The sequence below is a fragment of the Podarcis gaigeae genome, assembly GCF_964106915.1.
Source record: "Podarcis gaigeae genome assembly, chromosome: 13".
Lineage (NCBI taxonomy): Eukaryota > Metazoa > Chordata > Lepidosauria > Squamata > Lacertidae > Podarcis > Podarcis gaigeae.
Genome location: NC_139689.1, coordinates 22,475,415 through 22,545,685, shown reverse-complemented (window position 1 = coordinate 22,545,685; position 70,271 = coordinate 22,475,415). Strand labels below are relative to the sequence as shown.

The window sequence follows — 70,271 nt, the reverse complement described above, 5'->3', positions numbered from 1 at the left end:
CCCTTGATCTCCTCCCACTCCTCAGGAACTGACCATCCCCTCCATGACATCTCCACATCTCTTTACACAATACACATCTCTGCTACTTCTCTTTGTTAAAACTGGGGTTTGGGGTTGTTGCTTTTTTAATAAAAAAAGCCCTCTGTTACACTCCATTCTTGCTTTAGTCAAACCTCTGCCATTGTTTAAAACCACAATTTTCATCTCAGATCACCACCACCACCCCCCTCACACTTCTGCCATTGTCTGAGTACAGTGAGAAGGAAAAGACGAGGAACAAAAACTGGCCATTCCTCAGCTGTGACAGAATAAAGGATGAATAGTCCTCAAAAGTTTCACACAATGTATTTCACTCCTGATACCATGTGTTGTCTTCAACATGCCGTTCCAGATTCAGTGTAGTAATTTCAAAGACATATTTTATTAACAAGAGAAAAAAATGTTGGCATCTCTCTGTCTCAGGAAAAAATGGAGGATGAGCCTTTGGGGGTGTAGTCAAAGTGGACACCCATAGATAGATAGATAGATAGATAGATAGATAGATAGATAGATATGATGTTATGAATCGGAGGGGAGAGACCCCCTAAACCCAAGAAATTAATGAATGTCAGAACCTTGTTAATATTAAGATTCCAGGCAAGTGGAAAAATACAGGTTAAGTTTCCTTTCCAAGCCAACGCCTCACCAGGGAAAGAGGTGTTAACATGACAAAAGGGGTTGATGGCCCATCTAAGAGGAATCATTTGGCCTGAGCAGACAGAGGTTGGCAATGTGACAGGGTTTGCATGTGAGGTGACAGGAAAAGAGTGCATTTAGCAAGGTGTGCTGGGAACGAGAAGGGGGAAACAAAGACAGAGATCCATCTTTGGCAGGATGGCTGAAGGGAGGCTGGGGGAGATGCAGGGAACAAGCCATTCTTGAGATGACCATCCTGTAAGATCTGAACTCCCTCCAAGCAAACACAGGTGTAAACATGTGAATAATATTTCCTAAAGCTACTACAGTATCTGCCACGTCTTTATTCTCAAAGGAACACAGATCCTGGGTGAGCGTCTGGAACCCTCCTAGAATCTTGGCACAGTTGAATAGAAATGGGGGTGGTGCCCAACTTTTGTAGCAATATACAGATATATATACACAACATTGATCAACAGAGTTTAGCCTTCTCTAGCAGAATAAGCCAACGTACAGTACTCTAACATATATCCTCATAAAGTGTTGGCATAAAAGAGACTGCAGAATGGGGAAGATGAGGAGGCATGGAAATGGGTTGATCTGTGTACAAGGGAGAGTTGAGAAAAGTAGGAAGAGAGGAAGAGAAAATGGAAAGTGCATGGGAGTTGCAAAAAAAGGAGAGAGAATGAGGCATGGAAATGTGGTTGAAACGGAATGCCGGAGCATGAAAGGGTCTAAAGAATAAGAGCTGGTGGTGGCTTCATAGTTGGACAAAAAATGAAAAGGGTGTTCAGTATTTGCAATGCAAGAGAGGTAGAAGATGCAGGAGATTACCCTGCAAGTGGATTGTGTGGAAGTGGGGTTGCACAAAAGAAAGAGGAAGATATGGACATGGGGTAAAGGTGAAAACAGAGTGCAAAGTGGGGCTGTAGGATAGAAGGGAGAAGTGGCTTGGGAAATGAGGTTGGGAAAGTGAAGAGCAAACTTAGTAGCTGCATGGGGTGTGAAGGGAAAGCTCTACGAGGTGAATCTGGAGGAATGAGAAGGGGCTGGTTAGCGGAGTCAGCAAGGGCACAGTATCTAGCATGAAACATCATTTGCACAGAGACATGATTCCACAGAATGGAAAACATAGTCCTATATAATCACTTGTCTTCAAAGCAGACGTAGGGGAGGAAGATAATCTACTTTCTAACCAATGAAGTCCTAGTGTCACCTGCTTTCTTATATTCTAAAGCAAAACTTTGGAGTAGTAACTTCCCTGTTATCACCTCTGTCTCTTCCCAAACAGCCCAGATACCCCACTGGAAACTACCACCCACTTTAGTTTTATCCAGAGAAAGAGCATCTTAGATACATGCACACACACACACACACACGTACACGAGCACACACACAATGACTTACCCTGTATCAGGGGTGGCATAGAGAGGCAGAAAAAGGAGAGGAAGATTCTCATAGTGCAGAAGGGCCCTGCCTCACCTCCAGGGGAGCAGGGCAACCTCAAAGCTACAGCCCTCCAGGTTTGCTTCTGCTTCTGTGAGAACTTTGGTGAGCACGAAACAGGCAGGCACTTCCTGGCAGCCTCCTGGGAGAATGTGACCCAACCTGTCTGCCCACCCACTACGCTTTCTGTCCCCTCCAGGTAACCACGCCTTACTGGCCTTTTGCCCCCTCCCAGCTTGGTCAGGTATTGCTGTGATATTCATATGAGTTTGGTCAACTTAGATTCCTAGATATAAGGCCCTCTTCCAATAAATAAGGTGTTTCTCAAAGCAGAGTGGCAGGAGCGAAGGCAAGAAAGGAGGGAGGGAGAAATCCATCTTGTGCTGTGTTGGCCTGAATAAACAAAACAGGATACCTGTTAGTGTGCCTTTTTCCGAATATGAACTTGGTGCCAGTTCTTTGTGGAATAAATGAAAACCTGCAGCAACTTACATTGTGCGAAAATTCCATTTTCTCAATGGTAGAACTGCTAAATGGTACCAAGAAAGGCGTACTCAAGAGGGAGCATGCAGGCCCTGATTCACATGGGCAAATTCGCCAGAATTTAGGGCAAAATGACCCTTCAGATGACCCTTTAATTGTGCATCATGAGTATTTATATTCATGCCTGCATTAAGTGATCATGCTTCCAATAATATTTGCTCCTGCAATTTTTATTTTTATTGGGGGGGGGGGCATTCTACTGCTTCATTTCCAGTCCAGTATATACTGTAATTACCTGCTGAAATCCTGCAACATTTTGTGCCATACATGTTCTCTAGTGCGGGGGGGGGGGGGTATTCCATTTTTGTTGTGCTATAACTCCACCAGGCAGCAATAATGTGGCAGCTTTGGGGAAGCATCCCCAGAAGTAATAAAGCAGAATAAATCTGCCATGAATGCACTTGTGTCAAGAACATGTTTTATTGTAGGTGTATTGCCCCTTTATCTGACTCTCAGGACTCTCTCCAAGCCACAGCCCTGCTCAGACCTGCTCTGCACCATCCTCAGATGCTTTCTTTTGCCTGGCTGATAGCTCAGTTGGTAGAGCATGAGACTCTTAATCTCACAGTTTTGTGGGTTCAAGCCCCACAAAGGACTGGGCAAAAAGATCCCTGCATTGCAGGGGGTCGGACTCGATGACCCTCTGTGTCAAGGGGAACACACACTACTTTCAGCCCCCTTGGAAAGATAAGGTGAAAGCTCAATCCCAAACTCACTGAAATATTAAGTAATTTGAAAGCAACCTGTGATGAGGCAAATAAACAGAAGCCTTTATTGCAACAAAGAAATATTTCCAAAAAATGGATGGCAGATTTCAGCACAGTGTTAACACATATACACACAAACTTTCCATTATCCCATTCCCCAGCCCAGCCCCAAAAAGGACTTAGCTCTTTGGATTTCAAACCTCACAAGGAGAGGATGGGAAGTGTGGCAGGAAGATTCAAGGACAATCAATATTATGTTTTGAGAGTGATTCTAGTTCTATTGAAAGATGCCCAGAGCGGTTGGGGCAACACAGTTGCATGAGTGGGGTACAAATGATGTAGTAGTAGTAGTAGTAGTAGTAGTAGTAGTAGTAGTAGTATGCATTTTTTTTATATTTTCTGGATGTCCCATGATTATATTATAAAGTAGTTGTGTTCTATGCTATAAATCAAGCACTGCTATGAGTTGTTTCTTTTTGTTTTCCAATGTATTGGTTATCAATTTTAAAAATGGTGTGGCATGAGGAAAATTTTATTCTGAAAGTGTGGCCCAGAGAAAAAAGTTTGAGAACTAGCCTATCCAGACCAGCATTCTTTTCTCACAATAGCCAACCAGAAGCCCATGCAAGACCCACAAACAGGGGGTGAGTCCCCTTCCTGGCTTCTGAGATTTCCCCTGGGATAGTCAACGTGATTTCACATTTGTCTTCACTGCTATTTGGACTAGAAACCTGATTATATTATTACTTTTCAAACGAGAGGATCTTGTCACAAGAAGGCAGAAGGTGAAGAATTCTACGGAGCTTTGGTAATCTCTTGTCCAGGAACCAGAACAATTATGGCACCTACCTTTCACTTACTATGGGACAGAAATGCTTTGCCCTACTAATCTTCAAGCTGCAACCCAAATCATCCTTCAAGCAGGAAACCAGGTGTGGGAAACATTTGGCCCTCCAGGTGCTGCTGAACTACAACTCCCATCAGTTACAGTGAGTATGGCCAGTGGGAGTCGTAATTCAGAAACATCTTGAGGCCCAAAGGTTCCCCACAACCTACAATGTAGGGCTGCCTACAATGTACCCAAATTCAGCACTGATTCTACAGCAGCAAGCTGGCAAGGAACTCCTCACCTCAAGAATTCCCACTGCAAGAAAGGCAGGAGGAGGGAAAGAGAGGAAGTGACAAGAGGAGTGGAAGTGAAAAGTCCGAAATGATTCCCTCCCCCCTCCAGAGCGATGGGCACAATTCCAAACCGCAGGCCAGGAACGTAACGCTGCAGCCAATGGCCATAGGACGTGACTCTGGTGTAGACTCCGGGGCGGTACGGGAGTGCACAGCCTTGTCCCCAGCTCACGATGCCAACCAGGAACCAGGAGTCATTTTGGGCACAGACCAAGGGCCCCCCGGAATCACCCTAGAAACAAACAAGCAGAAGCAGGGAATAATAACGCCCCCTCGAAATCTGTTCCCAGGCATCCAGTATCTCAGTGCTGGCTCCTTGACCACATAGAGAAACTATTGAGCATCTGTAGAAATAGGCCAGGAACACCTGAAAACATCGAGAAACCATTCAAGACAACTGCCAAATTGCTCACCAGGCAGGCGTCCTTTCCTCCTTCTTTATATCCAGCGCAAATCATGTTGTCTTTGACAGGATTGGACCCAGTTGGGGGCACATTGAACATCTCGTTGCATCTGTCAACATCTATGAGAGAGACCTGGACTTGTTGCAGCGTCTGAGGGGATGGAAGTGGTTCTAAGAATGCAAAGGAGAAGAAAAGTGAGTTGCATTCAGGCATGGTGAATGAACTGTGCAACCCTGCCTCAAGACTGCCTCTCCCTTTCTTCCTGTGGCCAAGGAGAAACTCTGCTGCAGGTCTGAATTCAGAGTCTCTATATGACTCTGCTTAACAAACCTGTTGCACTGTAAAGATCTGCATGGTGACTGAATCAGTAGTCAAGGGTCAACAGGCAACACAAAAGGGATAAGCCTTACTGGAACATGGTGGTCTGGCTACTCTCTGGAGCCAGCCACAGGGAGAATACAATTCTAGTTTTCAAATGTCCTTACCAGCTACCTCCAAATAGTTACAGGGGCTAAGTTAAAGTACTGGTGTCAACCTTAAAGCTGTAAACAGCTTAGGACGTGAGTCTAATCAGCATATCTTCCCATATAAACCTTTCCCCCTCTGAAGAAGGCTTTACAACTACCATCATTCACAACAACTAGACTCACATCAGTTAGAGCAGAGCCTTATCAGTGGTGGCCACCAGGAGGGGGAGAGGCAAGGTGTGGGAAGGTTGACATTACATAAACACCATCAGATCCATTCCCTCTCTCTACCAGTAAGCAACCACTCTGTCAAGAAGCTAGAATAGCCATCTGTGCTATCTGGTGACTAAAGGATAAACCCTCCCAAAACATGCTACTCTCTTTCAGAATTCATTTCAGGTTGACCTCCAACCCCATGTTCTCACCAGGCTCTCACCATCAAATCCAATGTTTCCCCATCCAGTCACAAAGCACGCCATGCCCTCAGGGAACACAGCCGAAGGAAATGGCACACACACTGGGAGGAAGTATGGGGTATAGTTCATGGGTCTTTGGAGCCTCAATAAGGCAATGTCCCCTCTTGTCCCAGTCCCATTAAATGCTATATTACGGATTACTCGGGCGACAGGAACGGTCTGGGATTTGGAGCTTCTATTTGCAAGTTGATATGCTCCCAAGGTCACAGTGATGTCTGAGAAAGGATTCAGTCTGAGAAACAGAAATGAAACAAAAATGAAAATGCATTGGGGTGTGATACTGCAGCAAGGGATGGAGTCGCTGACTAACAGTCAAAGAGCATTTGAAAAATGGGTTTCCCAGGATCCAGCAACCTCCAGGCTGTGATTCAAAGCCAACAGTGGTCCATACTAGCCATGACACCTTCACACTTTTAGCCTTTGCACTGAATAAGTTCCTTTTTAGCGTTATTAGCAGGTGCAAAGGGCCTGATTCAGACTGGGGGTCAAATGGTTAAACGACAAAGAGTTAAATGCCTGCCACACACCACCACCACCAGAGTCTCAATCCAAATCAGGGGACCCACCAACTTTTCATTCTAACATGATATTGATGCAACTGCTCATGTTGCCATGCCTAGCTGGCCCCATCAGGCAGAAAGACTGAGACATGTCTGAAGCACACCAGTGAAATGTCACTACCTCCTTGCTGGTACTTACCTAAAGCAGTGAGCGGCTGACACAACCCACTGTTGTGCCACGAGGGACCCACTGCAAAAATGCCTCCCCTTCCAACCGACACTGACCTGCCATGGCCAGGCTCCAATCTGCGAGGCTTGGCCGCCCACAATTCGGTCAGACAACACTGGCTGACCACAGACTTGAAGAGGAAAGAAGAACACGGAAATGCATAGATCACAACACAGCTGGAAAAGTGCACTTTGATTGTTTCCTTGCCAAAGGTTGGTAATATTTTAGCTCCTGGGAGCTAAAGCAAACATGGCCAGATTATCTTATTTTCTTTTACGTCTTTGCTTAATAATACCTATGGGAGGCGGCATGTATTTTAGCATCCTTTTTCATGTTCTAAACCTCCCTTCCTCCATCTCTCTCTCTCTCTCTATCTCTCTCTCTCTCTCTCTCTCTCACACACACACACACACACACACACTGAAATAGCTATTAGGCTTGATCCCAGTGCCATTGCTCCTGTCAAAATCAGGGCTCCCCACAACAGCTTTAAAAAGAGAGGATTAAGGAAAACACATCACATCTGTTTGGGTTCTAACTGCCTGAAAGTACTAGATCACCCCACCTTTCTACACTAGGATGCCAAACCTATACTGTAGGAATTTGAGCCTGAGGTCCTCCAGATGTTGTAGCAGGGATGACTGTGAATATGTCAGTTTCAGTTTCTCTGTTTCCGAAATTGAAGTTCACTTATCCACATTTACACATTGGTTTGCGATTTAACAGAGAAAGGAAAGCACTTATGAAAATTCATCAGGCTTATAATGCAAATGTCTCCTCATATATGTGTTCAGATGCAGTTTTGCATAATACACACATTTTTGCAAACCAGTTTCCCACATGTATGTATTTTTTTGCCCACATTGCACCACACTGTAAAATTTAGAGAAGTGCAAATGATGAAAGATTCCTCTGCATATATTTTTGGAAAATGTGAATTAGGTAGGTTCTCCTTTAAATGAGAAATGAGTTGAATTTCTACCCAGTCCATAAGCTATTGGACTATAGCTCTCATCATCCTTGACCATTGGCCATGCTGACTCAGGTTGAGGGGAACTGAGGCCCAACAACATCTTGAGGGCCACATATCGCTGTATTAGAGATACAGATACAGATTTGGGACAGTCACTAGCTCACAGTCTAAGTCATCTAGTAGACATTGTTAGCCGAGTCAAGATTTGAGAAGCTTTGTCCCCCTGGTCCAAGTCCAACAACATCCTAGCAGTAGATGCGCCATGTGATAACACAATGTGGTGTTTCTGAGAAAGATCTCTAAATCAAGCACGTGGATAAGAAACAATGACCTACCTTCCGGTCAGGATTACTGAGATAATATGGCAATGCACTTTGCTTGGACTTTGTTGTCAAAAGCGCACCACAGTTACGGCCCACTTCTCTCTGGAGCAGGGGTCAGCAAACGTTTTTTAGGAGGGGAATGGTTCACTGCCCCTCAGACCTTGTGGCGGGTTAAACTGTGCATGTGACGGAGGGGGGCTTCTCTCTCACCCCAGCCCCTCCCCTCCCCCTGCTTTCCTACCTCCTCCTCCACTCTGCCTGCGGTTGGCAGCCAGCAGCAGTGCCTCTCCTTTCTGGGCCAGCTTTCCCGGGCGCTAGGCGCAGGGCCAGCAGGTGTGCCAAGCTCCAGCCCATCATGATGCCCACAGCGTGGCCATGGACAGAGAGGCCAGCGGGCGGGTGGCGAGTCTGGGCCACGCCTCAGCGTGCAGGCAGTGAGGTTTCAGATTGGCTGGCACCAATCAAAGCCCAGGGCGGGAAGAAGCAGCCAGGAAGAGGGAGGGAGAAGGTGCCACTGCGGTGTGTGTGAGGGAGGGGGGAATTGGCGCCCAAACAAAAAAAAATGCCCCAAAATATGGCACAGCCCAAACGATCACGCCAATCCAAGCGGCGAGTCCAGGACTGCCTGCGGGCTGGATTCGGCCCATGGGCTCTGATCCAACCCATGCTCTGGAGAATCCACAGATCATAATTCCCAGGGCACACACCCCTTGCTTCCCCTCCACTCAAACTGAGGAACCCACTCTGAAGCTGAACACAGGTATTGCACAGGTGACATTCTTACCTGAAAACAATTCCTCTGCCCCTGGGGAAAGAATTCAGGAAAGGGGGGTGGAGGGAGAAAGAAGTAAATTATTGTTAGCATTGGGAAGAGGATGCATCTTTCTATTTTTCAAAAATCCTCCAAACTCTGAGGCTGCAGTCCTGTGCACACTTGCTTGGGTTGGGGAGTAATCATAAATGAAGGCAGGGGAGTCCTGGAAACTGTGGCTTGCCCTTCACAGAGCTACAGTTCCCCGCACCCTTATCAAACCCCAGTCCCCATGATTCTTGGGAGGAGGGAAAGTGCTTTAGATGTGTGGTGTGTGCATAGACTCAACAAGACCTGCATCTAAGTAAGCATGTATCTGATTGCACTGGAAGGCTTCAAAGTGCACCATTGCAATGAACTGCCTCTGCTGGCTGCCTCATTAATGAGGTTTTATAGCAATACTGTCCACTTGCTTGCTTGCCATTTGCTCCTGCCATTTCTGTGATGTCATGTAATCCCTTTGCACTCTGTTTTGGGGAGCCTTGCACACACCCCTCAAAAAAATGTAATGTCACCATAACACCTGTAACACTCATGGCGGCCACTGGAGATATCTCTTAAGTTATCATTTCATAATGTTTAGATAATGTATTTGCATCCTAAAGTCACAGTGTTGGGAAAGAGGCTGTGAAAGGGGAAGGTGAGCTTTCAGATCCGCCACACCTCAGGCTCTGGCATGCAAACTATCCATCAGGGGGCAGAGTTGAACCAAATCTCATTCTTTCTCTCTCCAACTGCAGCTATCGCCTACAAACAAAGGTGTTACCTGTCAGCAAATGAATAAAAAATAAAATGTGCAGGAGTTGCAAAGCTTTTTGGGCTGTGGGAAGTAGAATTAGCCCTTGCATGAGACAGGCTGAGGGAACACTCTGAGGCACCAATAAAGGGCAGAGGATTGTAGCTCAGTTAGTTTACTGCTGTGAGGGGGTTGTTTTGCTTCAGGCACCGGACTATCATTCGCTGTCACAGTAGCAACTTCACCCGTTCCCCACAGTTGATGCTCCCAACATCCTACCATTTCATGGTTTGGCTAAGTGTAACCTGCAAGCCAGGCCTCTATCTGAAAACATGGAGAGTTGCTTCTAAGTGGGCTGAATCATGAGGGGTTAGACAGACCAATCCTGTTAAGTATAATGGATTTAATTCACCAGAAATGAAAAGTGTATGTGTATTAATGAAGGTTTGAAGTGAGAATGCCTAGCTGTGTATTGGCGAAAAGGTTTAACATGGAGTTTTCCATGGGGCTATATTAAAGCCAAGGAGATCACTTTGAGCTCTTGCTAAGTTAATGATTGTTGTCCACTGGTAGTTAACATGCGGGTGTTGTAACCTTAGATCATGTGAGAGGTATTAGGTTGCAAAATTTCCATTTTGAAGGGAGTTTTCTGTGGAACGCCCTCCCACCAGATGTCAAGGAAATAAACTACTTGACTTTTAGAGAACATCCGAAGGCAGCCCTGTTTAGGGAAGTTATTAATGTTTTATTGGGAGCTGCCCAGAGTAGCTGGGGAAACCCAGCCAGATGGGAGGGGTATAAATAATTTGTTGTTGTTGTCGTCTCCCAAACTCAATGGAGTGAAGATGTAAATGAAGCTCTCCTGAAGGGAGAGTAAACAGCCTGGAGGCTGGAATGCAGACTGTGGAGAAGGAGAGACCTTTGCTCCTAGGTTGGTCTGGATTATTTCATATTTTGTAAGATGCTGAGCCTGTGCTGGACAGCACAAGACATTGCATGGGTGTTTTGGAGGAATCACTTACTGTATTCTGTTTCATTTTAAAGAGTCATGCCAGTAAAATTTTGAATAATATTTTTATGGGCCTGGACAATAATTTATTCCAGAAGGAGTCAGTTCTTATGCTTCCAGTTGCTTCAAAACTGCAATATTAATATCGGCAACAAAGCATCCAAAGAAGTAACTAAGACAGCATTGGAAACATTGAAGCAGAAAGTCATAGAATCATAAAATCATAGAGTTGGAAGAGACCACAAGGGCCATCAAGTCCAACCCCCTGCCAAGCAGGAAACACCATCAGAGCACTCCTGACATATGGATGTCAAGCCTCTGCTTAAAGACCTCCAAAGAAGGAGACTCCACCACACTCCTTGGCAGCAAATTCCACTGTCGAACAGCTCTTACTGTCAGGAAGTTCTTCCTAATGTTTAGGTGGAATCTTCTTTCTTGTAGTTTGAAACCATTGCTCTGTGTCCGCTTCTCTGGAGCAGCAGAAAACAACCTTTCTCCCTCCTCTATGTGACATCCTTTTATATATTTGAACATGGCTATCATATCACCCCTTAACCTCCTCTTCTCCAGGCTCTCACATGTACATCTATACAGAGTTTGCCATAATCCCTTTTCAGTGCCAGGGCTTAGCAGAGTCGTCAGAAAGACGACTGTTCTCCTGACAACATGCAAAGTGCCTTTTCCTCACCACAGAGCAGCTGTCACCAAATTGCAGGCATAGCGACATTCAAGGAAATGGCATTTCAGCTCTGAGAGTGTAGCTTCAGCATCATGCTTTAAAAAGAAAATCTGAACTCTTCATCCATGCATGGGTCCCCACAAAGAAGGGGGGAGCAGTTTCCTTCTCCCCCACCCCCATAGATATTACCCCAGATTCCAGCTTTCATTTAAAAGAAAAAGAATAAGTTTCTAACATTTATTGAACCAAGATATGAAACAAAATGTACCAGTGCTATTCTTTTCCATTTTTGTGAGAGATTGGCCTGCTCTCCTCTTTCAGTGTTTTACTTCACCATGTGCTCCCCACTCCACTGTCACACAACACTCTTTCAACACAACCATGATTTGGGAAAACATAAAGTTTTCCACTGCAGCCTAGCTGTGCCCCCATGTACCATCCCACAACCCTGTTTGAATTAATGGTATTTTAACCCCTTACAATCTAGGTGCATGTTTATTTGCTTTATTTTATTTTATTTTTTAAATGGCCCTTTCCTCCCCGATCCTGAGAATGATCCCTGTCATGATGGCTCTGTAGCTGATATTCCACCACCACAGTTGGGCTTCTGCCAAATCATATTGTTCCTCAGCCAGCTGATCTTCACTACCAAATTGTGCCCGAAATATTTCCTTTCTGTTGACTTTATGAAGAGGGTATAGTATTTCAAGATTTATTTGCACAAGAGATCTTCTCTACTGTAAATGTTCTTCTTAATAGTTATAACTATTTCTTATGTTATAAGTATTTAGTTTTTTTAAAAAAAATGTGAAAGGTTTGAAATGTGTCCCACGCTTCTGTGCCACGATGGTTTTGTTCACCTATGCATTCAACATATTCAGATGCCCTGGACAAGAATTATGTACATAGCTGAAAAACAAATACTGAATAAAATGTTAACAAACTCCTTCACCAAGGGGGATTCCACGCACACATATACAAACCATTCTGAAAATGCTTTTAAAAAAAGTTTTTAAAAATACACTGAATTCTCCATAAGGCTCACCATCACCATCTAGTGTCACATTGTATATTGCACTTAAAACACACTTTAAAGGTCTTATTTGCAGCTGTATAGCTCCAGAAAAGATGTAACACCCTTCTCTTGTGGCAGGCATTTGAGTGACATGGTGTGTTGCCCTTGGGTCTCATTTTCTTCTGACTTTTCTGTAATTTGGATAATTTTGATTGTACTCCTTTGTTTTAAACGGCTTCATTATTTTGTCTTTAAAAAATGTTTAACTGTTAACCACTTTGTGATGTGTTACAAATGTGGTCTACAAATGTTTCATATTAATAAATATATTTTCTTTAAATCCCACTGTATCCAATTTGGCTTCAAATAATTAAAGTTAGAATGGGGATGAAGATGTGTGCAATAATCAAGCATACGGGGGGAGTGGGAAGCATAGAGAAAGGCAGGAACTATTTCTTGTACTCACTGTTCATCAGGGGCAGCATCAGAAGAAACAAGAACCCCATTGTTTTTGTGGCCATGATGTAGACCTTGTCCCTCTTGTCTGGCGACCTCAGTGTAGGGAAGGACAGGATGAGCAGATATCTCCAGGCAGACAATCAGGTTTACAAAGGAGTCTAAGAAGCTGCTATACCCAACAGAAAGGGAACTAATGTTCCCCCCAAAACAGGAAGAACCCAAGAGTCCAACCACAAGTAGGGTAGAAAACTCCAGAGTGTCAACAGATTCACTCTTTCTGTTACTTCTCCCTAAAAAACATGGCGAACCAGCCTGGATTGTAGAGACTCTAAAGTCCACCGGACAACATTGTTTTAACTCACTTGTGACCCCACCACAAATCTATGAAATTTTATGAGCTAAATCTTCTGAGAATTCGGGTACGCTGGCTCTTAGCCTTTACAATCACTAGGCATCCTGTTTCCTTTAAGAGAACTCAGGGGTCCTGCTCCAATCTCACTCACTAGAAGTCCCCTTCTAGAACTGGCTGCAGAACCAAATCCCCACTGTGACTGAGTGATAGCTGCGGAAAGAACCTAGTAGTCCCGCCTGCTACCCAAAGCCCTCTAGATCCCACCCATATTGTACACCATGTAACCATCACGTGTATTCTGCTCCCTAGACCTCTCCTCCACCTGTCATTCAGCCATATAAATATTGCAGTGGGGAACAGAACCAGAAGAGGTAACAATGAGTTTATAGAAGAAGAGCCTTGTCACCACCTGGATTAGACTTAATAGTGGGGGAAAGGATTAGGGGACTCAAGAGGGAAACTACGCTGGAAAAGCCTGAGGGTTTGGGTGGATTCCCGTTGGCAGAATTATGAGTGGGAATTTGTGGGTGGCAGTGTGTACAATTATCCCTGCATCTCACATCAGGAGCCAGTTCTCACCAGTCTAAGCCCCCTCCTTGTAGAAACATTAAACAATTCAGCATCAGAATAAATGCAAACCTTTCTTCCACTTAGCAGTCATTAAAAAGTTATTAAGCAAATGAAAGGAACATCAACTAGCTGTTTCCTCCTACTGCAAATTTCAGGGCTCAGGATACTCAGTTTGATCAGGACCAGAAAGGCCAAAGGATTAAAGCAGCCCTCCCTGACTAGGAACTCTACAAATATCATGGACCACAATTCCCATTGGTTCCTGTCACCATGACCAATGGCCAGAGATGATGGCAGCTCTAGACCAAAACATCTGGAGGGCACCAAGTTAAAGGTTGGATAAAAAGCTTCCCACACCACAGTCTGCATCCTTCTCAGACATCCTTTGTCTTGTGATCCAGACCCCAAGTTAATGTCTCTTTAAAATTTTCCAGTGTCTCTCATCCTCCACTCTGCCCAGGCTGAGGTATCGTGTCCTACTGGTCAACTTCCTACTGCACATTCTTGAAGAAATAACTGCTGTCTAACCCTTTGGCAACCCCATCTCCCTGCCACAGCAACTGAGATATCCAAAGGGCTGTCTCATGGAGGATGTAGCAAGCTTGTTTTCTCCTGCTTCGGATGCTAGGACCTGAACCAATGAATTCAAGTTACAAGAAAGGAGATTCCAATCAAACACCAGGAAGAACTTCTGATAGCAAGAGCTGTTCAACGGTGGAACAGACTCCCATGAGAGGCAATGAACTGCCCTCCTTTGTATGTTTTTAAGCAGAGGTTGCATGGTCATCTGTCATGTAATGTCTAATTGAGATTCATGCATTTCCAGGGGGGTTGACTAAATGACCATTGGAGTCCCTTCCAACTCTACAATTCTGTTCATTCTCTAGCCTCTGGCTACGAGGCACTCATTCAGTTGTCTAGACAGTGTTCCCTGTCAATCATTCAAAACCCAACTAGGCCAAGAGCCTTTTGAATGGGATTGTTGCCAACTTCCTCATCCCTCTTGACCTCTTCAACCAGCAGCCTGGCTCTTTATCCCAGTCTGTATGCAATTTGGATTAGAGATTGTATTTAATTGTTTGCATATGCCAGATTGTTTTCATATATGGAATTGTGAAATCACTTTGAAGTATTTTATGGGACGTGATTTGTAGATGGAATCAAATGAATAAATAAACTTACATCACAAGCTGCCAGTGCAGTTGAGAATAGGGTTAGCTGTGTTGAATTTGTTCCAGTGTAGGAACAGTTAGACCAACATTCCACAGTGCTTCATTTCCATGTTGATCTACATACTCACTATTCCCCCCTCCCATTTCCATATTTTATGTGCTCCCATGAAATAAACTGCTCACTTGCATTTCTGGGCTGCACATACTGTTTTCTGAACACAGTCAAGAGTTTGCTGTGTCCTTCCCCCTCCCCCCCATTGCATAAACCAGTTGGGCTACGCTACTGGTTGTTAACACGCCTAGAGAAACAGGAGGGGAGATGGGTTGAAGTTGCCTTCAGGAGAGCTCTTCCCAAAGGATCATAACAAGGCAGTTGAAATCTTGGACGCTTTGTCCCTAGGTGAACCCAAACACAGCTCCGTACTTCAAAATTCATGCTTCTCTGAATTTCGCAATGCAACTCTCCAACCAAGCAATGTGTACAAAAATGCAACTACTCTGGCAGAGTGTGCACAGAATGCATAGTTTTGGGGGAGGGAACATACAAAAATGCATTAGATATGGGGAAGTTGTTTGTTTGTTTGTTTACAAAATTGGGTATGAGGGAAGAAGAAGTTAGAATCTATTTTTCACAACAACCCTCACCCGAGAGATTACCAGAAGGTCTTTTGTGAATTCCTACATAGCCAGAGACGGGGGGGGGGGTAAGGTTCCTGGAATAGTTAGAGTAACACGTGTTACAAGATAAGGGAATGGTGAGAGTTATGTGTAACGGGTGTATAATCTTATACATGCATTTTGCTATAGGACTGATATAGATGTTGTTTGTCACAATCTATATAAAGGAGCCCCCACCTATATTTGGGACTCAGTCTTTGAGAAATATCTCTCTAAAGCCACTGCACAGCTTAATAAACAAGACCTTTCTCAAAGAACCCATGTCTGTCTTCACTGACTAAGAGAAACTTGCAACAGGTATACTGTGCCAAATTGCATACAAACATGTATTTTAAGAATCTAGTTACAGGTAGGTAGCCATGCTGGTCTGCTGTAGTCAAAACAAAATTAAAAATGCCTTCCAGTAGCACCTTAGAGACCAACTAAGTTTGTTATTGGTATGAGCTTTTGTGTGCATGCTTCAGGTATCTGAAGAAGTGTGCATGCACACGAAAACTCATCCCAATAACAAAATTATTGTTGTTGTTGTTTAGTCGTGTCCGACTCTTCGTGACCCCATGGACCAGAGCACACCAGGCACTCCTGTCTTCCACTGCCTCCCGCAGTTTGGTCAAACTCATGCTGGTAGCTTCAAGAACAATGTCCAACCATCTTGTCCTCTGTCGTCCCCTTCTCCTTGTGCCCTCCATCTTTCCCAAAATCAGGGTCTTTTCCAGGGAGTCTTCCCTTCTCATGAGGTGGCCAAAGTATTAGAGCCTCAGCTTCACGATCTGTCCTTCCAGTGAGCACTCAGGGCTGATTTCCTTAAGAATGGTTTGATCTTCTTGCAGTCCATGGGACTCTCAAGAGTCTCCTCCAACACCATAACTCAAAAGCATCAATTCTTCAGCGATCAGCCTTCTTTATGGTCCAGCTCTCACTTCCATACATCACTACTGGGAAAACCATAGCTTTAACTATACGGACCTTTGTTGGCAAGGTGATGTCTCTGCTTTTTACAATGCTGTCTAACAAACTTAGTTGATCTCTAAGGTGCTACTCTAAGGAATTTTTTAATGTATTTTAAGATAAATTCTTACAAAAATGCTGGTGAATTTTCCTGAGGGCATTTTTTTTAATGCAAGCTGATGTAAAAATGTGGAGAACTGAACTTAATACTGGAAAAGTGAGAAACAGACAGAATCCAAAATGTACAGATTTGCCCATCCCTGGAGGACAAGGAAACTGAAGGTAAGTTCAATGAATTCCTTGAATTGCCCTCATTAAGGTGAGTGCGAGAAAGATGGTGCAGGTTTCTGAAAAACTGTCTCAACCAGAAGTTCCCAGGCTTGACTTCTTAAAAAAAATGAGTCACACATCATGTTGTCACAATTTAAAAAAAAAAATACATATATCACCTATTGAGGTTTTTTTTTAAAAAAATACTCTTATTATCTTGACTCTACAGTAAGGCTCCTTACAACTGACTAAGATAATACCATAAAAAGTAGGTCAGTGAGAATGAGGAGATTACAGGAATGCCAGTTTAATCTCTGTGCTGGTATGTTTTAGCAGCTGAACTGTACTAGCCATTGGCCTTGACAATTTCAGTATTAAATTTCCATTAAACTATTTTTAAAGCACATTTAAGACACATGGCTTCCGTCAAAGAATTCTGGGACCTATCGTTTACTCCTCACAGAGCAACAATTCCCAGCTCCCATGATCCTTTGCAGTAGCCCCATGCTTTAAAAGCACAGTGTGGGTGTGACCTATGTGCCCCATCTTTTCCATTTCTTTTGCCTGCAATTCCCTTGCAGCTGAGCCATACAGTGCTGTCATAGGAGTCCCCCCAAAAGTGGGACTCTTTTAACAGAGGTTGGTTTTTTGTTGGTTTTTGTTGTTGTTGTTGTTGTTGTTTTCCATTACCACTATTTTTTTTCAAAAAAAGAACTGTTTGTACCAGGTCTCTTTGCTAATCCCCTCCAGATATATCCAACTTTTTGCTATATGCATTTGTGCTGCAGCTAGTAGGTGTTTGACCAGAGTATTGTCGCAACAGTCTTTATTCAATCTATCCCAGACACCCCACAGAAAAGACTTACTGTTTTGTAATTAAATTAATGTCAGAAAAATCAGGTCCCAAAATTTGGCCACTGGTGGGCAGGCCCACCATAACTGGTAGCATAGTTTTTTACTGGATCTGCAGCACGAACATTGAGAAGAGAGATTCAGGATAAAACAGGAAATCTCAGTCGTGGTAAGGTGACCTTTAAATAGTGTTTGTAGTTTAATTATTTCACAACATTTATATCGCCCTTGGCTATAATAAACCCAAGTACTACAAAAGGATTTACAAAAATAAAATAAAAATTAAGAAGTTTTTTTAATGGTTTCCTGTATATGAGCTTAGATAAAACAGAGAGAAGAATTTACCACATATTATTCCATCTGGCTAAATCGTGCTTGGTATGTAGAACAACCTCCCAGCTTGTTTCCAACCTGACAAAGTCCTCTCTGTCTAAGGCTATTAAAATTTTTATATCACTGTGACACCTGGACCCTTGCTATGTTCAAAGGCTGGCAAGGACTTAACAACTTGTTGTTTGATTGTATCTTTAGTTATACAGTAAAAACCTCCCAAATCTCTTGGGCGGTTTTGGGTTTTTACGTTGTTATTATTATTTTAACAACAGCAACAAAACCCTTAAGCCAAATATGGAATTTTCTACCTCTAGTGCTAAAATAATTTGACCAGCTCTGGGCACTATGCACTTTGGTGTGGGGCAGCCATTAACTCATGGATGTTTGCCTCTTAATTGAATGATTGTAAGTCAACAAGCACAACTCAGAACTTTGAGAACCTCAAGCAATAAAAACTGCAGAAAATCTGCTGATTTCTTCTTTTCATATGAAGACTTGGGAACCTCTGGCCTTCATTACCCCTAGTTTCAATGGAGAGTGTGTCAACCTATTTCAGCTACAGCAGGAACAAAATAATAAGGAATAATATTTGCTTATAAAATATCCCAGTACATATTTCCCATATTAGTATTTATAGAAACTGTTCAATTTGGGGTTTTGTGGGGGTAAACTGTATTGAATCTAGCAGGTTAGTACTAGATGCATTATATAACATGCATTATTACTCAGAATAGGCAAGGAATTTGATTCAGTTCACATTTAAAATCTACATTCTGTAGACACCATTCAACTCTCAAGTGATTATTTATTTAACCTCCTTTTTGGGCTCTCTTTTTTTTTTTTTACGTGTTTCCCTTCAGGGAAGGGAGGCATGGTGTATACACAGAGGCATTCCGCATTAGTTTTTCTTCTTCTTTTTCAAATCCCACCTTTGCAAAAACATCACACTGTGCAAGTTGAGTCACATCCTTCACAGACAGCTGTTTTAAACAATTTAAAAATCAAAAGATGGTATCGAACCTTTGTTGAAACCAGGAAGCTAATATGTTTATTTTGAGTGATTAAGACATAATGCTATCTCACAGAAAGAATGCATTGGGGAGCTTTGTGTAGAGGATTTTTCTCTTTAAAAGCAGGAGCAAATCGTCAAATACGGGACTCTTATTGAACGGACCCAGAAAGAACCAGGTAGGAACAGCAATGGATGCTTGTATATTTGAAGATGAGAGATGGGTAGAGTTCAGAGATGGTACCAAACCAGAGCAGCGCACAGAAAGGCCGTTTATCTTCCTGCTGGAGCAGTACCTATTTATCTACTTGCACTGTGTGCTTTTGAACTGCTAGGTTGGCAGGAGCAGGGACCGAGCAACGGGAGCTCACCCCGTCACAGGGATTTGAACCGCTGACCTTCTGATCGGCAAGCCCTAGGCTCTGTGGTTTAGACCACAATGCCACCCGCATCCCTGGAAGGCAGTGTACTCCCCTGCATTTGAGGTTTTTAAGCAGAGGTTGGATGGCCGTCTTACGCTGATATTCCTGCAATGGAGGGGGTTGGACTGGATGACCCTTGGGGTGCCTTGCAACTCTACAATTCTATGATTCTAATATTACATGGGGGATCTATGCTTGGATCTCCCCACATCATTTTCTTCTTCTAAAAGCAGCCGCAGCATGGGTGGGAAGGTGGAGCCCAGCCATTTCCCCCTACACCAGGTGCCCTGAGGAGAACAGTGAGGATAGTGAGATGTCTGGAAACCAAATCCTGTGAGGAATGGTTGAAAGTGCTTGGTATGTTTAGCCTAGAGAAGAGAAGATTCAGGGGAGCCATGGTGGTGGTCTTCAAATGTCTGAAGGGTTATCATGCAGAAGTTGGGCCAGATTTGTTCTCTGCTGAGGAGGAGGACAAACCTAGAACCAATGGGTGGAAACTGCAACTTCTTAAGAGTAAGATCTGTTCTACAGTGGAGCTGACTTCCTCGGGAGGGATCAGGCGGTTCTTTGCTAGAGGTTCATACAGGGATGAGTGACAGCCTGTAGCTGCTTTATGCTTTGGAGTAGGGGGTTAGACTAAGGTTACCAGATTTTTTTTCAACTTCAATGGATTTTGTATGGGGCCTGAGTTGTAAATCCAGGGACTGTCCCTGAGAAACGCATCACTCCTCCCTTCCTAAGCTGCTCTTAGCTGGAGAGGGACAAATGTAACTCTACTATATGGCTTTATTAAATATACACAAGGGTATCCAATCCCACGTTTCCCATGGGAATGTCTGCTTAGGCCCTAGCACAGGAGTTGAGAGTCTTTGGCCCTCCAAATGTTGCTGAACTACAATTCCCATCAGTCAATGGCCAGGGATGGTGGAAGTTGTTTTTCAGCAACATCTGGTTGGCCAAAGTTTCAGCACACCTGCCCTAGCAGGACTTTCAGAGGCATGGAAGGATAGTCTAAGAGGTTTCAACAGGGTTGTGCTTAACAGATGTGTGCACTATTTCCAGAATCAGCTCCTACCACTTCAAAGCATGAGCCCAAAACCTATTTGTATAAAGGTGAAACAGCATCTTCAGATTGTATATTAAACCACAGACTTGCTCCACAGCCAAGAAAGGGGTTGTAAAGCAGTTCCATAGAGCTTTATTGTTCTTATGGTCAGAGGACTGTTAAGATATGATCATGGGCTCTACTGCAGCTATGGGAGGGAAGTAATATCTGCTTTAAGCAAAAGACTGGCAACTCTCTTTCCTTGTATCTACCCTTGAAAAAACAGTGCCTCTTTGTTGTTGTTGTTTAGTCGTTTAGTCGTGTCCGACTCTTCGTGACCCCATGGACCAGAGCACGCCAGGCACACAGTGCCTCTAGCTTTTGCCTTTGGGGATATTAACAGTTTTATAGTGAGTTGCTAGCTTTGTAATCTTTCAGTGTTCACGTTCCTCCCCAGGTAAGCTCACTTTCAGAGGCAACCTGTTTATTTGAGCATTCATCCTGATACATTTGAACGAAGTTTGTGAGGAGGAGATTAGATGGCATCAGCTACTTATTGAGCATTCATTCTAAATTTGTTTCTGGGGAGGTTAGACAATGTTGCATCAAGCAGTTGTTATCCCACACTTCCCAGGGCATTTCTATCCTGTTACTTTCTTTATCACCAGAAAAAAGTTATCCCATCGCATTCCGTACTGCAATAAGGCTCAGTTTTGGGAGGGAAGTGTCTCTTTGTACAAGGGCTCCAAATCATCTTTAATTGTACATCCTAAATTTGCCAGCGTAAGATTGAATGCCGCCCTGTAGGTTCCATGGGGTAGAAACAGGCCACCTTGCACTTTGTAAAAGTGTTGTGCATATTGATAACACTAAATAAGTATTATCATAATCAACGATAACTGGAACTTAAGTCATCAACATCATCATTATGCTGTGCATCTATTAAGGTCAACTGAGCTCTCCCAGCAAGTCTAGCAACACAACAGCTGGTGAAGATAGAAGATCCCAGATACAAGGGGAGATGAAGGATTTGCCATCCTGCTGATACCAAGAGGATTCGGGGGAAATACTTTTTTGCCATTGATATTACATTTTGCAGCACAGATAAAAGAATTGAGACTGAAGCAGAGGATTTGTTGCTTGGACTCGGAGCAGAACCACTCAGGGGACACTTCAGAAAACTTCAGAAGCAGCGACCACAATGTCAATGGTGACCTTCTCATTAGCTGTGTGGCTGCTTCTACTGCCTGTGCTGCTACAAGGTGAGTGATGGTGTGGGGCAAGGGTGCTATCTTAAAAATATTGGGGACCCAGGTAAGCCCCACCCTGCATAATTAGTCACAAGACTCAGTGCACAGACACCATTTGAATGGCAATGCCCATCCACTTGGGAAGCAAGGTGGCCCCCTCAAATATTTTATGGGGGGGCTGAAGAGACCCTGGTCCCTAGAAGTTGGCTTCTGTGGTGTGGGGACACAATGGAGGGAAGGTAATTGAGGATGAGAGAAGCAGTCGCTTTTCAGAGGAGTTAAAATGGGAGTAGGAGATGCACTAAGCCAAAAAAGGAGATGCATGGTTTATAAGTGCAAACAAAGGAGTTTCTCACACACTGGGCTTTCAAGTGGAACTCGTATTCCTTTCCGCTAGGGAGACAAATGTATGTCAGCAGATAGTGGCCTTGTTCTCATGTAATGTTCAACTATGGTTTATTAACTAGGGTTTGTTAGCAAACTGTGGTTTGATGTTGGCTTAACTAGTTTAGCATTACTTGTGAACCTGGATAGCGATTCTTGGTTGAAAAATGACAGGATTGCTTTACCAAAGCTGGTCCTCACTCCCCCACCCTCTTCTACTCAAAGGTGTGTTCATTTGCCTTACCTATGGCTCTTTCTGTTTGACAAGTTGGACTAGCAGGATTTCAAATCCAAGTCTCTGTTTTCATCTTTCACCGTGTTATAGCTGACTTGATGTGTTTATGTGTGTGGAAGGGTTTTTTTTCTCATGGTAGTACTTGGCAACAGAAAATTAGCCTTCTCTGGGCCCAAGGTTGGCCCAAGACATGTAACCACCTGAGGCAAAGAACAAGATGGTGCCGCCGCCTTATTACACATAAAGAAACCAACTGAACTGGCAGCCAAATTTTATTTCAACACTGGCCATAGGTTCACAGCCTTCCACTGCATCTGAGGAAGCAAATCAGATTTAGTCCTGTGGCACAGAGGGAAATGGTGGGCTGGAAGGTGGGACCTCAGGTAAATGAGTTGAGGGCTATTGACCCCTATTATGTACGAGGCTGACATTTAATAACTATGCAAAACACTTACTTACTTACTTACATACTTACTTACTTACTTACTTACTTACTTACTTACTTACAGTACTTACTTACATAAAATACATAACATGCTTCAAGATAGAGTCTTGGTGCTAGAAGCATGCTCCAGAGCTAAAGTCCCAATGAGTCTCTGTTCAAATTAAGCCCTGTAGTAAGCTCTACCAATTTGGCTAGGAAAATATACTCATAGCATATGTGTCACAATACAGAGCTGTATTCTTTTTTTAAAAAAAATACATTGGTAACAGATTGTAACCTGGGCCTCTTCCTCTTTCTCCTACATAGGCACCTGTTTTTCAGTATTTGTGCTTCAGTGTCTCTTATATGAAAAACTGAAATGTTTTCCCTTTATTTCTGTTTTCTACAGATGCTGCCAGCTCTGAAGCAGGTAGGAACCCCTGTATATTTTGTCATTCCTACTCAGCAATTTCACAGGCTCATGGATGGGCTGAACCAAAGGGGAGTCGCATCAAAATATAGGACTGCTACAAACCTAATGATCATGCTATTGTTAAACAGGAGCCTCCAGGCGGATTTAGAAATATACTTAATAAATAAATAAACTGAATATTGCTTCAATTGCTTCAATATATGGTGAGCAGCCTTCCTGCAGTTAGAGGCATTATGGCTCTAAATATGATTGACTGGAAACCATTATCAATAACTGGAAATGTTCTTTAAAAGGTCGCATACAAATATTTGTTTTTTGTTTCAGGCAAGGCTTTTTATGTTTGTTTCTAGGTTTGCTTCAGTGCTGGTGTTGTTGTGACCTATCTTTTTAAAACCTCTTTCCTTCTTCCACAGTTTGTGGAAAGCCAGCTCAACGAATTATGGGGGGTGAACCAGCTCCCTCTGATGGGTTGTCATGGCCCTGGCAAGTCAGCATTTTATATCGGGACCAACCTATTTGTGGAGGCGCCCTCATAGCCGAGAAGTGGGTCCTGTCAGCAGCTCACTGCTTCCCTAAGTAAGTTTCTGGTGTACTTGGCTGTGAAGGCATCATTCAGTTTCACCCTAGAGGCAGCTGCAAGGCCAAACTAATATTATATGCCTAACACAGGGGGCATCAATGTGACACCCACAGGCACCAGTGTCCCTGCCAGTACGCCTTATAGCATCCACAAAATGTCTCAGCAAATAGCATCTCCTGTCTCTTATAGATGTGGTGGCCATTTTGTTTTGTACCTCACAGCCCAGAGCAGCCATTTTGTGACTAGCACCCAAGCACCTCCTCAACATTCCCAATGTGCCCATTGGGCCAGAATGACTGCCCATGGCTGGCCTAACAGCTACTCAGTGCCTTGGCCTTGCCAAAGCAGAACCTGACAGAGCAATGAATAATAAAGTTAAAGGAAGCAGATAGCTGGCAGAAGGTATAGAGTGGGGCTGGGGGATCTTTTTCAGCCTGGAGGTGGTTGGGGCCAGAGATGAATGTCAGTGGAGCAACAGCAGCAGCTTTCACCTTTGTACAGTAAGCTACATTCAAGCTATGCAGCTCTGAATGCATATTGCATATTTTAAAACACGCAAATGGAGACAAACATGCACTGACAAGCATAGTTCTGTCTATGCCTGAGCAGTAAATTGTTCAAACTCCAGAGCCAAACTCAAATCACAAACTTTATAGGCTCAAGTTGAATGCCATTAAGGTAAAGGAACCCTGGACGGTTAAATCCAGTCAAATTTGACTATGGGGTGTGGTGCTCATCTCCACTTTTGTACTATTGTGTCATCTGATATCTGCTGACCACCTGATTTGGGAGGGCACTGAAATAACAAAACACATCAGAAATTATGCCAGTAGCTCCCTCTTGGAGGTAATGAGAACAAGGTGACTTGCCAATGGCCAAGGATGTAAAGCAATGGCCCTGCAGATATTGTTGGGCTCCTACTCCCATCAGCCCCATCCCATGTGGTCAGTGGCCAGAGATGTTGTGAGTTTAAGTCCAGCATCTGGAGGACCAAAGGTTCCCCATCCCTGCCCTATAGGCTGGTTTCAAGAAATAGCAAGGACTTATGCTTATGCATAATTTTAAAAAACCCAGAGGGAAAGCAAAAATGAATGGGTGCTAATGACTTGTCCGGAGACATGGAGGGTCAACCTGGGGTCTTCTGCTTGGAAAGAGCTACAACCTTTTCTCCACTGGGTTGCTATGGCCCTAGTCTCCCCTTTAAACTAGACATGTTGACATGAGACTGAAATACAAGGTCTAAGGGCACTTACCTCTTGGAGACCAGTTTGGCAAAGATCTTGATGCATTTTGCTCTTGTTTTTTTCACTTACAGCATCAAGAGCCAAACTACCCATTCTGATGTGGTGCTGGGTGCCTATCAGCTCCTGAACACTTCAAGTAACACAGTAACATCTGATATCCAACAGATTATCCTCCATCCCACCTATGACAGTGATAGCTCCAGAGGGGATATTGCTTTAGTAGAGCTGAAGTCCCCTGTGAGTTTCACCAAGTACATTCTTCCCATCTGCTTGCCAGAGACCTCTGCAAAGTTCTCAATGGAAGAAAGCTGCTATGTGACTGGATGGGGAGATATTCAACCTGGAGGTGAGGAGATGGAGAAGTGCTTTTTGAGGTTCTCCTTCAAGCTCTGTTTACTTTCATGCCAGCAATGTACACTGCACTTTTATAGGGCAAGCTGGCTCAGGTGGAAGATGCTGGATGATGCGGTTGAAATGCTGGAGGATAGAGGCGGATATGATTTGCAGCCAGGAGTAGCCAAGGAGGTGCCTTCCAGAAGTTGTCCACTGTAATTCCCATCATCCCTGACCATGGACAATAATGTATTGGGCTGATGGGAGTTATATTCCACAACATCTGGAAAGCATCACAACCTCCAATCAGCCCAGTGCTGAGGCCTAATGGATCTTAGATGGTAAAGTATTGTGGAGACAAGGGGCCACTGTAAAAAGATCCTACCCCTAAGGGTTATAAATACCTGCAAACCATGAATAGTTAGCGCCTCAGGCTGGGTATGAGGAGAGAAACATCAAAAGCAGAACAAGACCATGGATTATTTTGAAGACAAAGAGTTATTGCTGGACCTGAGAGTGAACAGGAAGGCAGTAAAGGGAACTAATCCGAGAATGCAACTCACACTGACCACCACTATGTTATCTGGTGCAGCCATTACATACCCGACAAGTGTCCTGGGAAAAACCAGGACTTCCTGTTTTGTCCTGTGAGAGCACATTTTAGGTTCCATAATCTTGCACAATTTCGTGCCATGATCTCTCCTGGACAGAAGTGCTTTTTCAGATCTCTAATATCATGCAGTGCCCCAAAACATGCATTTTGGGGTGTCAGGCTATTGTGTGACAGCACAGCCCTGAAGAAAGTATGTATTTTGGGCTCTGTGATCTCACGCAGGTCACGTGACTTACACAGGAGCACAGCTCGGAAGACACATATCCTGGTTTTAGGACTCAACATGTTGGAGGGTATGTCATTGCAGCAGTGGGATGGTATCTACAGGCCTGAATTTGAGCCAGGCCAGGCCAGAGCTCAACTTCTGGGCTGCCTTGTAATGGTAGAAAAATGGCCTTCAGACCCATGCATTAGAAAGAATGTCTGTGAGACAGAATGTCTGTGAGACAGAGTGCCTTTTGATAGTGTAATCATGTTACGTTGTTGCAGCAAATACACACACACACAGAGAGAGAGAGAGAGAGAGAGAGAGAGAGAGAGAGAGAGAGAGGAGAGAGAGAGAGAGAGCCAAGTACAGCACTTTAAAAACTAGCAAATATATTTATGGCATAAGCTTTTGTGGAATTGTCCACAGAAGCTTATGCCATAATAAATGTGTTAGTCATTAAGGTGCTTCAAGACTCATTGCTGCTTTTATTAACCACAAAGTAACTACAGATGAATAGGACAGATGAGGAGGCATGGTTTGAAGTCCAAGCATGCAACTTTCCAGCACACTTTCTCCCCTTGGAAAATGGATGGAGCCAAGGGTAGGGGATGGAGATGTTGTAGTTGAACAACTTCCAGAGGGTCACAGGTTCCTTGTTCTCCAAGTTAGAGTTTCACAACAGTCTGGAAGCTAACAGTGCTACCACTTTTCTCACCAGTAGATGGTGAAAGTGAACCCTCTTATACAATTCTATAAGCAGAGCGGAAGGAAAAGGCAATCAGCTGGCCACTTAATCATACCTTATTATTGTCCCTGGTTTCTTTATCGGGAATTGATGTTAAAATGCAGATTTCTTTCTCTGTATGCTGTAAAGTTTCGCACATGTCTAGGCAGTGCTTTGTGAAAACTCAGAAACCAGTGGTCAGGGGAGATGGACGCAGTCACTATTTCCTTTTGCCTTCCTCTGTCTATATTAAATGCAGAATGGACAATGTAAAATAGGCAGCTATTAGAGTATACATTGGGGTAAGAGATATAATTGGGATGGGTGGCTATCCACCTGATCACATCCCTAATGATACATTTGCTTCATCTTACAGTGGAATTGCCACCCCCACTAACCCTCCAGGAAGTGAAAGTGCCACTCATAGACCGAGAAAAATGCAATGCTCTCTTCAACGCTACCCAACATGAACCACAACTCCATAATCCGGTCGGCCCTGGTATGATCTGTGCTGGCTACCAAGAAGGGGGCAAAGATTCCTGCCAGGTAGGATGCTCCATAAGTGTGGTTGGCTGTGGTGGGCAGGAGCACCCCAGAAATGGAGAGGACAGGCTCCAAAGGTCTAGCTCAGGTATGGAGAACCTGTGGCCCTCCAGACATTGTCATCCCCCAGATCATTGGCTCTGCTGGCCGGGGCTGATGAGAGTTGGAGTCCAACAACAGCTGGGAGGCCACAGATTTTTCCATCCTTTGTCTTGGTTTTATTCACAGGGCCAGCAGTTCAGAAACGTAGCCTTCTCAGAAGATGAGTACAGGCCTACTTAAATAGACCTGATGTGGAAATGCAATATGTCAGCCATGTATTTTAGCAGTGGGGTAGTAGACATAGGTGGCAAGGCATTACATGCAAGCTAGTGAGCAGGCTGGCAGACTAGAGACAGGGTGCTCCATCTCTAATCTGTGTCCACCACAGAAGCCAAGAGGTCTGCTGGAGGAGGCAATTTCCACGCTCCAGGCCCTGCATTAAAATTCAGTGGGCTGCTGCGATAAGGACTGAGCTGTTTGTCTCTCCTTTCCTGGCCCACAGCAAGCATACATTTTTGCAGGCCCACAGCAAGCTAACATATATTTTTGCAGGCCAGTAACATTGGAAGACTGCTTTACAAGGCTGCATTATATATTCATTAAACTGAAACTGAAAGTCTGGACCAGGGATAGAAGGATCTGTCAATTTTGACTTTCAGCATTTTAGTGTCAATTTCTCCCAATAAACACAATTTCATTTGCCGTTTTGACAAATATACATGTCTGTGCAAGCAATATTTTAATAATATATGCATCTTTGTTAACATTGTTTAGTTGGAGAACTGAATTACAAAATTCAAATATGTGTGAATTTCAGTTCCCATATTGTTTTGGGAAATTCAAATTTGGTCGTTTCAGCCTTATGCATAGTTTCTCCTCCAGACCTTAGCCATTTCTCCACTACCTTAGTCTAGTTGGGAGATGGTTCCTGAACTATACATGAGGACAGGACCAGATCTGTAAAAGAAATAAGCATAATCTGTTTTGAAACCAGTCTCCAAAACCCGCTCTCAGGAGGCTTCCTGTAACTGTGGACTGACTCCTATCTCTCTCTCCACAGGGTGACTCCGGGGGACCCTTGGCTTGCCCATGTGATGGACATTGGGTCCTGGCTGGGGTTGTGAGCTGGGGGATAGGCTGTGGCCGCCCTGGTCTCCCCGGTGTCTATTCTTCAACCCCCTTTTATGCCACTTGGATCTCCCAGCATATACCCAATATGACCTTTGTGACGTGTGGAAAGGGTGGGACTACAAGTGGGAAAAGTGAGGTGAATGGCAGAGAACAGAATTACCCTGTTGTGACACTCCTCCTAGTGTTTTTTACATTGACCCTTCTATGAGAGGCTGCTCTCTCTGCCTTCAGCCCATCTACTGATGGGTTATGTGGAATTTGTTCAGAATTTGATCACAGGTGCATTTAAATTGCTGTACTGATCAGTATTGATTTAAGCCCTATATTCTCTGACAATTTATTCAACCAAGGGGTCTGGTTTGGGGACGCAACAGGAACACAGGCCACTCACTGCCTTATAGCAAAACAGACTGTCAGTTCATCTAGTTTAGGATTTTATATCCTGCCTGGCAGTAGCTCTCCAAGGTTCTGACAGGAGCCTTTCCCAGCCCTACTGGGAGATGGTGGGAATTGAACCCAGCAGTGGAGCAAGCCAATCAGGGAACTGGGGTGGCATGCATGCTCTGTGCCCAGAGGCAGGGCCAGCCCCCCTGGGGGTGGGGTCAGCTGCCCACAGGGCGGGGCCAGCCAGGGCAGGATGCTCCATGGGACCTCTGAGGAATCTGCCTGCCTTCTCCCACTCAGCCACCCTACAGCTAAGGGGGAGGCGGCGGGTGGACCATTTGGGGCAGCGTGGAACCTGCAGGGGCCCAAGCCACTGCATCACTCCCAGGAGAGACACATGGCTTGGGCATGCTGCAGGCCCCACGGTGAGTGCCACCTGGCATTTTGTCACACACACACACACACCCAGTGGTGACACCTGGGGTGGCCCACCCCTACCACACACCCCTTCTTCCACCCCTGATTGAGCCTAAGACCTTTTGGATGCAAAGCTCAATATTCTTTTAATCTTTTGAAAGAGTTAAACGATGTGGTAAGAAGCCGCAAAGAAATATGGCGCCCAGAATAGTGGGGTTGTCATTTATCTTCAGTTCAATGTTATAATGTTAATTCAGATAATTTTATACTTCTGCTTGTTTGTACTTGATCAAAGAATTATTATATGGTATTTATAAATATTTGTGAATATTTTCTTGCTATTACTCTTTATATAAAATTGCTGTATATTTTGCTCTGCTGAACATGTTGAAAGAAGTACCCAGAAATACCCAGGATTATTAAAATGAGCAATTGGACCAACTTTCTATGGGGGGGGGTGCACACATACTTTTGAGGAAGTACCTTCTTTTGGCACTTTCTACATCATATTCTAGAGAGCATTCAAAATATCTCATAGCCCACTGGTGGTCCACAGGCCACAGTTTGGGAATCCACAGTTTAGGAGAATGTGGAACATCACCTGAAGGAGTAAACTGACACTTTCAAGATGCTTCTCTAGAAAGAAGACTGATAAATTCATTGGAAAATGAACATTGAGTAGTTTTCTGGGTGCATCCACACTACCTGTTTGAGACACTCTTATACCACTTAGTTTATTAAGGGTCATGACACCACACAACTACAATCCCCAGCCCCCTTACCAAGCTATGGTTCACAGGATTCTCCATTACTGTTAAAATGGCAGAAGAGCACTTTAAATGTATAGAGTGGGTGTAATTGTTTCAAAATAAGGATATCCTTGGGATTTCTTCTCAGTGTTACTGTAAGCCTAGCTTCTTCTTGCTGAGGTTTTATTATAAAGCTTACACACTAATGTAAATAAAAAGAAAAATGAAGCATATTTGTATTTTACTATTTCCTATACATTGTATATTACACATCGAATCCCTTCCTGTGTGATTGATCTCAGTTGTTTGTGGCGTACTCTTTTATGTTGGGCTGGCAAGTGGGCATATTACCAGCCATTGCAATAAAGTTGAGTATCAGTTGTTGAGAGAAAAATACCAAGAGAAGGAAAGGAGAATGGGAAAGAAAGTAAGTGGCTGTTTTGCTTTGGGGTGGGGTATACTACCTTTTTATTTTCATATGCTTACAATTATCTGCTTAATGGGGGAATCTCGGAAGTGTGTGAAAATCCCTACTTTGTCTGTGGTTAGTCTATTTCACTGATAGGCTTGATGCCACCAATTTCACAATTTGCGCATACAATTCATACGCCAAAGATGTACCTCTTTGCCCTGGCCTCTGACACCTAAATATATTTTCAGCACCCACCTTGTTCTTCTGATTGTTAATTGCTTTTACTGACTTTAATATTGTATCTCTGTATTGTTGTAAGCCATTGTGGGACCTTTCCATGAAGGGTCCAATCAATCAACATATTTCTGCACCCTTGAGGAATCCTCTAATTATTGATTTGTTAAATTTTGATGCTGTCCTTTAAATGAGTTACTGATTTCGATACTCCCATAGAAAAGTAGGGTTCAGTCATGCACTGAAGTGAGCCATAAGTGCAGAATTATCCTCCTTTCAATTTCTTTGCTCTACCAAACAGCTACTAGATTTATTTTTCTTCCTGTTTGCCATGCTGAGTATACAGTACAAAAGTATCAATTAAGCTTTTGTCCAGTGTTGCTGAAGCTGATTATTTATTTATTTATGCATATTTAGTCACTCAAAAAACCTATGCAAATACAGCTAATAGCACCAAAGAAAGGCTATTACAGTAGTTGTTCTGCAGAGTGTAAGCTGTGTGCATGTTTATTCTTTCTCTTAGTTGAATAACACTGCAATCCTACTTTGACCTACCTGGGAATAAGTACTCATGGCAGAGGAAGATGGCCAGTTCAGGTGGCAGATGCCAAGGGGTGTGGAGTGACTAGAGCTCAGTGGATGCTGGTCCATTAGGCCAAATGGGCCACTGCCCCACCAACCTCAATCTGCCCTCAGCAAGCCCACATATCTTACTTCCAACCAGTCCATGGGGTGTCACTGGCTGTCGGCTTCATCTTGCTCTTCTAGAACTCAGCAGGGAGCAGGGGACCATTTTAGAATTAGTTGGCTCTGTTAGTCATTAACTCAGGCTCCCTGCTCCTATCCCACTAGTCCCCAGCCCCCACTGCTGTGCATGCTTTATTTTCTGTCCTACACTGTGCTATTTTTCTAGAAAAAGAGGTGCTGAAACTCACCACAAACCCCTCCCTTATTCTCTTTTATTGGCAATGGTGCACCCCTGAGAGGTGCCGGAACTGAGTTATTGTGAGTTTCAGCTGCAAAAAAAGCCCTGGCCCTACACCAAGTGCTTTTTTGTGACACTATTCACTAGTATAGTGAACCATCCCAGCCAATTATTATTATTATTATTATTATTATTATTATTATTATTATTATTATCCCCTTTCCTTGCTGCCCATGACAGCCATTTTGTGCTGGCAGCCTGTCTTGCCAAATGCAAGGTGGTTCTTTTAAAATGAGATTCAGAAGCAATACAAAATACATGTGAGTGAGAAGATTAAAGATTTTATTCTAAAACAGCAAGCAATGTATACATACCAAGCAAGCACTTCAATCTGCCAATTGGAAGCCCTCAAGCAGCATCAAAGCTACTCCCCTCAGGTAGCCTCAGTTTGCACAGCCCTGCAGCCGATCAGTCCATGCATGAGTTTCAAAGAAACTCTGCCCAAACTGTCTGATTTTATATATAGCCTGTGTGTCTTCCAAGACTAGCAACGTGCAAATCATCCATTAGCCACCCCCTCCCAATGCCTCACTTTCTCAAAACATGTCAAACTTGAAAGAAGGTACCCAGCACTTGTTAGGAATACATTCTTTAAAGAAACAGCTAAGGTTCCTTTAGACTTTAAAAAGTGTTCCAGAAGTTTCTTCAATGTGTGGCAGTGCCCGCTTAATTGGAGTCAGCTGAAGATGCAGTTAAAAGGAGGAGCTATGTGTTTGCCATTTGAGGCACTAAGAAAGCACACACAGAGAGAGTTTATACTGTGCTGGAGAGATATAGAAGGCATGTAAATAGTTTGTTCCTGCCAACCTAGCAGTTCGAAAACATGCAGTACAAATAGATAAATAGGTACCACTCCGGCGGAAAAGTAAACGGCGTTTCCGTGCGCTGCTCTGGTTCGCCAGAAGCGGCTTAGTCATGCTGGCCACATGACCCGGAAGCTGTATGCCAGCTCCCTTGGCCAATAAAGCGAAATGAGTGCTGCAACCCCAGAGTCGACCACGACTGGACCTAATGGTCAGGGGTACCTTTACCTTACTAAATAGTTTGTATATATTTGTAATAGAAATTCTTGTGCAACCAGTCAAGCAATAAAGAAGCTCTTGGCTGAGGACTTTGACTATGACTACTGTTCTTGTCGTCTGCCACCAGGGAAATACTCTGCTATAAACAGTAAGACAAGGTTTTGCTGAGATGCCACCACACAAGCAGAAGGTGCAGCAGAAGTGTGTGGGTGGTAACCTCCAGTAGCACTATCCTCCACAACTGATAAGGCAGCTGTGGGGGGCTGGGGAGGGCTTCACCTCCTCCCAGTGTTCCCAAAATATTTAAGACTATTCTCATTCATATTGACATTCCATGGGGGCGTGGAAAAGACGCAGAAAGAGCTCCATGTCAGACCAATAACTCCTCGATACATTATGTCTTTCAGGTGCATTTCCCATACACAGCCATGGCACTTTTAACAATAAAGCACTGCCTACACCTCCTAAGCTAGCCTGTTGCCCTTGTAAGAAGTGAAGTATACTTCCCCATCACCGTTGTTGAGTAAGATTCAAGTGTCTGTCCAGTTGGTTTCTGCCCATGGGATAAGGTACCATTTTCTCCTTTCCCTCAGGCTGCAATATGTCCTGGGCCAGTCACAGTGGCGTAGCGTGGGTTGTCAGCACCCGGGGCAAGGCAAGTAATTTGTGCCCCCTAACCCGTGGATTTGCGCCCCCTAACCCGTGGATTTGCGCCCCCTAACCCGTGGATTTGCGCCCCCTGACCCGTGGATTTGCGCCCCCTAACCCTAACCCCCAGATGTTGCGCCCGGTGCAGCCGGCCCCCCCTGCACCCCCCACGCTACGCCACTGGCCAGTCATGGTATTGAAAGCCACCAAAGAAGTCCAGGAGAACAAGCAGGGTCTTGTTTTCAGACCTTTTGGTGATTTCAGTGGATTCACATTGAGTATGACTAACAGTCGACCTCACCTGATATTCAGCCCAGTTATTGCTTGTATGGATTGCTTTAGACATTTCCTTCTCTATGGTCTGTCTTTGGTCTCTTGGAATCAACTCTACTATTGCAACCTTCTCACTTTGCATACAAAGTCACACCCTTTACGGCATGTGGGTGACAAAGAAAGAGCGGGAACCAGGAAACTAATATGTTTGTTTTGAATGACGGAACATACTGCTACTTCATATGAAGAATGCACTTGGTGCATTTAAAAAGGGTGATCTCTCCTTCCCTCTAAAACTAACTGCTTCTGCTAGAAGTACAAAGAATTTCTGAACAGCTCTGAAAAGCTAGGTAAGAATGATAAATACTAGGAAAGGATGTTTGTATATTTGAAACGCAATGGCAGAGTCATGTGAGAGGGCCAAACTAGATGCTATGTAGGCGATCTATGGCTCCATGCATGTCTCTCCATGCATAATTTCCTCCCAAAGTGATTCCACAGCTCCAAATCCACAGTGCCTTGAAGCTGCAATTGGAACACAGGAGCACAATTTGGGTTAAATGGCAAGATCCAGTTCTGGATGGCTGAAATATATTATTCCTGGCAGTCATGAAATTAGGAGCTGTGATGATATGCATTTGTCTTTTAAATATTTTAGACCTTTATTCATTTTTTTTAGATCCTTTTAAATGTTTTACATTGTTCTTAACATTTTAAATATATATTTACTTTATTTTTTTATTGTACTGTATTTTCATTATACTGTATTAACATTGTTGTTACATTTTGGTGTTTGCTGCCCTGGTCCCTTTTAAAAGAACTGTAATAAAAGCATGCATAGATAGAAACTTTATTTGCATTAGCCACTAGCCATAGCAATAAGAAAAAATATACTGGGGATAGAACGAAATAGTTAGGTATACAAAATACATTCTGGAGGTCTACATCAATACAAAGGACAGAACTGATACATGATCCCTTACCCACAGATAAAACATGTGAGCCAATAGGCTTTCTTTTGATTCCCCCCCCCCCCTAAGCTGAGGAATATTAGAAAGTTAATCAAATAATAGATTTTCTTCTAACTGCCCCTGCTAAAAATTTTGCAGTTTTTGCTGTCACCTGGTTATCTTGATCTACCAGAAGAAAGACACAGTAGCAGTGCTTGAACATCCTGGTTTGGGTAGTAGTAGAGGGGTACTAACCTCAAATCTCTATAGAGAGTACAATCTAGCAGTAATAAATACATAAGCAGATTGTTGGCACCTGTCTGCCTCCAGAGACAATGAAGTGTGCCTCCAGGCCTGAAGTCAAACCACTGCAATAGCAGCACCAAAGTGACCTCCCTGGGGCGCAAGCCTTGGCAGTGTGGATAGGGGTCCTGGGCTGTCTCTCAAGACGGGTGGAGGCCAACAGCTACACTGTTGTTATTTTGCAGGCTGAATTCAATTGCATAAGCAGCAAATTCAGGTTGTACATAATAAACCCACTTCCCCCCAAGTTGGATGTTTTTGTGATAAGGAGAATGAAAGGAAATGCACTAGAAAGTGTGGGGTGACATTTGCTTCTCACCATGCCATCTAACTTCCCAGCTAAAAGAATTAGGACTATTTCTCCACAAACAGGTTGCCTGTAAGTGACCATAGCTGGTGGCAAGTATGAAGAAGGAAGTCTCCACCTTCATTTATATGTTTGTGGACTTAATGTGGAAGATAAAAGGTGGGTGGGGACTTCTGGAGAGTCTCATCTTCTCCCTATTCCAAAAAAGTGGGGAGCTGGTTCAGATGTGGACATCAATGGGGAAAGTGTATACATGCCTTACCTCCACCTATGCGCAACCTGCACACCTGTGGGCGTTCTCAGATGTTGGCAGAGATTTGGGATGCTGCTGCTTCTGGGATCCAGAGATTGCAGGGACTTGGGGCTTCTGTGCTGCTTCTCCAGACTCAGCAACAGACAGGCCAAAGACAGGAGCACTATCTTTTCATTGCTGATATTGTGTTTTAATAGTACAGCTCCTAGAGGACATTCAGATTGAAATAAAACATCTGTTGTCTGGAACTGACTGAAGCTGAACCACTCAGAAAATACTTCAGAAGGACAGCAATGCCAATTGTTACTTCCGCACTGACTGTGTGGCTTCTGCAGCTGACCATGCTACAAGGTGATTGATGGAGTTGGGGAAGTGCTTAGAGAACAATTACTCCAAGGTTTCATTTCTTTAAAAAAATTAAAGTTGTGAGGGCTCCTGGGAAATCATGCTTTCTCTGTGCCCATATTTTTCCAGGGACAGTCCCAGATTTACAGAAGCTATACCGGTTTCTGATTTGATCCTGGAATGTCCCACTTTTCCTTAGGACGTCTGTTCTTCCCAACTTAGATAGTTCCAGGGTAGAGCCATAACATTAAAAGAGCTAAAGTCCTGATGAGCCCAGGTTTAAATGTGGTTCTGAATACATCCCCTAAGAACCATGTTTCAGAATGAACTCATGGCACAATTGTCAAAGGTGTTAATTTTTCAACCAATTGGGAAAAGATTGGCTGCATTCACAGACAATCATGTGTCAGGTTATTAAACTGACATATGCACATGGTGCCTTTTGCCCCACCCCCACCCCACACAGTCTATTTGCTCCTCCCCTCACCCCAAGCTGTGATTAAAGTAGGGAGCTTCTAAGGGATCTTCATGTTTCATGTTTTGTCCAAACCAGGGAACTATGGTTACCAAATTCAGAACTAGCCAGGCAATTAAGAAGAGCTTGGATTTGATATCCCACTTTATCACTAGCCTAAGGAGTCTCAAAGCGGCTCACAATCTCCTTTCCCTTCCTCCCCCACAACAAACACTCTGTGAGGTGAGTGGGGCTGAGAGACTTCAGAGAAGTGTGACTGGCCCAAGGTCACCCAGCAGCTGCATGTGGAAGAGCGGAGACACGAACCCAGTTTACCAGATTACAAGTCCACAGCTCTTAACCACTACACCACACTGGCTCTCAACCTACTTTTTTATAACCTGGTTTGTTTAAAAGTGATTAACCATACTAACCTGGTTCTCAGAACATGGGATAACAGAGTTAACTAGAGGCTTCTTGCTTTGAGTGTGGCATGCCCAAAGAGAGGAGTGAAGGGGCTCTGTTCCCAAGCAAAGAATTTGTGCATACCTTGGCTTGTTGAATCGAGACATGTTTGTCTGAAGTGGGCCAGTGTAAACACGTTCCCTTCCCCCTTGTTCATACATACAATCCTACACTGTGTCTTTCTTCTACAATGACTCTTACCTGCGGTATCTTCTTTCTTTATTTTCCTCAGGTGCTACAAGCTCAAAAGCAGGTAAGAGTCGTTCAATACATTGGAAGGAGTTTTTCACAGGAATCTCTGTGGAGGATACTAAAGAAAAGGCCTCCTAAAAACCAGAGGCCTTGTAATCCAACATCCTCACCTTAGATATGATACTCCTTAACGTGTCGCATTGATATGAGGAAGATGAACCCACAAGCTGATGTTGCCACACCACAAGTAAAGAGTAGAGCAAACAAGTTGTCGCATTCTAGATGTGATTGCATGGTCTTCAGTAAGAATTGGTTTTAGGTGTCCAACTTCCTTAAGCCATGGTGCCAAGCTGCACACTGTAATGCCAGGGTGGAGTAAATATTCAGTCCTTGAGATTCTCCTCAGTTCATGCCCCCTCCAAAGGCCACACTGCTTTCCCCATGTCACCCACCCTCACCAGCCAGCCATTCATATTGCCTGCTTGGAATGTGTCCTTCAACTGTGCTGCTACCTTTTTCTTATGTGGATGGAGAGATGTCAGTGAGGGGATGCAGAAGCCTCTGGACTTTAGCGTGGCTGGAATGTGCTCTACTTTACAAAGGTAACAGTCTCAATTCCTTTGCCCACTAAGCTGTGGAAGAAGCATCTCACATGAAGAATCTTAAAATGACTCTTGCCATCTTAATCTCCGACCCATGGAAACCAAAAACCCCAAGGTTTTACATGGTTCTACTTCTAGCTATGGTGATGGAAGACGTATGGGACAAAGGGATGCCAAAACTGAGAGCTAAGAGTCCAGGACTCATGGATTCCATTACCACATATATGAGTAAGGAGGGATGAGAATTTTAATTTGGTTCACATTTAAAGGTAATTAAAGGCCTAGTTTGCACTTTCTCAAGCAGTAAGCAGTATATATGAAGCAAAATACCATACGTCAAACTTCACCCTTTTCCTAATTTTGCACTGCAGAAATTAAACTGTAAATGTGCTAAGAAATAAAAAAGTCAATTTCACTTACCAGATGAAATGCCCATTAAACCCAGGAGAATCAATGACAAGAAATATGCTTTTAAAATCTGCAAAAAACCCTACTTGTAAAAACTAATTCAAATTTAGAAATTTTGTTTCCTTGTGTTTTCCACATCTTCTGCTACATTACTTCCATTATGTGTGTGCTGCAAACTGTAATGGCAAATCCTCTTGTTTCCTCTTCCACAGAGAGTGGGCAGCTGATAAATGCTCCAAAAATAGTTGGGGGCCAACCAGCTTCTGATGGGTCATGGCCCTGGCAAGTCAGCATTTCACTGTTTTCTTATCCTATTTGTGGAGGCTCCCTCATAGCTGAGCAGTGGGTCCTGACAGCAGCTCACTGCTTCTTCTATGGGTGAGTATCATACAGGATGTATTGCTTTGCAGCCATTATAAAGCTTCACCATACAAGGCCAGACTAATTTCAGCTGCCTACCAGTCAGCTTCCTGATGTCTTAGGCCTCAGCTGCACCATACACTTAAAACACTATCATACCACTTTAAACAGCCATGGCTTCTCCCATCTGTAGTTTGCTGAGAGCTGTTAAAAAAGTCCTGCTCCTCACACAGAACTACAGTTCTCAGAATGGTTTCAAAATCCATCCTTCTTCCCAGGGAATTGAACTCTTGGAATTGTAGCTCTTTGTGAAGTATACGGTATGGGTGAGCCACAGGAAATCAAATGTCAGCCAAATCTTTTGCCCTTGTATTCACAGAACGGGGCCCAGGTTCCGATACAATGTCCTCCTAGGTGCCCATCAGCTCTCAAACCTCTCTGATAATGCTGTAGCATCTGCTGCAGAACAGATTATCCTCCATCCTGACTACAATGGCAGCGTTGACCACACAGCAGATATTGCTTTAATCAAGCTGAAGTCGCCTGTGAGCTTCACTGACTACATCCTCCCCATCCGCCTGCCAGAGTCCTCTACAAGCTTCTCTTCAGAAGAATACTGCTGGGTAACTGGATGGGGAGATATTCAAACTGGAGGTGAGGGGTTTTCTTCGTAGCACTTTTTCAGACTCTGTGACTCATCCAAATGAACAGTTCCGGGGCGTGGCATTGGGGGGAGAGTCCCAATGTTGTGTTAAGGACACAACATTTCAACATCCAACGCTGCCTCAATACATCTGTGCACTTCCATCACTGGGCTCTGTTGAAAACGGTTTCTCCATGCAAACCAGGAAGTGACCTCTCCAGACAACAGAACAACTCTTCTTTTCTTATCTCTGTTGCTGTGATCACCTGGCAACGCAGATGCGGTTAGGTGGTTGACTGCACATGCGTACTCCATCCATTTCCCTCACAAAAGTAACATAGAAAAATGCATACCAAAATGAAATTTGCACTAAAATGATGGTGATTTTTCATGAGGATTTTAAAAAAAGAATTGCAAAATGAACATTCCCCCCCCCCCCAGGACCAATCCTACCATTAGGCAGAGTGGTACAGACGACTCAGGTGGTGTGGAGTGTGGAGCAGTCAGAACTGTAGGCGTCATGTGATCTGCCTGCGCTCTCAAACTAGCCCAGTCCCACTGCCTGTGTTAAAGAAAACACCAGTATTGTTCGTGGAATCTCAGAGGGAGGGAATTTGGTATTTTGCCTCAGACAGCAAAATGTATTGGGCTGCACCTAGGTTTCCCTAGAAATAAATACGGGAGGAGAAGTTGTCCCAAAGTGTGGCAGCTACATATCTACAGTGTGTTCAGTGCTAAATTTTTGTCCTACTGAATGCCTCTGCATTCCATGAACACTTTCCCTTTCTCTATCTTCTAGTGTCTTTACCTGCCCCACAAACTCTCCAGCAAGTGAAGGTGCCGCTCATAAGCCGAGAAGTCTGCAATGCTCTCTTAAACAGTGTCTCAGCGCAGGGCTTAAGAAAGGATCCTGTCAAGCAGGATATGATCTGTGCTGGTTACCCAGAAGGTGGGAAAGATTCCTGCCAGGTAGGTTGCTCCATGACCTGTTCTTCATACAGCCATCAGAGAAGGTAGACAAAGGCAGGCTCTGGTGTGATCACATTATAAAAAGAAAAATACCTTATGTCTTTATGAAGAGAATTTTACAAGAAAAGAGATTCTGCCTGAACAGTGGCATGGCGTGGGTTGTCAGCACCCGGGGCAAGGCAAGTAATTTGTGCCCCCTAACCCGTGGATTTGCACCCCCTAGCCCGTGGATTTGCGCCCCCTAACCCTAACCCCCAGATGTTGTGCCCGGTGCAGCCGGGCCCCCCTGCATCCCCCACGCTACGTCACTGTGCCTGAACACCAGGAAAAACTTCCTGATGGTAAGAGCTGTTCAACAGTGGAATAGACCCCCTTTGAAGGTGATGGACTCTCGTTCCTCTGAGGTTTTTAAGCAGAGGTTGGATGGCCATCTGCCAAGAATGCTTTAGCGGAGATTCCTGCATTGCTGCAGATTGGACTAGATGACTCTTGGGGTCCCTTCCAACTCCACAATTCTATAAATCTATGATTCTATGAATGATCGTGTTGTGTGAACATAGCCCTTAGCCATTTCTTCCTAATTTTGGTCTACCATTGGGAGATGGCACCTTGCAGCTTTTCAGATTCACCTATTTCCCCAGGAGTTCTTGTTGTTTTGTTTAAAAATATTTCTGTGCTGCTTGTTTTAGCAATAAAACCTAAAAATATGTATGACACACCTTTCTTAATTTAAAAAAAAAAGGTTCCCCATACATGTCAACTCAGAAACAAGTCCTCTTCTGTTTGGTGGGGTTAGTCTCAGGTCCCTGACCATGGCTCATGCTAGCTGTAATTATTAGGATGTAGAGACCAACAACATCAGGTTCCCCATCTCTTATTATAAACCTTATTTCAGCCCCCTCGGCTGATCAGCATTTGGAATCTGTTGCTAGAATTCTCCACCATGGATTCCATGTTTTCTCCCATCTCTTTTTCTCCACAGAGTGATTCTGAAGGACCTTTGCTTGCCCCAATGAGTCCTATTCACTTCAACAAGACTTAGTTCCAGGTCAATGGGTATAGGGTTGCAGCCCTGGTCATTTAACTGTATGGCTTGGGACTCAAATGTTGAAACTCAGTAAAATCCACATACATTTGAGATTTGAGATTAAAGCCATCAGTTCTAAAAGGAAGAAAGTCTACTTATATTGTTTTTGAAAGATGGACACCACACATATCATCACAGATGATGCTTCCCCCCCCCCCCTTGTCTCACACACAGACCTGAATGCCTCATTAAGATGCCCCAACTCATCTACGATTGTTAGAATTAGTTGTGTTGTTGTTGTTGTTGTTGTTGAATTGAATAATCCTTATTAATTTTTTCAACAGTCTTTCAAACCCTACAAAGTAGAACCATATTTTTACCCCTGGTGTTGCAAGTGCAATAGAAGGGGGCCGAGGCTGACAGGGTCACTATCTTGTCAGTACCTGCCGGAGGTAAATGAAGATTTATTTCGGATGCTGGGAACTTGTTGTCCTCCAGATGTTGCTGCAATACAACTCCCACCATCCCTGACCATGAGCCATGCTGACTGAAGCTGTTGGCAGGTGGAGTTCAGAGGCATCTGGAGGGCCACCAGTTCCCATCCCTGGTTATAAACCTCATTCCAGCTCCCTCATCTAATCGGTATTCCTAATCAGAGTGCTCATTGCCGTGTTCACCACAGATCCTGTACTATCTCCCATGTCTTTTTCCACAGGGTGACTCCGGGGGACCCTTAGTTTGCCAGCTCAAAGAAGGTTGGATGCAGGCTGGGATTGTGAGCTGGGGAAGGGGCTGTGGCCAACCCTCCCGCCCAGGTGTCTACATTTCAGTGCCTTTCTATGCCAACTGGATCCAAGAGAGAATACAGGGTAGAAATGGGGGTGGTGGGGAAATTGGTGGGCTACCCAATGTTATGACTTTCACCTCGGTGGCGTTTGTACTGGCCCATTTGTGAGAAACCAGTCTGCAGGCTTCCAGTCTGCCCACCAGTTGTATGGAATATCTTCTTTTTTAGTTTTAGTTTTTATTTATACTTTGCAAATTTATACATTTCATTAGTTTTACAGTCAATTTAACATTCTCCTTTTGAGCTCGTTTTCTCCTCTAAATATATAATTTTCAAACAAACCAAGAGCAGATGAATGGATATGTTCACAGCTGCTATATTCACAACTAAAAATGATTACATTAGAGTATACATTTGAGTTTTATTATTAACAGTATGCAGGATCATCTTTGACTTCCTTCCCCCTTCTTCCGCGGTTCCTTAAATTTATTTTTTAATATCTTCTGCATATCCAAATTCATTTAACTTGCTCATTTCACTATCAACTGCAAATATATACTCTTATATAACTGCATGTTACTACAATAATCCTTCTATTGTTTTTATCTGTTTACAATTTATCTGTAAATATTCAATAAACCATTTCCATTCTTTTATAAAAAGTTTGTTATCTTGATTTCTCATTCTTTCGGTAAGTTTCACCATTTCTGCAAATTCCAAAAGTTTTTGTATCCATTCTTCCTTTGCTGGGACTTCTGCTTCTTTACACTTTGGGGCAAGTAGCATTCTTCCTGCAAGTAGCATACATAAATAAATTTCTATACAATTTAGGTAGTTCTGTCCCTATAATTCCCCCCAAAAAAGCTTCTGGGTTTTTTTTTATAAAAGTTATTTTGAACATCCTTTTCAATTCATTGTATGGAATATCATGAGTTAGGCTGCTGCTTTGACTCATTTAAATCACCACATGTAGTAGGGATTCAGGGATGCTTACCTTTACTTCTCTCTATTTAATCTCAGCATGTCTACCTTATCACATTTCAACTGTTTTGTAAATCTGATAGTGGGTTAACCAACCAGCAACCAGCCCAGACATCTGTACTGTGCAGCTACATGGTAGAAGAGAGAGAGAGAGCAAAGGCTTTGTTAATGCTTTCTCCCCAAGTAAGGGGGTGTGACCTAGCTAAACCTGGCTGGACAGCTTACTCTATGGTCTTAACCCCTTCATGCATGAATTAGAGTTAAGCATGTTGGTTATATGAGGCTGATTTATCCCACAATAACAATTCTGTGAGGCCAGTTAGGCCAAGAGAGTGTGACTGGCTCAAGGTCACCCAGCGAGCTTCATGGCTGAGTGGGAGTTTGAACTCTGGTCTCCTAGGTCCTAGTCCAACACGCTAACCACAGCACCTCACTGTTACACCCAAAGTGCCCTGGAATTGTCACTTGGAGAAAAAGCAGAGACTTTTTTCATCCATGGTCTTCATATGCAAGCTATGATACTTCAGACTTTTACAGTGATACTGAAAGTGCTGCTTTAGTGTCCACAATTCCTTTTTATTTATTTTATTTTTTATTAAATTGACATTTTTAAATGACATGAAAACAAGTGGTGAATAAATTCATCACCTGGAACATAATGAACTATAAATTGAAATTTTTCAGCTCACACAAGTCTTTTATTTGCAATAGTCTGGATACAATAAGATTGCTTTGTATTTTACTCATGATTTTAAAATCATCAATAAATTGTTATAGAATGCTTGCAATTGTTTTACAGCTTCTATTCTTTGTATGATTACTTTTTTCCCCTCTTTTAAGATTAGTATGTTGTCATATTAAGTGGGAATGATGTTCCCTATTCCTTGCTCTGATCCAAAGTAACGCCTCAACCTTGATCAGAATAGTAATAGAATGAAATCTCTTACCATTGACAAAAAATATAGTTGATGGAGCCATTATTCTTTACAGCAATCTTCAGAAACTATTTGGAACTATGATGCTTTTGTGATGGCATAGCTAAGCAACGGTATCATCATTGAGAAAGCAGCAAGGCCCTGTGTAAATTGAACTGAGTTCCTGGATAAAAGAATAGAAATATATGAAACATCTGTGTAACAAATAAATAATTATGGCTTATTATGACAGAACAGCAATACCACCAAACAATTTTGAGAAAGATAAGAATTTTTAAAAATGAAGACTGTCCATTTTGAGTTGAAAAATGCTGGGGGGGGGGGGGTTAAGATGATATTGAAAAGAAGAAAAAAAAGAACTACAGTATGTTCAGAAATTTTCTGATTTCAAGGGTAGCCAACACTGTGCCTTCCAGATATTGTTGGAATAAAACTTCCATCAGCTTCTACAGCAACATGAATAGTCAGGCATAATGGAAATTACAGTCCAGTCACATCAGCCCTCCTGTTTTATTGCAGATGACAGTCAGGAACCTTCTAGAGACAGAAGGTGGAAGAACTCAACCACAGACTGAGCACCTTTACATAAAGCAGAGGCAAATTTAGGTCACACTGGGCACAGAGCCTTGGGGGCGCTGCAGGGAATGCTGTAACTATGATGTAGAATGAAAGGCAAGAGGCCAGGGGCCGCCACATTTTGGCATTGTACGGGGCACCACTAAAATGTAAGACCCCCAAGGTCCTCCACTGCATAAAGGGCAACATCAAAATTGTGATGGGGATATTTCTTGGCCACCAGGCAGTCTGTACACCACAATCCCCTCCCTGTATAAAACAGGGACTGCTTTGGAAAGTCAGTCAAAAATCCATCTTTATTTGAACCCCTGCCTGAAAAAGCAGCTGTCAAAACACTAGAATTCCCTTTCCTTGAGCTGCAAATTTCCAGCAGAGATCAGGAAGTCTCAGAATTTCCTCAGCTGCTGAACTGTATTGAATTACGTTAGCAGCGGCTATTTGAGAAGTGCAATTTCAAGAACCGTATGCATTCATCCGAGTCTGTAAGCGGCATGCTGCTTACCTGGTAGGTATGGTCCTGTACCACAGCCAAAAACAAACAGTCCCTGCCCATAGACTTGTCATCTTGCCAGAAGCTCAGCACAAAGAAAGAGGGAATGACGAACAGGAAATACACGAATGGGGGATTCAACGAGGTGCCCTCCATATGCTATTAAACTACAGCCTCTCTTGCTATTGGCTGTGGCACATCAGGGCTGAAGACCGAAAGCTTCTAATAGGCACCATGTTAGCTCCTCCTGTAATGTTGCCTTAGGCTGTTAGTACAGCACTGGCATGTGCAGAACCAATGCACCAGATTATTCTTCTTCTTCTATTAATTTTATTATTTATTAAGTTTGCATACCACCCTTCATCCAAAGATCTCAGGGCACATCACAGCATAAAAACACAAAATAGAAACACAAGGTGCTTAATAAAAACAAGAACAAAACCAAAGTAAAACCATAATTAAAAGGACATCGCATGTTAATCATCCCAAGGCCTGGTTGAAGGGGAATGTTTGCGCCTGGTACCTCACTGTGGGTAGTGGGTGTGAGTGGTTTGTGTCCATCCATTGCATTATTAGCATTAAACCTGTTAAATAGAAAGCCTGACATGACTTACAATGCTGGATGACCGAGTGTGTACGGTTACCAACCACACTGGATCTTTATTTGTTTGGCCATCGATGGCTACACGTAATGCTTTGAATACAACCAAAGCAAGTCTATAGTTGCCGTCGAATGATACTATAACAATGGAATAAATGGAAGTAAAAGAACAAAAGCAAATGAAATAAATTCCTCCTATGGGTATTCACTGCAGTAGGTGTGGCAGCAATACTGACATGCAAATCTTTATAGCTGGTGCTGGATTCTATAAAACTATGTAGAGCTTTGGAATGAGGAAACAGCCCAGATAGTTGATGCAACTGCCTCACAAGTGCCCTCTCCTTAGAATAGGTTTAGGGGATAAATTTGGTTGAGTTTGCATTTTAACGCAAACCTACGTAATTCATGCTTCCAAAACTACGTGCAAACGAAAACACAGCTATCCTTTGAAATCCTCCTAATTTTGTGCTGCAGTTATCCAAACAAATAATGCACACAAGAACACATACATTAGGAGGAAGTGTGATTAAAAGCAGATATATTAGTGAAAATGACATGCAAAAATATGTTACATTACTACTACTACTACTAATAATAATAATAATAATTTTATTTATACCCCGCCCATCTTGCTGGGTTTTCCCAGCCACTCTGGGAGGCTTACAAACATGCATATTAAGAAGATTTGCATACAAAATTGCAAAAATGCACATTAATATGTTTACTATTTTTTGTGATTGCAGGGGATCTACTTTGAGCATGACTAAAGTGATCACACCCAATATTCTGCCCAGTTATGGCTTCTGTGGATTGCCCTAACCATTTCCTTCTCTATGGTCTGTTTTGCATCTCATGCTGCATGCAGTTACACCCTTTACAGTGTTTTTTTATTTAAAAAAATCAAAATATTTTGTTTATTGTTGTTCAAACCAGGAAACTAATGTGTTTGTTTGGAGTGACTACTACATAATGCCGCATGATAAAATAACACATCTGGTATATTTATAAAGGGTGATTTTTCCTTCCCTCTAAAACTAGCCACCATTCCTAGAATACAGAGTCTTTTCCACCCAGCTATGAAGGAACCAGGTAGGAATGGCAAGACTAGGACAGGATGTTTGTATGTTTGGAATGCACAGGCAATGTTGTTTGAGGGGACCAAAGTGAATATTGCATAGTTGATCTATGTATCTCCCTGTGGAATTTCCTCCTACATTGATTTCCCAAATCCAAACCCCATCCACTTACAGCTACAATTAGCTGCAGAGGGCGAACATAAAGGCACCATTTAGGTTGCATAGCAAGATCACATCATGGATGGCTGAAAGATCTTGTCCCTGACAACCATGAAATTATTAGTCATGAGGGCATGTGACTAGTACCATTGATAGCCCTCTCCTCCCTCTTTCTCTGTCCTGAACCATCCAACATTCAGCTTCACAGAGTTCTAGCGTGAGGAGGGAGATTATGGGCATGAAGCACTCGGAACATTCTGCTGATAATTGAGGGGAGTGATAAAAATAATCATCTACTTTGATCACAGCAGATAGCGATGCTGGATTTCCCTAGGCGGAGCTGTCCAATCTCATATCGGCCAAGACGTCAAGCTTGAGCCCAGGGCTCTCCTAGCTTGTGGTGGAATCCCTGCTCAGGGTGAAACACCCTTGCAGGATTGGGCAGACCCAGTAACACAACATGGAACAGAATTGTGGGTGGGTGAGTGTTGGAGAAGGCGAGGGGGATGTTTGAGGGAGGAATCGTTGCTTGCTAGGCATATATATATATATATATATATTTGCTTTCGTAGATTTTCACGGGTACAGGAATGCAGGTTTTGGTGTCCTCGGGTGTCTTCCCGTGTAAAAGTTGGGGTGTCTAGGCGACGTTTCGACGAGGTCTCACTCGTCATCTTCAGGCTGGTGCTTTCGGCTTCTTGTTACTGGAACAGAGCGGGATCTCGATGTTTGAGTTCCTATAAATACTGTAGAGGGGGTGTGGTGTCTAGCCTCCAATGTTCTGGGCAGAGAGGAAGTTCCCAGGCTAGTGTGCCTTTTCTTCTTTTGTTCCTTAATTACTTGAGAGATACCTTGAGTGATTTCTTGAGTGATATCCTGAGTACCACTTAGGTGGGTCATTAGGTGTGGATTAGTTGCTAAAGTCTTTGTGTCTTGACCTCTTGAACTTTGTGAAGAGTTTTCCTGAGAAGATGGCTCACTCAAGAAATCACTCAAGGTATCTCTCAAGTAATTAAGGAACAAAAGAAGAAAAGGCACACTAGCCTGGGAACTTCCTCTCTGCCCAGAACATTGGAGGCTAGACACCACACCCCCTCTACAGTATTTATAGGAACTCAAACATCGAGATCCCGCTCTGTTCCAGTAACAAGAAGCCGAAAGCACCAGCCTGAAGATGACGAGTGAGACCTCGTCGAAACGTCGCCTAGACACCCCAACTTTTACACGGGAAGACACCCGAGGACACCAAAACCATATATATATATATATATATATATTCAAAAGGAGGGAATGTGTCTGCTAAGAGTCTTCAAAGAATTAAAAGAAAACAAAGCAGCAGCACCCCTACACACACATCACGCAACACTAGCAATAATAGACAGACTGCTAGAAGGAGTGGGGCCAGAGAATATCATCTCCCCACCTCCAGTATCTAATTCAGCCTTCATTAACTTGGCACCCTCATAAGAACATCAGACGAGTCTGGCTGCCAAATACCTCAAAGGACCAAGGAATCTAGATAGACTGCCTCTTGACCTGAAGTTTCCATAAGAACGTAAGAAGAAACTGCTGGGTCAGGCAAAGGGCCCATTCTGTCCAGCATGAATGTACTTACAGAAAAAAGGGGAGAACTCAATATCCAAATATATTCATATTAATCTCACCATATGAATACCCCTTACATGTCAGGGGAGAGAAGCATAGATAGGAAGAATTATTATATTGGTTTCTGATTTGATCCCACAATGTCCCACTTTTCCTTAGGATGTCTCTATTTTCATCGGGAAATGTTGGTGGGAATGGAGTCATGTGACCTCTGAGTCAAGGAGATAAGTAACAATATAATCTTTAGAAGACATCTGAAGGCAGCCCTGTAATTTTTTAAATGTTTATTGTTTTATTCTTTTTTTAGAAAAAGTAGTGCTGGAACTCACCATGAACACCTCCCTTGTTCTCTTATAATGACAATGGGGCCCACCTGAAAGGTGCCAGAACTAAGTTCCAGTGAGTTCTGGCCTGTGCTCATTTTCCTACTCATATTGAAATACTGCCCCTCATTGAGGCCAAACTTAGATTCACAAAATGTTTAGGGGTATGGGTACCCCTGCGTAACCCCAGAAAGAAAAGCACTGGTTCCAGCTGAAAGAAGCCCTGGTTTCCTTATGTTTTTCTATATGTTGGAAGCTGCCCAGAGTGGCTGGGACAATCCAGTCAGAGGGACAGCATATAAATAAAAAAATTATTATTATTATGGAAAAAAACATCCCTATTTTAATCAGAAAAATGTTGGAGGGTATTTATTCAAAGAACTGAGATTTATATGTTGCACCCCCACTCCAAATGTAGAGAGATTCTCAAGAACCCAAAGAGGAGGAAATGCACAGAAGCACCACCCTTTCCCCTTGATTTGGAACATTATATAGCACAGTAAAATTTGAGATCGAAGTTCAACATTTACTGGCATTCGTTGCAAAAGAACCATCGGGAAGATACTTCAGAGAAGGACTGCAGAATCAGAAGCGAGTGGAGATTATTGTTTTGCCCTCCTGACTGGTACTGCGGCTGCTGCAACTAATTGTGCTAAAAGGTGATGGATTGGTAAGTGGGAATCAATCCCTCAAGTTTTCCCCACCTTTCAGGGGTGTAAAAAGGAGACGGGTTTAAAGAGTGACCGCTGTAGACTGTCACTATTTTGCGGGGCAGGGGGATCCAATGACATAACCAGTAAAATCAGGTTGTGTGTAACAAACCCACTTCCTAGCAAAATTAGATATTTTTGTCATAAGAGTGAAGAGAAATGCACTAGGAATTGCAGGAGAATATCTGCTCAGCACAGTAACAGCAAACCTCCCTGCTGAAAAATTAGGATGAATGCTCCACAAACAGATTGGCTGTAAGGGAAAATTGTTTGTGGCAAGTGTTTAAAATGAGGAAATTATGCCCCAAATAGTAAGAAATCAGAATTTTATAAGAATTTAGAAAAAAAAAATATCTGGGATCATAATAATGAAAATATAATTCTCATAGGAGACCTTAATGGTGTGACCTGAAGACTTGGACAGAAAAGAAAGAGACAGGGTTATGAACGTTGGGAAGTTACCTCTTACCTTCTTCCAATTTTCAATTCTCAAAATCGCTAAAATCAGGAGGTAGAATAGATAATATTTGGGTTTCCAAGAAAATAATATTAAGAACAAGTAAAGCAGAAATCTTGCCCAGAGTAATGTCAGACCATAACCCAACAATGCCAGAAGTAACACAGAAGAAGGAGTACATGAAAAGGCGGAGACTAAATGAGAGTATCCTGAATGACGACGATGTAGTTTAAAAAGCCAAAGATACGTTAGAAGAATTTTTTCAAATTAATAACAAACAAGGGACGGACATTGATATAATTTGGGGTGCCAGTAAGGCATATATGAAGGGGTTCTGCATCCAACAATCTGCTATGAAAAAGAAAAACAGAGATCAAAACTTCTCTGCGTCCACCAGGATCAGTGCTGCCTTCTTGTCTGGTCTCATTACTAAGTATTCTATTGTATCTGTTACCAATCTTATGTTATTATAAATTTGTCTTCCTGGTAGGAAGCCTGACTGATCTTTATTTATTATTCTTGCCAGTATCTTTTTCAATCTGTTAGCTAGAATTTTTGCAAATAATTTATAGTCTGAGTTTAGAAAGGAAATTGGTCTATAATTTTTAATTTCCTCTAAGTTGGATCCTTGTTTTGGTATTAAGGTAATTAGGGCCTCTTGCCATGATTCTGGAACTTTACCTCCTTCTAAAATTTTGTTTTTATTTCTTCTAACACTGGTTATATGGTCTCTTCCATTTTTTTATAATACATTATAGATATACTATTTGGACAAACTAGTTGCAATTCCTTCTTTTATTTCACTTTAGTATTTCTAAGGGAACAAGACACGGCTGTCCTCTTTCACCTCTCCTCTTTGTCATAGTTTTGGAAGTATATTTGAAAGCAATAAGAGAAGACTAAGATAGAAGGAATAAAATTTGGTCATAGGACTTAGAAGGTTAGAGCCTTCACAGACAACCTAATAATCACAACAGAAAACCCACTAGAGAGTATTGCAGCAGCATTGGAAAAAAACAAAGGAATGTGGACCACTATCAGGATTCAAAATTAATAAAGAAAAAACAAAACTCTTGATAAAAAACGTTTTCAGACGTCTCGGCCGCTGAACGTTTTGGAAGATGAACACCGAAAACCCAGAAGCGAATGCTTCCATTTTCGAACACTTCCGAACGGCTTCCGATGCGAATTTCTCCATTTTCCCTATTGAACTTGCTGGCAGTCCTTTGATCCTCAGTTTTCAAACGTTTTGGAATTCCGGAAGAGATTACGTTCAAAAACCGAGATCCCACTGTATCCTTTCTAAAGTTACCTTGGCAGCTGGGTGCTGTGCTTCTGTGTGTGAAACTGGGAAATGGAAAAGTCAGTATTTTTCTGTTAACCTAGTACTTTTCTCTCTTTAGTAGATTAAAAGAGGCAGGGGGGGGGGAGTGCCCCTCTGTTTTTGAGGTTATTTGTTTGTTCATTTCTCCTCCCACCTCCTTGGAGGTGGAGACTGCATGAACAGGGTTTACTGGTGGTCTCCCTCCAAAACTGCTTAGCTTCTCCAAAGTTTCTTCATTATGCGCTTCCTTTAGAGCATGCCTGTAGGGTATTCTGAGCAGAGGTAGCTGATGCTGATTGTAATGGTAGAGTAGAAGTCAGGGAGAAGACCAACGCTAGATGGAGCAAGATCCTGTGACAGGCAGGGCCAAATAATTCTAGTTTTGTTCACATCACCCTCCCTGCTGAGTTCTACAAGGGCAACACTGAGTCTAGGCACTTCCAGCCCCTGGACTGGCTATTAAGTAGGAAGGCCAGCAGGTGGGGGCTGGCTGAGGCTGGTGGAAGAATGTTCCATTGGCCCTCAAGAGCCAGCATCCACTGGTGTGAAACTGGGTGTCTCAGCTTGGGTGTGAAGCTAAGCACTTATACACACCCACATGCAGGGAGTGCTTTGGTCAGGAAGCAAAGGTCCTGGCCCAAGTTCTGAGAAGGTGGCATGCCCAGCTCCCTCCGTCAAGCTAAGGAATGGTTTTGTGCATGCAGAAATGAAGAGAAGAAGCAGTTTTGGAGAGATGCAAAAGCAACAAGAGGGAGAGCTGGAAAGGCACCTTGGTGGTGCCAATATCTCCCTAAAGGGAGGTGGAAGACCTGCTGCAAAGGGAAAGTGTACTATGCTCAGCTTGTATATCTGTAAATAAGCTAAATATTACAGTATTACAGACTTGGGGGTTCTGTGTTGCTTCTTCATTTCAATGAAGGAAGCATTATCCTTTCACCCTTGATACTGTATTTGATCCTAGAAGACATCCAGACCGAAATAAAACGTCAGTTATCCAGAACTGACTGGTGCTCAACCACTCAGGGGACACTTCAGAAGAGGGACAGCCATGGCAACTGTGTCTTTCATGCTGGCTGTGTGGCTTCTGCAGCTGACCATATTGCAAGGTGACTTATAGGGTTTGGGAAATGCAGAAATTCCCTCCATGTAGCCTTCATTTAGGGGCATAGCTGTCAACCGTCCCTTATTTTGCGGGAAACTCCCTTATCCCAGGGCCGAATCCCGCTGCTGTCCCTTATTGATGATGTCCCTTAAATTTCCCAAGTTTCATGCTCGCCCGACTTGGGAGGGAAGCAGCGGCTTGGGGTCCTCCGCCGCGCGAGAGAGCGTGCGTACGAGCTGCCATGTCTCTGTCTCTCCCTTTTCCTCCTCAGGGGCACGTTGTGAGGAGATGGGTGGTGGCGGGCAGGCAGGCGGCCCCTCTCTTGCAAGACTTCCACCACACTGCCAGGGGAAGCCGAAGGCGGCAGCGGTGGCTGAGGAGGCAGCCTGAGGGAGGAGGAATAGGAGGGGATGGGGAGGGACGCAGAAGGGCGGCGCTTCAGCAGTCGCGGCAGCGCCATAAGCACCTCATGCCAGGCTCGCGGGCGGCATGAGCGAGAGTCTCTCTCCCTCCCCCCCTCTCTTGGGCAGGGAAGGGCCGATGGAACTCCTCGCGCCAGGACGACAGCAGCCCCGACGTGCTGCTTAGCATACCCTCCAACCAGTGCGGCATCTTAATGTAGTCATTTCCCCCTCTGCATGCCTTTCATAACTCTATTTTTATAAATCATTTGTCCATCCATAGTTAAAATTTTTACTACAAGTTTTCTGTCAACCCTACCAATGTATGTAACTCTTTACAATAGCTTTTCAACTAAATCATAAACTTTCCCCATTCTTTATTAAAGAGGTCCTCTTCCTGGTTTCTAATTCTGCCTGTAAGCTTTGCTATCTTGATGTCGTTCATCATTTTTGTCTGCCACTCTTCTTTGGTGGGAGTTGTAGACCCTTAGGATCATCTAGTCCAACCCCCTACAAAACACAGTCAGTCACAGCAAAAGCAGCATGAGCTCCATCAGTGGCGGATTTATGTATAAGCGAAGCAAAATCCCTTATTTTGGCTGCTGATCCCTTATTTTCGAGGCTGCTGGTCCCTTATTTTCAAATCTGTTAAGTTGACAGCTATGTTAAGGGGACAAGAAGGGAATCTGGAGCAATAAAAATATTTTAAATAAAAAGCTCGCCACTACATTTCTTCCTTGTAGCTCAAAGCAGCTTCTGTAGGGGATCTCACATTAACTACATCTTAACCTCAGCAAGGTTGATGCATCTTGCACCTTTAAGCCGTGCAATACAAAGGTGGGAAGCTATCAAATCAGCATTTCTCCTTCAGTATGGTGTAGTGGTTAAGAGCGGTAGTCTCGTAATCTGGGGAACCGGATTCGCGTCTCCGCTCCTCCACATGCAGCTGCTGGGTGACCTTGGGCCAGTCACACTTCTTTGAAGTCTCTCAGCCCCACTCACCTCACAGAGTGTTTGTTGTGGGGGAGGAAGGGAAAAGGAGAATGTTAGCCGCTTTGAGACTCCTTAAAGGGAGTGAAAGGCGGGATATCAAATCCAAACTCTTCTTCTTCTTCTTCTTCTTCTTCTTCTTCTTCTTCTTCTTCTTCACACAAAATCACAAAAATTGTTGTTGCTTTGATGAGGAAAGGAAACCACATGCTCAGCATAACACAGAATTCTTATTTCTAAGAGCAAAGGATTTTGAGAGTCAAGTCTACCTGGCTTCATCAAGTCTCCCTCATTCTAAACTGAAAGAGTGGAGGGGAAAACCTGCCCTCTACTAAACTTAGAGGGAAGAATTATGCTAGGAGCTTTCTCTTGTACCCCTGCTGCTGCTACGTAGCAGCATCTAAAAGCTCTGAGAGCCTTTGCTCTATTGCAGCCCTAGGGAATGCACCCCCGTTCACATTGCTTGCCAATACTGAATACCCACCAGATCAGACCTGCCCACATCCCCCCAGAACTCCTTCAAGCCCCACCCCATAGTCACCTTCTCCATGGAGCCATGGCACTTTCAGGGGGCATTTTTTTTGGGGGGGGGGCCTAAGTTTTCAAAGGGTTTCAGCTCTGTTCCCTGGTTCCATACAACATTGTGTGTGAGACATCAGGATGTTACGTCAAGTCCCCACAATCCTCTTTAGATGTTTGTGCCTCTGCCCCAGCCCATTTCCTTACAAGATATATATCTTGTGCAGACACATTCACATGAAAACATGGATCTCAAAATGTTGTTGCTGTTGTTGTTGTTTCTTACCTGAAGTACCTTCTCTGCTTTTCCATTTTCCTCAGGTGCTGCCAACTCAACAGCAGGTAAGAGCAATTTGATATATTGTAAGCATTTCTGTGCAGGAGTTTCACCCAAGGAGTTACTAAAATCAGAGGTCATGTTATCCAATCTCCTCACCTCAGATAAGATACTTCTTAATGTGCCACATTAATATGAAGACAGTAGATACAAATCAAGCTGGTTCCAACGCATTACAAGAATAGAGCAAGAGGTTTCTCCCATTCCAGGTGTTGTTGTGTGGTTTTCAGAAGCAATATCTTCTAGATGACCAACTTCCTTAAGACATTAAGCCAAGCCACAAACAGGGATGGGGAAGCTAGTCAGTCCTCAAGGCTCTCCCCATTTCATGTACCCAAAGGCCACATCTCTCTCCAGCCAGGCTCCATGCTGTCCTTGAGTGGTTCTGTCTGCTTGGAAAGCATCCTTGAACCGTATTGGTGCCTCTTCCTTGCTAAAAAAGATGTGGTGGGGGGATGTAGAAACCACTGGACTTTTGTGTGGCTGAAATGTACCTTTCTCCACAAAGATAACAGTCTCACCCATTCCTTTGCCCACTTTGCCTGCAACTCCACCCACTTAGCTAAAGAAATGGAGGCCCCCATCGAGCCTTGGTTTATCAGAGCTATTGGTTTATCAGATAAAACTTTTGTTCGCTGTTCACTTCTTCAGTAATTTTTTCAAAGTTCTTATCACTTACATGGGAATTAAGGCCAAAGTACAGGTGGTGTTAATTGGGACCCCAGTGTGGCAGGGAAGGGCACTCTAACTAAGCCTTTCGCCCTCAACTTTGGTTCTGCAGGGTAACCTCTCCTCCATGCAGAGGAGGGCCTGATCCTGATCATGGCTGTGGTGAGGCTAAATGGTTTAAGTTCCAAAATGCACACATCAAGGTCCCAATCCAGAGCTAGGAGCCCACATTGGAAATCTGTGAACAAAATATCTTGCACTCAATGGCAAACCACATACTTAACACCACGTGTAGCTGGGTCCTTGGTCTCATTGAACAAAATAAGACTTACTTGTGATAAACATGCACAGCATTGGGCCACATGTTCCAAGGAGAAACTATTGGGCAATAAATGTTGTGTTAAGAAACAGTAAGTCAGTTTTACTTACCAGATTAAATGCTCACTAAATCTATCAAAATTGATAACTGGAAATCTTGTTTTGAAGATTAAAAACAGATTAAAAGAGCTCCAACATGGCTGTGCTGCAAACCATAATAGCAAGTCCTCTCATTTTCTCTTCATCCTTCACAGGGTGTGGGCAACCAATAAACTCTCCACGAATTGTTGGTGGTCAACCAGCCTCAAGGGGGTCATGGCCCTGGCAGGTCAGCATTTTATGGAACCTTTATCCTATTTGTGGAGGATCCCTCATAGCTGAGCAATGGGTGCTCTCAGCAGCTCACTGCTTCTACAAAAAGTGAGTACCTGATGGTTATTGCTGTGCAGCTGTTATCAAGTGTCACCCAAAAGACAGCACAAGGCCAGGCTAATATCCTCTGCCTGCCTGTCAGCTACCTGGTGTCTGCATTAAAATACATTTAATGCAGAACCATGTCACTTACCCCCCCCCCAAAAAAAAAACCCTGGGGACCGTAGTATGTTACAGGTGCTCAGAGTTGTTAAGAGTCTCCTGTTCCCCACACAGAGCTACAGTTCTCAGAATGGTTTCAAAATCCATCCCTCTTAAAAAAAAATCTTTTTTAAAAAAAATCCATCCCTCTTCCCAGGGAATTGAGCTCTTGAAATTATAGTTCTCTAGGGAGTCCAGGGTTAGGGTGAGCAGCAGGAACTCAAAGGTCAGCATTGACAGATCCATCTGTTTGTTTGTTTGTTTGTTTGTTTGTTTGTTTGTTTGTTTGTTTTGTCCTTCTATTCACAGAACGGGGTCCATGTTCCAATACAATGTCATCCTAGGTGCCTATCAACTCTCACACGTCTCAGATAATGCAGTGATATCTGACGTGGAGCAGATTATCCTCCACCCTGACTACAATGGCTTGAGTGGATCCACTGGAGATATTGCTTTAATTAAGCTGAAGTCCCCTGTGAAGTTCACCAACTCCATCCTCCCCATCTGCCTGCCAGAGTCCTCTACACAGTTCCCTTTGAACGAATCCTGCTGGGTGACCGGATGGGGAAATATTCAATATGGAGGTGAGGGGTGTTCTTTAAAAGGCTCATTCAGACTCTGGGTACTCATCCTGATTCATCCCAAAACTTTTGCAGACGCAAGCAGTATTGAAAGTGGAACCCATTGAAACTGCCCCAAGACCTTCATGAGCACAAATCCTCAGGAATGCACAATAAAAATGCTATCTGGAAGGCCCCAATTACCGTATAGTCCTTCTTGAGCATTCAGTTTGATTTGGTTATGGGGCAGCTCCAAGGGTTTAGGTATAAGCATTTTTTGTGCATACAAAAAAATCCATGCACCTGGAACTGAACTCCTGTGCAAGATGTGATCATACTGCACTTGGAATCCGCAAACATTTTGGTACGTGCTTGAATCCCTCCCACAAAATGCTGACACTCTGGAGGCAAATTCAGTACAAATGGGAGAGAAATTTAATTCTGTTTTCAATTAAATTACACTTTCTCCAAACCATACTCAAATGAAAACATTGTCACTCTCTGAATTTTGCCATGCGGTTCTGCAGCCAAGTAATGTGTACAAAAATGCTTACATATGCTGGGGTAAAGTCTGTATAAAAATGCATGGGTTAATGAAAATGCATGCCTATATTAAGAGAAAATTGCACTGGGCTGCGTCTGGATTTTCATGAGGATTTCTTTTTTAAAAAAATGCATATTTTTTTAAATTTCCCAAGGTCCAACTCTACCATTAGGCAGAGTGAAGCAGGTGCCTCAGCTGGCAAGCACTGAGAGATGTGAAACAGCCATGTTATCTGACTTTCATTCCAAAGCTCGCCTGCTGCTCTTAGGTGTAGTGGAAGCCCAGCCGGCCCACCGGTGAGGCAGGCTGCAGCAGCTGCCTCAGGCAGCAGAACACTAAGAGGTAGCACCCCTGCAAGTGCCCCACAGATTCCACTACTGGCAGAAAAGCAGTGGCTTCCAATGAGATCTGATGAGACCTCGCCCAAACCTGCCATCACTGCTGTTACCCAGGTAACAGAGGATTTGGCAGGGGGTGGCAGCAGCATTGGCACGTTCCGGTTTTCCCTCAGGAGCCAAATTGGGACATGCCACCCCTGAGTGAAATATGATGTCCCACTGCCGCCTTCTGCACATCTCATGCTCTGAGGTGTAGTGAGTGCACACCCACCATGCACGCACTGCTAAAAGTGTGTGTGTCTGAATGCACTTGAATTATTCTGCCTCTGCCTTCCATGACTGCTTTCCATTTCTCTCTCTCTCTCTTCCAGTGCCTTTGCCAGTTCCACGAACCCTCCAGGAAGTCAAGGTGCCACTCATAATTCGAGAAATCTGCAATATTCTCTATAACAGTCGCCCAGTGCTAGGCCTGGGCTGGGATCCTATCAAGCAGGATATGATCTGTGCTGGTTACCCAGAAGGTGGGAAAGATTCCTGCCAGGTAGGTTGTTCCATGACCTGTTCTTCATACAGCCATCAGAGAAGGTAGACAAAGACAGGCTCTGGTGTGATGGCATTTGAAAATCCCTTATGTTATTACTGTATGTATGAACTTACACTGTGTGTATATAGTACTTAGGCATTGCTTACTAATTTGGCTCTAGCTAGGGAGACTATTTTTCAGATGCTCCCATTTTTCTTATTTTTCTTTTTAAATAATATTTATTACTTTTAAAGGTTACAAAAAAGGAGAAGAGAGAAAAAGAAAGACAAAAAAGAAATAAAGGAAAGAAAAGCAAAAACAATACAATACAATATATAAACAATACAAAACCCAACCTAAACCTATTAAACTAAACACATAAATAAAGCAGAACAAAAACAATTTAAAAACATCCCTCCTTTTCCATACTCTATCCTTCATTCCCTTGTTTCCTCGACCTCCTCACACCTCCCTTTTTGTATCTCACTTCTACTAATTGTTTCAGCAAATCCTTTCCATCCTTCTCTATTTTCTATCCTATTATAAATAACATCTTTTTTAACCTTATTTCCCATTAAGACTAAATTACTTATATATACTTAACTTCTTATAGCATTTCTGCTAAATCCATAAAGTATAATTCCACCATTTTTCTAACAGTCATTACTTTTACAATATTTCTAAATATAAACTTTAAATTTTCCAGTCTTCTTCCACCATCTCCTCTCCCTGGTTTCGGATTCTGCCAGTCCTTTCCGTCAGTTCCATATAGTCCATCAACCTGGAGATGTCCGAAGCTCTTAACTCTTTTCCAAGTCCCTTCTGCAAATCTTCTTCATATTCTTTAATGCTCAGGAGCAAATCTCGGGAAAACTCCAACCTAACAGTACTTTTATTCCTTCTGGACAGTTCAGCCAAATTTCCATGGTTAAAACTAAAGTCCATAAAGTGTTTCAGGACGTATTTCAGAATTCCTCCAAGTCTAAAGGCCCCCAAAACTTCAGGCTCCTCCAAACCCAAGCCCATGTCCCAAAAGTCAGTCAATCCCTGGATAGAGGGATCTTTCCAACTTTCCTTCTTCAGTCCAAGCCGGGATCCAATCCTCAAAATCTGACTTTTGCTAGATTCAATCATGGAAGACCTCAATTTATAATCCTCAATTTGCTTCTGTAAAACTAAGGATCCCGCTTGTACTACTTTAGGTTTCACAACAACAGCTTTCTCCTTTTCCTCCGCCATTTTCCTGCCAAGGTATATTCCTGTGCTGAGTCCTGAATTGTTTCTGTGTTGGTACTCGCTTTTTGACTCAGATTAGTCACTTTCTGTTCCAAGTTATCAATTTTAAAGATCGTGTCATCTGTCTTTTTATGAAGCTGTTCCAGCGAGTAGTTTATTTTATATAATACAGTCACAATAGCTTCTCCTATCAACATTTTGAATGGTCCAAGGTCAATCTCTGGTTCTCAGAATCCTTATCTTGCAGCTGGAGATCTCCCTGTTACACTCCCGTAACAGTTTCACATGCTCCCTCTAGAGGGAAACAGTCTCCACTTGTATCAATTCTTTCAAGCACAACTCAAGCAAAGATCCAATTTTCTGTTCTACTCACGGGTAGTTGTTTAAAATCCAATTGTCCACAGGAAAAAGTCAGCGCTCTCCGGCAGCAGCAATGCAGCTTCACTCCGTGAAAGAAGCAGTCGATTCAAAGCACTGTGCCGCTCACCTCACGTAGCTCCGGATCCCAAAAACAGGGTTTTCCCACGAGTAGGGGAGGCACAAAGGGTGCCAGCTGAATCCCAAGTTCACAGGCTTCTCCCGCCTGTGATTTCAGTGTGTCTCTGCCTTCGCCGTGACAGTCAGACCCTGCTTTTCACGGAGCAAGTTCCTCCCGATCGGAGGAGCTCCGCCATTGCCAGAGGCGCCAACCCGGAAATCTCCCAGATTCTCCCATTTTTCAAAGTGTTATTGCTTTTGTTTCATCTTAAATATTGTGATGTTGCTTCTTTGGGCGATATCCCAAATATTGCAGGTGCCAGAAGCTGGCAGAATCACTAGAACTATCTTGTCCATTCATGCATGAGGTGATAAAGATTTTTTATTATTTTAAAGTTTTTTTAATTCAATTTTACAATTAACATTTACATTCAAACCAAAATCGTAATCATAAACATATAGTAGTCCCTGAATCCTTGGACTTCCCTCCATGGGTTCCATTCTTAATCTTTTTCAACTGCATCATAGTAATGTTCTCTATTTTTCCTTAAAATCTCATTCTTACCATAATTCTTGTTACATTAAAAGTGTTGTTAAAATCCTCCCTTTACAGTGTTCTCCCAGGTAACTTATAAATTCCCCCCATTCTTTATTGGATTTATTGCCTTCTAGGTTTCTGCTCTTCCCTGTCATTTTTGCCATTTTGGCAAATAAAGATAAAGATTTAAACCAGACATTGGGAACTTGTCCACACTTCTGCTTGTCCAAGAGGTTTTCTGCTTGTCCCATGATTTCTAGGCATGAGCGTTTTTTTGTCTGTCCTGCCATGTTCCCCGGGAAAACCCAGTGTTTACCGCTAACATCAATCTGCAGGGGAAAAAATGGACGTCCATTCCAATAATAATAATTTTTTATTTATACCTTGCCCTTCCCAGTTTAAAAACCAGGCTCAGGGTAGCTAACAGCAAATATAAAACATTGATTAAAATGTGACTTAAAAACAGCATAAAACAGCATAGAATACAACGTAAAATGCAGCATATCAATAAAATTCAAAAATTCAGGGGTCATTTGGGGGGGGACCCCAGTCAGTACACATCGAATGATCACCAGGGCTAACTGGCCAAGTTGGTCCTACTAGGGCCAGCAAGGAGACCAGGGAAGAATTTAAATGTGGGGTCCCAGAAAGGGTTTCTTCATAAAAGAGGAAAGGGAAAAGGGAATAGAAGATCAGGCTAATTCAAACTGAAGGCCAGGTGGAATAGCTCTGTCTTACAGGCCCTGGGGAAGGAGATCAAGTCCTGCAAGGCCCTAGTCTTGTGGGACAGAGCATTCCACCAGGTCGGAGCCACAGCCAAAAAAGCCCTGGCCCTGGTGGAGGATAGTCTGGTTTCCTTAGGGCCCTGGATCTTTAAGTTATTATTATTCATGGACCTTAGGGTCCTCTGCAGGACATACCAGGAGAGGTGGTCCCATAAGTATGAGGGTCCTAGGCATCATAGGGTTATAAAGGTCAAAACTAGCACCTTAAACCTGACCCTATACTCCACCAGGAGCCAGTGCAACTGGTAGAGCACTGGATGAATATGATCCCATGGCAAGGACCCTGTGAGGAGCCTCGCTGCAGCATTCTGCACCCGCTGGAGTTTCTGGGACAGTTTCAAGGGCAGCCTCACAGAGCGAGTTACAGTAGTCAAGCCTGGAGGTGACCGTTGCATGGATCACTGTGGCCAGGTCAGAGTGGGAAAGATAAGGGACCAACTGCTTGATACAGCGAAGATGGGAAAATGTCGCCTTGGCTGTTGCTGCAACCTACGCCTCCATGGAAAGGGAGGTGTCAAGGAATACACCCAAACTCTTAACGGAAGGCACTGGCACTAATTGAGCCCCTGCAAGAGAAGGGAGTTGGTCCCCCAACCCCATGCCATCCCGACCCAATCAGAGGACCTCTTTCTTTGAGGGATTTAATTTCGGTCGGCTCCCACGAATCCATCTAGCCACAGCTTCCAAGCATCTGGTCAGTGTGTCTGGGGTCAAGTTCGGGTGGCCGTCCATCAGCAGATAGAGCTGGGTGTCATCAGCATATTGGTGAAACCCAGCCCAAAGCTCTGGACAATCTGGGGGAGGGGCACATAAAGATGTTTTTAAAAGCGTTTACCAATTCAGTGGTAAACAGCAGGTTTTCCTGGGCGAGAGCGGTGGGACAAGCCTAGTTTGAGGACAAGCCTAGATATTGCTCAGCTACAACTCCCAACACCCCTTTCCATGGGCTGGAACTGTTGGGAGGTGGAGTCCCCCATCCCTGATTATCGCACTGATTCCAGCTGCCTCACCCAATCAAGATTCAGAGTCTGATATCACAGTGTTCACCGTAGATCCTCTGCTACCTCCCATCTCTTTCTCCACAGGGTGACTCTGGAGGACCTTTGGTTTGCCAGCTTGAAGGAGTTTGGACCCAGGCTGGGGTTGTAAGTTGGGGAGATGGCTGTGCTGAAAGAAACCACCCTGGTGTCTACACTCTAGTGCCTTTCTATGCCAACTGGATCCAAGACAAGATGAGTAGTGGAAATGGAAGTGGCGGCAAAAGTGACCAACTACACAACGCCCTTGTTGTGACATTCACTTTGGTGTCTCTTCTGCTAGCCCTTCTGTGAAAAACCAATCTATTGGCTTTCCGTCTTACCTATAATTACCGGGAATATTTAGGCTGCTGGAGGACTCTGTTTAAATCACCACATGCAGTAGATCCAGGGAAACCTACCCCTACTTCTCTCTGATTAATACAGGCATTAGCCTTGTCACATTTCACTTCCTTTCTAACCATTTGATCATAACTAAAGCATTTATTATTAAATTTTGATCCCACCTTCCCTCCATGGAGCTGAAGATGACATACATGGCTCTCCTCCTCCCCATTTTTATCCTCACAACAACCCTGTGAGGTAGGTTCAGCTGAAAGTGTATGACTGGCTCAAGGTCACCCACAGGCTGACTAGAAATTTGAACCCTGGTCTCCTAGGTCCTCGTCCAACACTCTAACCATGACACCTTACTGTTACACCCAAAGAACCCCAAAATTGTCACCTGGAAAAGAAGCTGAGAATTTTCCATCCATGGACATCAGTTGGAAGCTATGATATTTCAGACTTTTACAGTGATACTGAAAGTGATGATTTAATGTCCACAATTCCTTTTTATTTATTTTAAGTGGTGCCCGTCATTCCATTCTTAAAAGAAAATTAATGTTTTTAATTGACATTTTTTAATGAAGTGGAAACAAGTGGTGGATAAATTCAGCCCCTGGGAGAAGACATAATAAATTATGAACTTTAAATTGAATTTCTTCAGTCACTTGATCTTTTATTTGTGATGTTTCAGAGTTTTAAAATTATCAATAAATTATTATAAAATACTTGCAATAGTTTTATCGCTTTATTCTTTCTATGATTATTTCTTCTTCTTTTCTCTTTTAATATTTGTATGTATACACAAAGAGAAAGAGAATGTTTTTATGTACTATGTCTGCTTCAACTACCTCCACTTCTTTATGCTTTGCTCAGCTTTTTCCTCTTCTTTCTGCATCCTGCATTCATGTATATACAGTGGTTCCTTGGTTCTCGAACTTAATCCGTTCCGGGAGTCCGTTCGACTCCCAAAACCATTCAAAAACCAAAGTGTGGCTTCCAACTAGCTGCAGGAGATTCCTGCACTCAATCGGAAGCCATGGAAGCCACATTGGAGATTTGGCTTCTGAAAAGTGTTCGCAAACCGGAACACTCACTTTTGGATTTGTGGCATTCGGGAACCGATTTCTTCAGGAGCCAAGCCGTTCAAGTACCAAGGTACCACTGTACTGAGTTAGACCGTTGGCCCAGATGTTGTGGGAAGGGGCAGAGTCTAACAGAATCACTAGAACTACCTCGCCAGTAGATGCTGGAGATACTAAAGATTTAAACCAGACACTGGTAACCTCTGACCCCACATTGTTGCTGGTCAACAACTCCTACCAACCCTGACCATGGGCCATGCTGAATGGAACTGCTGGGAGGTGAATCCCAACAACATATGGAGGGTTTCAGGTTCCCCATCCCTGATTGAGACACTTATTCCATCTCCTTTACCTTGTTTGGCTCTGGTGTCATTGTGGGATCTATCTCCCATATCTTTCTCCACAGGGTGACTCCGGAAGAGCCTTAGTTTGCCAGCTCAAGTTGGACCCAGGCTGGGGTTGTGAGCTTGGGAAGAGGCTGTGAAGGCATCTACATTTCAGTGCCTTTCTATGCCAAGTGGATACAAGACAGTAGAAACAGGTTCGGTAGACAAGATGGTGAACCACCAAACGCCCCATGTTGTAATGCAAACCTAAGTAATTCACACTTCCAAAACTACATGCAAACAAAAACACAGCTATCCTTTGAAATCCTCTTAATTTTGTGCTGCAGTTATCCAAAAAAATAATTCACAAAAGAATAAGTACCATACATAAGTTTTGATTAAAAGTGGATATATTAGTGAAAATGGCATACAAAAATATGTTATATTACAAGAAATAATAATAATAATAACAGTTGTTGTTGTTGTTGTTGTTGTTGTTGTTGTTGTTGTTGTTGTTATTATTATTATTATTATTATTATTATTATTATTATGTAGTGGGTGGACATAGTAGATGACACAGAGATTTCTCCAAGTAGTTCTTTATAAGTAAGCTGGAACTGAACTGAACAGCAAACAGCTCAGCCGGCCTGCTTTTACAGGCAGCCGGCTGTCAACATTGTAACAACAGCCCAGGGTTTCCCACCTAAATTAACTTACATGGACCTGAGTGAAAACTATATACACAATACCCCCTGGTGGCCAGGGTGAGATCTTCAATACATAACACCCCTCCTCACCGAGATAAGGCATAGTTACAATCATAGTGGTTCCCTTCCATACAGCAATACCCTTATTGATTCAGTAAGGCACATACGTACATCAATTCCAATTTTACAAATTTGCAGGCATAACTGTTTCACTATCAACTATATTGTCCGTGAGACTCACCACCACATATTAATCGACCCTATTCACCATTCAGCTTTACATGTGCAGTTTGTCTGGTGAACATAGTCTTTTAAATAAGCTGAGCGCTTGGAAACCCTGCTGGACCGCCGAGGGCCAGTACCAGAGTCTGGGTGGCCGCCCGATTCTGGCTGGGACTGTGGTGTGACCAAATGTGGCACTGAGCCTGAGTTCCCTGGCTCCGCTGCTGTCGAAGAAACCACCACGAGCAGACTTGGTGGACGGTCAGGTATGGCAGTGGTCCAAGTCTCTGGAGAGCCAGGCAGACCCACTGAAACGGCTTGGCTCAGCTCCACGCCTGCAGGTTATAAGGAAGATAAAGGTGAAGCCTTGCCTTCCATTAGCATCCGCTCCGGAGCTGGGGTCACAGTTGGGGGCACAGCGGTTGTGTCCATATCCCCAACCCTGCGCCTTAGCTGGTCTATGTGCCGGCACCACAAGCGTCTGTTCTCAAGTGCCACCTGGTATGAATGGGGCCCCGTGACTCCCACTACCGTGGCCGGCACCCAATGAATGTCCCCCACAAAGTTCAGGACAAAAACCTGATTCCCCGGAATAAAGGACCGTGGCGCGTTAGTACAGCCTGGGGGCTCGGCCATACCAAAGTCCGGGTGCAGCCGGTCAAGCAGAGACCTGAGGCAGTGGCCCATAAGCAGTTCGGCCGGGCACCACCCTGTGTCTACATGAGGGGTGATGTGCTGCACAAGCAAGTATTCAGTGACCTGCTCATGCCAGTCTCTCTGTTCCAGGCACACCAGTGCCTCTTTTGCTGAGCACACCATTCTCTCTGCCTGCCCGTTGCTGGCCGACTGAAATGGTGCCGTTAGGGCATGGTGGATGCCTAGCCCCAAGAGGTACCTTTCAAAGGTGCCTGACATGAACTGAGGTCTGTTGTCCGAGATGAGAACATCAGGACACCCATGAGTTGCAAACAGGCCCCACAGCACCTGGATGACAGCTTCGGTAGTGGTGGAGGGGATCAGGGCCACCTCCAGCCATTTGGAATAGGCGTCCACCACTACCATAAAGGTCTGGCTGTGAAAGGGGCCGGCAAGATCGATGTGCACCCTCAACCAGGGTGCCTTGGGAATCTCCCAGGTATTGCCCTTAGCTGCCGATGGTGCAGGTCTCAACTCTTGGCATGCTTGACAGGAGTCAACCCAAGAACTGATGGCATCTTCCATGTTAGGCCACCAGATGTAACACCGAGCCAATGCCTTCATTTTGACGATCCCAGGGTGGTCGATGTGCAGAGCCCCAAGGACGCGTTGACGGATTCTTTGGGAAATCATGACTCAGTCTCCCCACAGTAGGCAGCCGCGGTGAGCCAAGAGCTCGCGCTGTCTGGTTGCAAACGGCTGGAACTCTGGTGCGAAAGATATTTACGGCCACCCCCTCCACACCCAGTTGAGTACATGGTTGATGGTGCAGTCATGGGCAGATGTGGAGACTGCATCAGCTGCTGATACTGGTGCTGCTGGGAGGTCTGTAATTTGGAGGCGCGATGAAACAGGAGCTGGGTCTTCCACAAATGCTGGGAGAGGGCAATGACTGAGAGCATTGGCGTGGCCCATCAATTTTCCAGGGCAATTGAGCTGGTAGCTGTAAGCTGCCAGAAAGACAGTCCATCTCAGCATACGTGGTGAGAGGACTGGTGGAGTTGGTCAATCACCGGCGAGGAGGCCCAGGAGCGGCTTGTGGTCAGTGATGAGGTCAAATGTTCTCCCGTAGAGGTATTCGTGGAACCTCTTTACTCCAGCCACAAGTGCCAGTGCCTCCTTGTCAAGCTGGCTGTAATTCCATTCGGCCGGAGACAGCGTCCAGGAGAAGTGGGCAAGCAGTGCTTCCCTACCATCTGGAAACCGGTGACTGAGGATGGCGCCGATGCCAAAGGGTGAGGCATCGCAGGCAAGGACCAGCGGCCTGGTTTCACTGTACTGTACCAGCGCACTGTCCAATGAGAGGAGGGCTTTGGCTGTGTTGAAGGCCGTAGTTTCCCAATGACCCCAGGACCACGGTACCTTCATGCTGAGGAGGTGGTATAGAGGCTCGGCTAGCGTTGCTTTGTGGGACAGGAACATGTTGTAGAAGTTCAGCAGCCCCAGGAACATCTGCAACTCCACCTTGCTTTTTGGACCTGGGCCTGCTGAATGGCCTGGATCTTGGATGCAGTCGGGTGAAGACTGGCATTGATAAGGTAGCCCAGAAACTCCACCTGCAGAACAGCAATCTGGCACTGTTCTTTTTTCACCTTGAGTCCAGCTTCCTGGAACCTGGTCAGCACAGTGCGGATGCGCTCAAACAGCTGCTGTGGATACCAACACATCATCGAAATACGGCACCACGCCTGGAAGCCCCTGCAGGAGACGCTCCATAGGCTTTGAAAGATGCCAGGAGCCACGCTTACCCCGAACTGCATCCAGCGGCACCGGAACGCCCCTCAGTGGGTGATGATCGTCTGAGCATCAGCGGTGGTGTCTTCAACAGGCAGTTGTTGATAGGCTTGTGCAAAGTCCAGTTTAGCGAAGACCTTGCCATCACCCAGGGAATGCAGCAGGTGGTGGACGACGGGAACTGGATAAGCGTGCTGCTGAAGCGCCTTCTTGATTGTGCACTTGTAGTCTGCGCATATTCTCACCGACCCATCTGGCTTAACAGGCATGACAATGGGAGTTTCCCACTTGGCATGATCAATCAGCTCCAAAACACCTTGTGCGATCAGCTTGTCAAGTTGTTCATCTACCTTAGCTTTGAGAGCGAACGGAACCCAGCGTGGCTTTAGCTGGATGGGGGCGACCTGCAGATCAAGGTTAAAGGAGATGCAGTTGATGCCGGTGACTTCCAGTGTGATGGCCTGGGAATCTGATTCAGAGGCTGAACCGGAGGAATCCCAGCCTGCACAGGAGTCCCCGCCTCCAGGGCCGGCTGAACTGGGGCAGGACCCTGATTCTGAAGTGCCTGCACCTGTGCCGGATCCTCAGGAGCAGGCACCAGGTGAATCCACTCTGGCTCCAGAGGTGGTTGAGGACTCAGTGCCTACAGGTGAGTCTCCCCCTGGGCCCAGTAACCCTTCAGCCTCTCCTGAACTGCAGAGGCTCAGGGCAGAGAGGCGAAGGGAACTGGTTTCTCCCAGGAGGAGTGCTCGCCTTAAGGCCAGGAGAGGCGGGTCTCCTGGGGGCCGGGACTGCCCCTGGCCTCAGAGAAGATAAAGGCCAGTCAGCCCGGTCCCAGGTTGCAGGAGCAATGTCGTTGATGAGCTGTTTCGGCCAGCATCCAGTCCTGTTTCCCCAGAGTTCCTGTCCTTGCCCGGCTTCCCGCTGTGGACCCCGCTTCACCTGAGGAGGACTGTCTGCCGACCCTCAACTCAGGTCCTGGACCTCATCCCATGGTAACCTCCCCCCTGGACCAGCACATCCAGGCTGAGAGCATCAAACCGGTCTAGCCCTAGAAGGCTAGGCTGTAGGCCTTCGACCACCACCGGTCGGAGCAGCCCTGAAAAATTATTGAAAGCGACCCGGAACTAGCCAACGTCTACCATGGGGATGTCATTTCCGTGGTAGTTTCTCAAATGTATGAGGTGTGGGTTGAGTTGCCTCTGGGACAGCTTGGGCACGAGGCTTTGCTCCAGGATACAACGGACAAGGCAGACCTGGTGTCAATCTCCATATCACACAGAGCTCCTTCAATGAGCACAGTGATGTGTAGCTTGCGACACGTAGGTGAGTTGGTTTGTCCAATCATGAATCCAGACGAGCAGTGGCAGTTGGTTAGGGCAAAACAGGTTCCGTTGGCGGACCGGGGGGAAGACTTGGACTTGCGAGACAGTGAAGGGGGCTTGTCGGACAGAGCCGATTGACAGACCTTAGCTATGTGGCCCCTCCTGGAGCATTGCTGACAGATGGTGTCTCTGAATTGACATTTGTTACAGAAATGATTGCCTCCACACCCAGCACATTCTGATCTGTCCTTGGACCTCTATTTGAACTTCCCTCACTCCCACTTCATCTGGCGCATGTCATCATCTTCGCTGGGGGACGCCTCGTTACTGCTGGCCTCCTCGTGGTGCACTGGGATTGGCTTCTTAGCAGGATGCGGGCTGCTGTCCTTGCGAATCTCCTGGGTGGAGAGCTCAGCAGCTTCTGAGGCCGCAGCCTCCTCGATGGTCTTCTGCAGTGTGAGGTCTGGCTTGGCGAGGAGACGCCGTTGTAGACAGTTGTCCTGAACCCCACAGACCAGTCGATCCATCAGGTCTAAGTCTCGGAACTCACATTGCAGTGCAGCCTTTCGGAGGGCGGCGATGTAGCTGTTGATTGACTCCCCCTCTGCCTGGTCCCAATGGTAGGACGCATGGCGGACAGCAATTTTGGACAGCTTTGGAGCGTCATGGTTTTTAAGCTTCTCTTTTAGCATGTCCCATGGCGCTGCCTGGACTGCTAGTGGCACGACCAAAACCCGGGCCGTCTCGAACACCTCAGGCCCACAGAGGCTGAGGAATAGGCCCTGCTTATGCTCCTCTGACCCTTCCGTTAGCTCATTTGCTTGGAGGTAGCAGGCAAACTGAGCAAGGTATGAGTCCCATAATTCAGAGGCTGGGACAAATGGCAGTAAAGGCACAAGTAAAGCCATGTTTCCAATGCCGAAGTGGTTGGCAATGGGTGGAACACAGTGCTCCAGCCAGTATGGTCAGCTCTGAATTGGGTTCTGTTCCGTGATTTCACTCAGTGTTTCAGCTCAGTGATTCTACTCAGTGAGTGTCCGAATTTGGCTATGCTCTGATGCCCATCCTATCCCATCATCGTCATCAGTATTAAGTAGTGGATGGACATAGTAGACGACACAAAGATTTCTCCAAGTAGTTCTTTATAAGTAAGCTGAAACTGTATTGAACAGCAAACAGCTCAGCCGGCCTGCTTTTATAGGCAGCCAGCTGTCAACATTGTAACAACAGCCCAGGGTTTCCTGCCTAAATTAACTTACATGGACCTGAGTGAAAACTATATACACAATACCCCCTAGTGGCCAGGATGAGAACTTCAATGCATAATAATAATAATAATAATAATAATAATAATAATAATAATTTTATTATTTATACCCCGCCCATCTTGCTGGATTTCCCCGGCCACTCTGGGAGGCTTGCAAACATGCATATTAAGTAGAATGCCACTTCCGACATCAGGAGGAGGGGGTTTTGTGGTTCTCACGACCCATTCACACTCTCGCGGGGCTGACTACAGCCCCGCGAGAACAGGGAAATCCCGGGATAATTAGTATGCATTATTCATCGCGCCAGCCAATCGTCTGGCGGTGGGGGTGGGGCAAGTAAGGGGCATTTAAGGTCGGGATAGCCCATACTCGCCCCTTTCTTTCCTTCCAGCAGCTGCGGTTTCCCTCCCACCCACCCTTTAGGTTCTAAGCTGGACTTTGCTATGGGCCTCGGCTGGTCGCCGCAAGGGGCCTGGTAGGAATTTTTCCATTTGGCTAATTGGCTATATTTTGGAAGCCACTTGGTTTTTTCGCCTACCTCGTAGCAAACGTCACAACTTCTTGGTTTTGGCGGTTAGGCATTGGCAGGGGTATTGTTATGCAAATGAGATGGGGGGAGGAACGCAATCACCTCCCCCAAAATGCTGAAGGGTAGTTCGTTAAAGGACTCTGGGGGGCGTCGCCTCATCCGAAACCTACGGAGGCTAGGGCCTAAAGCGCGCTCCCGAGCGGTAACCCCTCGGGGAGCGCCCAGGGATGTGCATCTCGGGGGCTCCCCCTG

The 70,271-nt window shown here is 44.3% G+C and overlaps 5 protein-coding genes across 10 annotated transcripts in view; 3 read left to right on the top strand and 2 right to left on the bottom strand.

Moving 5' to 3' along the window:
- LOC310829592 (serine protease 27-like) overlaps positions 1-2,303 on the bottom strand; it is a 16,220-nt gene extending 13,917 nt beyond the window's left edge. The window contains exon 1 of the mRNA XM_083708279.1: positions 2,083-2,303. Coding sequence (XP_083564405.1) covers positions 2,083-2,134 — 52 coding nt within the window. The 5' untranslated portion in view covers positions 2,135-2,303. The remainder of the gene's footprint in view (positions 1-2,082) is intronic.
- Positions 2,304-4,162: 1,859 nt separating this feature from the next.
- Positions 4,163-9,272, bottom strand: LOC310830459 (serine protease 27-like; the record flags this gene model as incomplete). The annotated part of the gene is made up of 5 exons (XM_083710237.1): positions 4,163-4,785; positions 4,967-5,127; positions 5,861-6,132; positions 6,686-6,759; positions 9,252-9,272. The coding sequence occupies 5 exons, from the start codon at positions 9,270-9,272 to the stop codon at positions 4,498-4,500; spliced, it is 816 nt and encodes a 271-aa protein (XP_083566363.1). The 3' UTR covers positions 4,163-4,497.
- A 9,697-nt stretch (positions 9,273-18,969) lies between these two features.
- Positions 18,970-29,270, top strand: LOC310829608 (prostasin-like). 2 transcript variants are annotated; one of them, XM_083708314.1, is made up of 7 exons: positions 18,970-18,997; positions 21,233-21,547; positions 22,988-23,008; positions 23,425-23,587; positions 24,907-25,181; positions 27,090-27,259; positions 28,359-29,270. In XM_083708314.1, the coding sequence occupies exons 2-7, from the start codon at positions 21,487-21,489 to the stop codon at positions 28,635-28,637; spliced, it is 969 nt and encodes a 322-aa protein (XP_083564440.1). In that variant the 5' UTR covers positions 18,970-18,997; positions 21,233-21,486; the 3' UTR covers positions 28,638-29,270. The 2 variants fall into 2 exon arrangements, with proteins under 2 accessions (XP_083564440.1, XP_083564441.1); XM_083708315.1 differs by lacking the exons at positions 18,970-18,997; positions 21,233-21,547 and adding an exon at positions 22,447-22,537.
- A 6,296-nt stretch (positions 29,271-35,566) lies between these two features.
- LOC310829657 (serine protease 27-like) lies at positions 35,567-42,251 on the top strand. Its single transcript, XM_083708377.1, has 6 exons — positions 35,567-35,717; positions 36,863-36,883; positions 38,045-38,210; positions 38,572-38,846; positions 39,635-39,804; positions 41,547-42,251. Exons 1-6 carry the CDS (start codon positions 35,660-35,662, stop codon positions 41,784-41,786), a joined length of 930 nt encoding a protein of 309 aa, XP_083564503.1. The 5' UTR covers positions 35,567-35,659; the 3' UTR covers positions 41,787-42,251.
- Positions 42,252-48,907: 6,656 nt separating this feature from the next.
- Positions 48,908-62,847, top strand: LOC310829641 (serine protease 27-like). 5 transcript variants are annotated; one of them, XM_083708357.1, is made up of 7 exons: positions 48,908-48,955; positions 51,817-51,961; positions 54,189-54,209; positions 55,446-55,611; positions 56,074-56,348; positions 57,578-57,747; positions 61,851-62,847. In XM_083708357.1, exons 2-7 carry the CDS (start codon positions 51,904-51,906, stop codon positions 62,094-62,096), a joined length of 936 nt encoding a protein of 311 aa, XP_083564483.1. In that variant the 5' UTR covers positions 48,908-48,955; positions 51,817-51,903; the 3' UTR covers positions 62,097-62,847. The 5 variants fall into 5 exon arrangements, with proteins under 5 accessions (XP_083564483.1, XP_083564484.1, XP_083564482.1 ...); XM_083708358.1 differs by having other exon boundaries at positions 48,914-49,023; positions 51,820-51,961; XM_083708356.1 differs by having other exon boundaries at positions 48,914-49,023.
- The last annotated feature ends 7,424 nt before the right edge of the window (positions 62,848-70,271 follow it).

What these genes read in the sequence shown, in the direction of transcription:
- LOC310829641 (XM_083708357.1), top strand. Translation starts at nt 51,904, where the DNA reads ATGGCAACTGTGTCTTTCATGCTGGCTGTGTGGCTTCTGCAGCTGACC. An exon ending in GCTCACTGCTTCTACAAAAA is followed by an intron (nt 55,612 to 56,073) that starts GTGAGTACCTGA and finishes TTCTATTCACAG; the next exon opens with AACGGGGTCCATGTTCCAAT. An exon ending in GTGGGAAAGATTCCTGCCAG is followed by an intron (nt 57,748 to 61,850) that starts GTAGGTTGTTCC and finishes CTTTCTCCACAG; the next exon opens with GGTGACTCTGGAGGACCTTT.
- LOC310829657 (XM_083708377.1), top strand. Translation starts at nt 35,660, where the DNA reads ATGCCAATTGTTACTTCCGCACTGACTGTGTGGCTTCTGCAGCTGACC. An exon ending in GCAGCTGACCATGCTACAAG is followed by an intron (nt 35,718 to 36,862) that starts GTGATTGATGGA and finishes TATTTTCCTCAG; the next exon opens with GTGCTACAAGCTCAAAAGCA. An exon ending in GGGAGATATTCAAACTGGAG is followed by an intron (nt 38,847 to 39,634) that starts GTGAGGGGTTTT and finishes TCTATCTTCTAG; the next exon opens with TGTCTTTACCTGCCCCACAA.
- LOC310829608 (XM_083708314.1), top strand. Translation starts at nt 21,487, where the DNA reads ATGTCAATGGTGACCTTCTCATTAGCTGTGTGGCTGCTTCTACTGCCT. An exon ending in ACTGCCTGTGCTGCTACAAG is followed by an intron (nt 21,548 to 22,987) that starts GTGAGTGATGGT and finishes TGTTTTCTACAG; the next exon opens with ATGCTGCCAGCTCTGAAGCA. An exon ending in TGCTGCCAGCTCTGAAGCAG is followed by an intron (nt 23,009 to 23,424) that starts GTAGGAACCCCT and finishes CTTCTTCCACAG; the next exon opens with TTTGTGGAAAGCCAGCTCAA.